Genomic DNA, 72,089 nt, shown 5'->3' with positions numbered 1-72,089 from the left:
CGATGGTATAGAGACACTACGATCACGTTATTGATCCACACCGATGGTATAGAGACATTACGATCACATTATTGATCCACACCGATGGTATAGAGACATTACGATCACGTTATTGATCCACACCGATGGTATAGAGACACTACGATCACATTATTGATCCACACCGATGGTATAGAGACACTACGATCACGTTATTGATCCACACCGATGGTATAGAGACACTACGATCACGTTATTGATCCACACCGATGGTATAGAGACACTACGACCACGTTATTGATCCACACCGATCACATAGAGACACTACGATCACGTTATTGATCCACACCGATGGTATAGAGACACTACGATCACGTTATTGATCCACACCGATGGTATAGAGACACTACGATCACGTTATTGATCCACACCGATGGTATAGAGACATTACGATCACATTATTGATCCACACCGATGGTATAGAGACACTATGATCACGTTATTGATCCACACCGATGGTATAGAGACACTACGATCACGTTATTGATCCACACCGATGGTATAGAGACATTACGATCACATTATTGATCCACACCGATGGTATAGAGACACTACGATCACGTTATTGATCCACACCGATCACATAGAGACACTACGACCACGTTATTGATCCACACCGATCACATAGAGACACTACGATCACGTTATTGATCCACACCGATGGTATAGAGACACTACGATCACGTTATTGATCCACACCGATGGTATAGAGACACTACGATCACGTTATTGATCCACACCGATGGTATAGAGACATTACGATCACATTATTGATCCACACCGATGGTATAGAGACACTATGATCACGTTATTGATCCACACCGATGGTATAGAGACACTACGATCACGTTATTGATCCACACCGATGGTATAGAGACATTACGATCACATTATTGATCCACACCGATGGTATAGAGACACTACGATCACGTTATTGATCCACACCGATGGTATAGAGACATTACGATCACATTATTGATCCACACCGATCACATAGAGACATTACGATCACGTTATTGATCCACACCGATGGTATAGAGACATTACGATCACATTATTGATCCACACCGATGGTATAGAGACACTATGATCACGTTATTGATCCACACCGATGGTATAGAGACACTACGATCACATTATTGATCCACACCGATGGTATAGAGACACTATGATCACGTTATTGATCCACACCGATGGTATAGAGACACTACGATCACGTTATTGATCCACACCGATGGTATAGAGACATTACGATCACATTATTGATCCACACCGATGGTATAGAGACACTACGATCACATTATTGATCCACACCGATGGTATAGAGACACTACGATCACGTTATTGATCCACACCGATCACATAGAGACACTACGACCACGTTATTGATCCACACCGATCACATAGAGACACTACGATCACGTTATTGATCCACACCGATGGTATAGAGACACTACGATCACGTTATTGATCCACACCGATGGTATAGAGACATTACGATCACATTATTGATCCACACCGATGGTATAGAGACACTACGATCACGTTATTGATCCACACCGATGGTATAGAGACACTACGATCACGTTATTGATCCACACCGATGGTATAGAGACATTACGATCACATTATTGATCCACACCGATCACATAGAGACATTACGATCACGTTATTGATCCACACCGATGGTATAGAGACATTACGATCACATTATTGATCCACACCGATGGTATAGAGACACTATGATCACGTTATTGATCCACACCGATGGTATAGAGACACTACGATCACGTTATTGATCCACACCGATGGTATAGAGACATTACGATCACATTATTGATCCACACCGATGGTATAGAGACACTATGATCACGTTATTGATCCACACCGATGGTATAGAGACACTACGACCACATTATTGATCCACACCGATGGTATAGAGACACTACGATCACGTTATTGATCCACACCGATGGTATAGAGACACTACGATCACGTTATTGATCCACACCGATGGTATAGAGACACTACGATCACGTTATTGATCCACACCGATGGTATAGAGACATTACGATCACATTATTGATCCACACCGATCACATAGAGACACTACGATCACGTTATTGATCCACACCGATGGTATAGAGACATTACGATCACATTATTGATCCACACCGATCACATAGAGACACTACGATCACGTTATTGATCCACACCGATGGTATAGAGACACTACGATCACGTTATTGATCCACACCGATGGTATAGAGACACTACGATCATGTTATTGATCCACACCGATGGTATAGAGACACTACGATCACGTTATTGATCCACACCGATGGTATAGAGACACTACGATCACATTATTGATCCACACCGATGGTATAGAGACACTACGATCACGTTATTGATCCACACCGATGGTATAGAGACACTACGATCACGTTATTGATCCACACCGATGGTATAGAGACATTACGATCACATTATTGATCCACACCGATCACATAGAGACACTACGATCACGTTATTGATCCACACCGATGGTATAGAGACACTACGACCACGTTATTGATCCACACCGATGGTATAGAGACACTACGATCACATTATTGATCCACACCGATGGTATAGAGACACTACGATCACGTTATTGATCCACACCGATGGTATAGAGACACTACGATCACGTTATTGATCCACACCGATGGTATAGAGACACTACGATCACGTTATTGATCCACACCGATGGTATAGAGACACTACGATCACGTTATTGATCCACACCGATGGTATAGAGACACTACGATCACGTTATTGATCCACACCGATGGTATAGAGACACTATGATCACGTTATTGATCCACACCGATGGTATAGAGACACTACGATCACATTATTGATCCACACCGATGGTATAGAGACACTACGATCACGTTATTGATCCACACCGATCACATAGAGACACTACGATCACGTTATTGATCCACACCGATGGTATAGAGACACTACGATCACGTTATTGATCCACACCGATGGTATAGAGACACTACGATCACGTTATTGATCCACACCGATCACATAGAGACACTACGATCACGTTATTGATCCACACCGATGGTATAGAGACACTACGATCACGTTATTGATCCACACCGATGGTATAGAGACACTACGATCACGTTATTGATCCACACCGATCGCATTGAGACTACCGATCACGTTATTGATCCACACCGATGGTATAGAGACACTACGATCACGTTATTGATCCACACCGATGGTATAGAGACACTACGATCACGTTATTGATCCACACCGATCGCATTGAGACTACCGATCACGTTATTGATCCACACCGATCACATAGAGACACTACGATCACGTTATTGATCCACACCGATGGTATAGAGACACTATGATCACGTTATTGATCCACACCGATGGTATAGAGACACTATGATCACATTATTGATCCACACCGATGGTATAGAGACACTACGATCACGTTATTGATCCACACCGATGGTATAGAGACACTATGATCACATTATTGATCCACACCGATGGTATAGAGACACTACGATCACGTTATTGATCCACACCGATGGTATAGAGACACTACGATCACGTTATTGATCCACACCGATGGTATAGAGACACTACGATCACGTTATTGATCCACACCGATGGTATAGAGACATTACGATCACATTATTGATCCACACCGATCACATAGAGACACTACGATCACGTTATTGATCCACACCGATGGTATAGAGACACTACGACCACATTATTGATCCACACCGATGGTATAGAGACACTACGATCACGTTATTGATCCACACCGATGGTATAGAGACACTACGATCACGTTATTGATCCACACCGATGGTATAGAGACACTACGATCACATTATTGATCCACACCGATCACATAGAGACACTACGATCACGTTATTGATCCACACCGATGGTATAGAGACACTACGATCACGTTATTGATCCACACCGATGGTATAGAGACACTACGATCACGTTATTGATCCACACCGATGGTATAGAGACACTACGATCACGTTATTGATCCACACCGATGGTATAGAGACACTACGATCACGTTATTGATCCACACCGATCGCATTGAGACTACCGATCACGTTATTGATCCACACCGATCACATAGAGACACTACGATCACGTTATTGATCCACACCGATGGTATAGAGACACTACGATCACGTTATTGATCCACACCGATGGTATAGAGACACTACGATCACGTTATTGATCCACACCGATGGTATAGAGACACTACGATCACGTTATTGATCCACACCGATGGTATAGAGACACTACGATCACGTTATTGATCCACACCGATGGTATAGAGACATTACGATCACGTTATTGATCCACACAGATGGTATAGAGACACTACGATCACATTATTGACCCACACAGATTGTATAGAGACACTACGATCATCATTTATCATTTATATAGCGCTTTTCTAGACACTCAAAGACGCTTTCTTTGTCTCAGCCCGGGAAGATGGACCCCCCCAGGACCCCGATGAGACTCTGATAGATGAGTGCTGCCTGCTGCCCAGTCAGCTGCTGGTTCCCAGTATGGACTGGCTCCCAGTTAATGATGGTGTCGTTGTCAAGCTGCAGGGTAAACACCCGCTCAGGCTGCAGTTTGGAAAAGCCTCGTCTCTGCCTGGCGCCGGTTTCACTGCCCCGCTGGAGGTCTTCACCAGGTAACACACCTGAACCTAAGGGACTGCAGGTTGAACACAAAGAGATGATCACATGTACAAGTAAACAGAACACGGTGTGTGTGTGTGTGTGTGTGTGTGTGTAGGAGTCCTGGCTCTCAGAAGATGGATAACCTGCGTTGTGTCCATATGGGCGTCTGTCCCACTGAGGAGAGCAAGGCCTGCACCAGGTGAGTCCACAGGAAATGATGTCACAGCACAGTCACCTGTTTCCCCAGGTTCAGTAACATGTTAAATGTTGTGTGTGATTCTTCAGGTGCGGCTGTGTGACGATGCTTCGCTCTCCAAACAAGACCAACGCAATGAAGCAGTGGGAGCAGCGCTGGATCAAGAACTGTTTGTGTGGAGGTCTGTGGAGGAGGATCCCTGCAACACTCAGCTGAACCTCCAAATAAACCTGTAAATAAAGTTTTTTTTTTATTTTACTTTGTAATAAAACTGTCAAAATAAAAGATGTTTTATGGACTTTTACGCTGGAAAGTTATGTTTCGTGTCAAAGTATTGGAGTTGAATTTCTTTAGAAAATAAATGTTTTAGAATTAAACTGCAGTTTTAAAACGGTGAGACCCTTTAATGTGAAACTCCAATGCTGTCCGCCATCTTGTTTATGATGAGGACAGAAGACCACAAGACTGTGTGTGTGTGTGTGTGTATATATATATATATATATATATATATATATATATATATATATATATATATATATTACATTACATTACATGTTATTTAGCTGACGCTTTTATCCAAAGCGACTTACAATAAGTGCATTAAACCATGAGTCCAAACTCAGAACAACAAGAATCAAGCAAGTACAATTTCTTCAATAAAGTCAAACTACAAAGTGCTATCAGTAAGAGACATTTAAGTGCTACTACGGCATTTAAGTGCTACCTATTCAAGGTGTAGTCACTAAGATGTGTTTTTAGTTTGTAGAGACTTCCTGTCCTGATGTCAATGGGGAGCTCGTTCCACCAATGAGGAGCCAGCACAGCAAACAGTCGTGACTTTGTTGAGTGTTTAGCTCGAAGTGAAGGAGCTACAAGCTGATTGGTGGAGGTTAGACCATGTCCTGGGTGTGAGGTTAGACCATGTCCTGGTGTGAGGTTAGACCATGTCCTGGATGTGAGGTTAGACCATGTCCTGGATGTGAGGTTAGACCATGTCCTGGATGTGAGGTTAGACCATGTCCTGGATGTGAGGTTAGACCATGTCCTGGTGTGAGGTTAGACCATGTCCTGGATGTGAGGTTAGACCATGTCCTGGTGTGAGGTTAGACCATGTCCTGGATGTGAGGTTAGACCATGTCCTGGTGTGAGGTTAGACCATGTCCTGGTGTGAGGTTAGACCATGTCCTGGTGTGAGGTTAGACCATGTCCTGGATGTGAGGTTAGACCATGTCCTGGTGTGAGGTTAGACCATGTCCTGGATGTGAGGTTAGACCATGTCCTGGATGTGAGGTTAGACCATGTCCTGGTGTGAGGTTAGACCATGTCCTGGATGTGATGTGAGGTTAGACCATGTCCTGGTGTGAGGTTAGACCATGTCCTGGAGGTGAGGTTAGACCATGTCCTGGTGTGAGGTTAGACCATGTCCTGGTGTGAGGTTAGACCATGTCCTGGTGTGAGGTTAGACCATGTCCTGGGTGTGAGGTTAGACCATGTCGAATGGCATTAGCAGGTAGACCTGAAGGAGGGAGTTGATCAGACCCTGGACCAGAACCTGTGTCGCCTTCTGAGTGAGAAGAGGTCGTATTCTCCTGATGTTGTACAGCATGTACCTACAGGAGCGTGATATATATATATATATATATATATATATATATATATATATATACATATATATATATATATATATATATATATATATATATATATATATACATACATATATATTTGAGGGGGAGAGATAGATATATATTTTGACAGGGAGCAGGCAGTGGGATGTGTGTACCTGACCCTCGGGGGTTGTGTGGTTTCTCATCTTCAACAATATCTTCTGTTTTGACTGCTGGTTTCCGGCTTATTGGTCCTTGTATAAGTTGTTATTTTTGTTCTGAAGCATACGGGTCTTGTTTTGTTGTTATTTCTTTTGGTTTATCCTTTAGCTTTGTTCATTTGTTGTTTTCTCTGTGTGTTCATTTCTTTGCATTTGCTGGTTACGAAAATAACCAGCAAATGCAAAGAATTGAGGGGGGGGGGGGGGGGGGGTAACAGACCGTCTGTTTTGGTATTGGAGATGATATGTCCCTTCAGGGTTGCCGTAGAGAGGAAAAGTAACTGGTCAAATAAAATAAAGAGGGAAGCCGTGGGCTGAACGACATGTCTAATGTCTCTGTTAACATGTTATAAGTGAACCTCACACTCACACACACACACATTGACACATACACACACAGACTCACACATTGACACACACACACATATTGACACATACACACACAGACACACACACACATAGACACATACATATACTCACACACTCACACACACACACATTGACACATACACACACAGACACACACATAGACACACACACACATTGACACATACACACACACACATAGACACATACACTCACATACACACACATTGACACATACACACATAGACACACACACACACACATTGACACATACAGACTCACACACACTCACTCTCACATAAACACTCTCACACACATTGACACAGACTCACACACACACACATAGGCTCATACACACAGACTCACACACTCACTCTCACATACACACACGCACTCTCACACACATTGACACAGACACACAGACTCACACACTTACTCTCACACACACATTGACACATACACACACGCACACACAAACACACACAGACACACACATATACTCACACACTCACTCTCACACACACGCACACACACAGACTCACACACGCACTCTCACACACATTGACACAGACACACACAGACTCACACACACGCACACACACACACAGACACACACATATACTCACACACTCACTCTCACACACACATTGACGCACACACACAGACTCACACACGCGCACACACAAACACACACAGACACACACATATACTCACACACTCACTCTCACACACACACACAGACTCACACACACGCACACACACAGACTCACACACGCACTCTCACACACATTGACACAGACACACACAGACTCACACACGCACTCTCACACACATTGACACAGACACACACAGACTCACACACAAACACACACACACACACATAGACACACACACACTGACACATACAGACTCACGCACTCTCACACACATTGACACAGACACACACAGACTCACACTCACTCTCACACACGCACACACACAGACTCACACACGCGTACACTCTCACGCGCACGCAGCAGCAGCAGATCTCCGCAGCAAACAGAAAACGGTCGCAGCGGATCCGTTTCGGGGGGAACGGGGTCTAAATCGGGACTATCGGAACCGGGACTCGAGCCGCGGTAGCCCGAGACCACCGGCAGGTGTGTCCGGTGTCACGGCTCGTGAGCGGGTCCGGTTCTGCTGCTGAAGGAGGAACCGTTAGAGGAACCACAGCGGATCGATGGTGTGAGGTGAGAGCGACCGTTTCTACTGTCTAGTGAGCGCGTGCGTGTGGACGTTGTGTGTGTTGGTGTGCGTGTTGTGCGGCGCAGCAGATTACTGAAGCTGCATCGAGCGGTTAGACAATACAAACGGCCGTCACTGCAGGGCATCCACCTGTCTGTCTGCCCATCCACCTGTCTGTCTGCTCCATCCACCTGTCTGTCTGCCCATCCACCTGTCTGTCTGCTCCATCCACCTGTCTGTCTGCTCCATTCACGTGTCTGTCTGCCCATCCACCTGTCTGTCTGCTCCATCCACCTGTCTGTCTGCCCATCCACCTGTCTGTCTGCTCCATCCACCTGTCTGTCTGCTCCATTCACGTGTTTGTCTGCCCATTCACCTGTCTGTCTGCTCCATTCACGTGTTTGTCTGCCCATCCACCTGTCTGTCTGCTCCATTCACCTGTCTGTCTGCCCATCCACCTGTCTGTCTGCCCATTCACCTGTCTGTCTGCTCCATTCACGTGTTTGTCTGCCCATCCACCTGTCTGTCTGCTCCATTCACCTGTCTCTCTGCCCATCCACCTGTCTGTCTGCCCATCCACCTGTCTGTCTGCTCCATTCACCTGTCTCTCTGCCCATTCACCTGTCTGTCTGCTCCATTCACCTGTCTGTCTGCCCATTCACCTGTCTGTCTGCTCCATTCGCGTGTTTGTCTGCCCATTCACCTGTCTGTCTGCTCCATTCACCTGTCTGTCTGCCCATTCACCTGTCTGTCTGCTCCATTCACCTGTCTGCCTGCTCCATTCACGTGTTTGTCTGCCTATTCACCTGTCTGTCTGCCCATTCACCTGTCTGTCTGCTCCATTCACGTGTTTGTCTGCCCATTCACCTGCCTGTCTGCTCCATTCACCTGTCTGTCTGCCCATTCACCTGTCTGTCTGCTCCATTCACCTGTCTGTCTGCCCATTCACCTGTCTGTCTGCTCCATTTACCTGTTTGTCTGCCCATTCACCTGTCTGCCTGCTCCATTCACGTGTTTGTCTGCCTATTCACCTGTCTGTCTGCCCATCCACCTGCCTGTCTGCTCCATTTACCTGTTTGTCTGCCCATTCACCTGTCTGTCTGCTCCATTCACCTGTCTGTCTGCCCATTCACCTGTCTGTCTGCTCCATTCACGTGTTTGTCTGCCCATTCACCTGCCTGTCTGCTCCATTTACCTGTTTGTCTGCCCATTCACCTGTCTGTCTGCTCCATTCACCTGTCTGTCTGCCCATTCACCTGTCTGTCTGCTCCATTCACCTGTCTGTCTGCTCCCTCCACCTGTCTGTCTGCTCCATTCACCTGTCTGTCTGCTCCCTCCACCTGCCTGTCTGCTCCATTTACCTGTCTGTCTGCTCCATTCACCTGTCTGTCTGCTCCCTCCACCTGTCTGTCTGCTCCATTCACCTGTCTGTCTGCTCCCTCCACCTGTCTGTCTGCTCCATTCACCTGTCTGTTGCGATGGAAGGAGCAGACGTAGGCTTTTGTAGGTGGTTGTGCTCGTAATAGAGAAGCAGCTCATCTCAGGCTGTGGTGAGGTTTGGTTCTACTGCTTCCAACGAGTTCTCTTGAGATGTTCCACAGAGATCGTCTGCAGAGATGAGCCGCTCAGTGTTCTGGTCCGTCGGCTGGTCGTTGGTGTAGATGTTATAAAGCAGTTGGGCCAGCACCTTGAGGTCGGCCATTCCGTCTGCTTGTTGTTCAGGACATCAAAGAGGCGCCCGTCTTTCAGAAGGGCTCCAATGAGGTCTGTGAAGGCCTTCAGGTCTTTGGTCAGCTCCAAGATCTTTAAGAGGAGGCGATGGTTCACAGGGTCGTAAGTGGCAGACGGATTAACGATCCTGTTCCCGGTCCTTTCTGGATTCTGTCCGTAATGTGCTGAGTGAGGTTCAGCAGTTGGCTTATTGTAAAAGTTGTAGATTTGTTGAGGTATGGTGGCTGGTTCAGCAACAGGGCAATGCCCCTCTCAAACAGCCTGTAGAGGTATGGTAGCTGGTTCATCAATTCAGTTTATTTTATATAGGCCAATATTACAAATTACGAATAAGCCTCAGAGGGCTTTACAATCTGTACACATACGACATCCCTGACCTTTGACCTCACATCGGATCGGGAACAACTCCCCAAAAATAACCTTTCACAGGGAAAAAAGTGAAGAAACCTTCAGGAGAGCAACAGAGGAGGATCCCTCTCCCTAGATGGACAGAAGAATAGATGTCATGTGACCAGATGAACAGAGTTACAGAGTTACAACACATTCAATGAATATGACAGAATGTATGAATAATTAGTAGTAGGCGTGGACCACGATCCAGACCTACACAATCGATGAAACAGAAGGAGGTAGACCACAGCTATGCTGACGACACCCAACTGATCCTCTCGTTTCCCCAATCTGAAACACGGGTAGCAGCACGAATCTCTGCCTGTCTATCCGACATCTCTCAGTGGATGTCTGATTGACATCTCTCAGTGGATGTCTGACTGACATCTCTCAGTGGATGTCTGACTGACATCTCTCAGTGGATGTCCGCACACCACCTGAAAATTAACCCGGACAAGACTGAACTTCTCCTCCTTCCAGGAAAATGCTCTCCCACCCACGACCTGTCTATTAACTTCAACAACTCAGTGTTGGCTCCGACTCCGACTCCAGGAACCTCGGAGTGACACCTGTCAGTCAACTCTCCCTGACTGCCAACATTACCGCAACAACACGCTCCTGTAGGTACATGCTGTACAACATCAGGAGAATACGACCTCTTCTCACTCAGAAGGCGGCACAGGTTCTGGTCCAGGCTCTGGTCATCTCACGTCTAGACTATTGCAACTCCCTCTTGGCAGGTCTACCTGCTAATGCCATTCGACCTCTACAGCTCATCCAGAATGCAGCTGCTTGACTGGTCTTCAACCTCCTGAAATATACCCACACTACTCCGCTCCTCCGCGACCTTCACTGGTTACCGGTGGCCGCCCGCATCCGCTTCAAAATATTGGTACTTGCGTACCGTGCTGCGAACAGATCGGGTCCGGTCTACATCCAGGACATGGTCTAACCTCACACCCAGGACATGGTCTAACCTCACACCCAGGACATGGTCTAACCTCACATCCAGGACATGGTCTAACCTCACACCCCAGCCCGTTCACTTCGCTCGGCTTCTGCCAATCGGCTTGTAGCTCCTTCACTTCGAGCTAAACACTCAACAAAATCACGACTGTTTGCTGTGCTGGCTCCTCATTGGTGGAACGAGCTCCCCATTGACATCAGGACAGCAGAAAGTCTCTACATCTTCCGGCGCAAACTAAAAACACATCTTTTTTGACTATACCTTGAATAGGTAGCACTTAAATGCCGTAGTAGCACTTAAATGTCCCTTACCGATAGCACTTTAGTAGCACTTAAATGTCTCTTACTGATAGCACTTTGTAGTTTAACTTTATTGAAGAAATTGTACTTGCTTGATTCTTGTTGTTCTGAGTTTGGACTCACGGTTTAATGCACTTATTGTAAGTCGCTTTGGATAAAAGCGTCAGCTAAATGACATGTAATGTAATGTAATGTAATGAGGGGCAGGCGCATCAGCAGCGCCATGGCAAGAGGCATCAGACACCTCCAGGTCCAATGGACCCTATGAGACGTGAAGTCACAAAGACTCCGGGGAGGAAGCAGAGTTAATAAGGTGCAATGGAGAGATGTAAATCCATAAGGAGAGAGAGAAGAGGAGATAGGTGCTCAGTGTATCCTAAAACATCCCCCAGCAGCCTATAAGCCTATAGCAGCATATCAAGGGGCTGGACCAGGGCAGAGCAGCTAATACAGGAGTCATGTGATCTCTTTTCTTAGTTTGTGTGAGTACACGAGCTGCAGCATTCTGGATCAACTGGAGGGACTTAAGAGACTTATTAGAGCAGCCTGATAATAAGGAGTTGCAGTAATCTAGTCTGGAAGTAACAAACGCGTGAACCAGCTTTTCTGCATCTTTTTGAGACAAGATGTGCCTGATTTTTGAAATGTTATGTATATGAAAAAATACAATCCTTGAGATTTGCTTCACGTGGAGTTAAAGGACAAGTCTGGGTCAAAGATAACTAGAGATTCTTTACAGTGGTGTTGGATGCCAGGGCAATGCCATCTACAGAAACCACATCACCAGATAATTGATCTCTGAGGTGTTCAGGGTCAGTAAAATAACTTCAGTTTTCCGCTTCCTGGGCTCCATCATAAACCAGGACCTCAAGTGGGACCCGAACATCAGCTCCATCACTAAGAAGGCTCATCAGAGGATGTTCTTCCTGAGGCAGCTGAAGAGGTTCAACCTGCCAAAGAACATAATGGTGCACTTCTACACCACCATCATTGAGTCCATCCTCTGCTCCTCCATCACCGTCTGGTACAATGCAGCCACTAACAAGGACAAGGGCAGACTGCAGCACATCATCCACTCTGCTGGCAGGTGATTGGCTGCAATCTGCCGTCCCTTCAGGACTTGTTCGTTTCAAGGACCCTGAAGAGCAAGAAAGATTGTAGCTGACTCTCTCACCCTGGACAAGAACAGTTGGAGTCCCTTCATCTGGCAGGAGGCTGCGGTCCATCCCTCATGAACAGAGCACGGGTTTCCCACTGATCCTCATGAACAGAGACCCAGTCCCCCACTGACTGAGTCATCCTCAGTATATATATTTTATATTCTGTAAATTGAACATACTCATATTTCTTGCACTGTGTTTATATTGTCTAATTTGTCTTATTGTCTTATTGACCAATATTATGCACCACCCGCCAAGACAAATTCCTTGTATATACAACATACTTGGCATTAAATGGTTCTGATTCTGATCAATGAGACATCAGTGAGACATCAATAATACATCAGTGAGACGTCAATAAGACATCAGTGAGACATCAATGAGACATTAGTGAGACATCAGTGAGACATCAATAAGACATCAGTGAGACATCAATAAGACATCAATGAGACATCAGTGAGACATCAATGAGACATCAGTGAGACATCAATAAGACATCAATAAGACATCAATGAGACATCAGTGAGACATCAGTGAGACATCAATAAGACATCAATAAGACATCAGTGAGACATCAATAAGACATCAATGAGACATCAGTGAGACATCAATAAGACATCAATGAGACATCAGTGAGACATCAATGAGACATCAGTGAGACATCAATAAGACATCAATAAGACATCAGTAAGACATCAGTGAGACATCAATAAGACATCAATGAGACATCAGTGAGACATCAGTGAGACATCAGTGAGACATCAATGAGACATCAGTGAGACATCAATAAGACATCAATGAGACATCAGTGAGACATCAATGAGACATCAGTGAGACATCAATAAGACATCAGTGAGACATCAATGAGACATCAGTGAGACATCAATAAGACATCAATGAGACATCAGTGAGACATCAGTGAGACATCAATAAGACATCAGTGAGACATCAATAAGACATCAGTGAGACATCAATGAGACATTAGTGAGACATCAATAAGACATTAGTGAGACATCAGTGAGACATCAATAAGACATCAGTGAGAGACATCAGTAAGACATCAGTGAGACATCAATAAGACATCAATGAGACATCAGTGAGACATCAATGAGACATCAGTGAGACATCAATAAGACATTAGTGAGACATCAGTGAGACATCAATAAGACATCAGTGAGAGACATCAGTAAGACATCAGTGAGACATCAATAAGACATCAATGAGACATCAGTGAGACATCAGTGAGACATCAGTGAGACATCAGTGAGACATCAATGAGACATCAGTGAGACATCAATAAGACATCAATGAGACATCAGTGAGACATCAGTGAGACATCAATAAGACATAAATGAGACATCAGTGAGACATCAATAAGACATCAATAAGACATCAATGAGACATCAGTGAGACATCAATGAGACATCAATAAGACATCAATGAGACATCAGTGAGACATCAATAAGACATCAGTGAGACATCAGTGAGACATCAATAAGACATCAATGAGACATCAGTGAGACATCAGTGAGACATCAATAAGACATCAGTGAGACATCAATAAGACATCAGTGAGACATCAGTGAGACATCAATAAGACATCAGTGAGACATCAATAAGACATCAGTGAGACATCAGTGAGACATCAATAAGACATCAGTGAGACATCAATAAGACATCAGTGAGACATCAGTGAGACATCAATGAGACATCAGTGAGACATCAATAAGACATCAGTGAGACATCAATGAGACATTAGTGAGACATCAGTGAGACATCAATGAGACATCAGTGAGAGACATCAGTAAGACATCAGTGAGACATCAATGAGACATCAGTGAGACATCAATGAGACATCAATAAGACATCAGTGAGACATCAATAAGACATCAGTGAGACATCAATGAGACATTAGTGAGACATCAATAAGACATCAATAAGACATTAGTGAGACATCAGTGAGACATCAATAAGACATCAGTGAGAGACATCAGTAAGACATCAGTGAGACATCAATAAGACATCAATGAGACATCAGTGAGACATCAGTGAGACATCAATGAGACATCAGTGAGACATCAATAAGACATCAGTGAGACATCAATGAGACATTAGTGAGACATCAGTGAGACATCAATAAGACATCAGTGAGAGACATCAGTAAGACATCAGTGAGACATCAATGAGACATCAGTGAGACATCAGTGAGACATCAATAAGACATCAGTGAAACATCAATAAGACATCAATGAGACATCAATAAGACATCAATGAGACATCAGTGAGACATCAATAAGACATCAATGAGACATCAGTGAGACATCAATAAGACATCAATGAGACATCAGTGAGACATCAATGAGACATCAATGAGACATCAGTGAGACATCAATGAGACATCAATAAGACATCAATAAGACATCAATAAGACATCAATGAGACATCAGTGAGCCATCAATGAGACATTAGTGAGACATATTATATATTTATATATCTATATATTCTGTATAGAATGAAGAAGGATGTCTATTTAGTGTAACACACTTTGTGTGCGTGTTTTTGTGTATGTGTATGTGTGTGTTGCAGCTCGATCGGGACGATGATGAACTCTGAGAAGATGAAGAAGAAACCTCCAAAGGACAGTTTGACTCTGCTGCCATGTTTCTACTTTGTGGAGGTGAGGACAATGATGATGATGATGGTGATGATGATGATAGTGGTAGTGGTGATGATGATGATGATGATAGTGGTAGTGGTGATGATGATGATGATGATGATGATGATGATGATAGTGGTAGTGGTGATGATGATGATGATGATGATAGTGGTAGTGGTGATGATGATGATGATAGTGGTAGTGGTGATGATGATGGTGGTGGTAGTGGTGATGATGATGATGGTGGTGGTGGTAGTGGTGATGATGATGATGATAGTGGTAGTGGTGATGATGATGATGATGATGATAGTGGTAGTGGTGATGATGATGATGATGATGATGATAGTGGTAGTGGTGATGATGATGATGATGATGATGATGATGATGATAGTGGTAGTGGTGATGATGATGATGATGATAGTGGTAGTGGTGATGATGATGATGATGATAGTGGTAGTGGTGATGATGATGGTGGTGGTAGTGGTGATGATGATGATGATGATGATAGTGGTAGTGATGATGATGATGATAGTGGTAGTGGTGATGATGATGATGATGATGATAGTGGTAGTGGTGATGATGATGATGATGATAGTGGTAGTGGTGATGATGATGATGGTGGTGGTAGTGATGGTGATGATGATGATGATGATGATGGTGATGATGATGATGGTGGTGGTAGTGATGGTGATGATGATGATGATGATGGTGATGATGATGATAGTGGTAGTGGTGATGATGATGATGATGATGATGATAGTGGTGATGGTGATGATGATGATGATGATAGTGGTGATGGTGATGATGATGATGATGATGATAGTGGTAGTGGTGATGATGATGATGGTGGTGGTAGTGGTGATGATGATGATGGTGGTGGTAGTGGTGATGATGGTGGTGGTAGTGGTGATGATGATGATGATAGTGGTGATGATGATGATGGTGGTGGTAGTGGTGATGATGATGATGGTGGTGGTAGTGGTGATGATGATGATGATGATGATGATGATAGTGGTAGTGGTGATGATGATGATGGTGGTGGTAGTGGTGATGATGATGATGGTGGTGGTAGTGATGGTGATGATGATGATGATAGTGGTGATGATGATGATGATGGTGGTGGTAGTGGTGATGATGATGATAGTGGTGGTGATGATGATGGTGGTGGTAGTGGTGATGATGATGATGATGGTGATGATGATGATGGTTGTAGTTGTGATGATGATGATGATGATGATGATGGTGGTGGTAGTGGTGATGATGAAGGTGGTGATGATGATATAGGTGGTGGTGGTGATGGTGGTGATGGTGATGATGGTTGTAGTGGTGATGATGATGATGATGGTGGTAGTGGTGATGATGATATAGGTGATGGTGGTGATGATGATGGTTGTAGTGGTGATGATGATATAGGTGATGGTGGTGATGATGATGGTTGTAGTGGTGATGATGGTGATGATGATGATGATGGTGTAGTGGTGATGGTGGTGATGATGATGATGGTAGTGGTGGTGGTGGTGATGATGAAGGCGATGATGATGATGGTAGTGGTGGTGGTGGTGATGATGAAGGTGATGATGATGACATAGGTGGTGGTGGTGGTGATGATGAAGGTGATGATGATGACATAGGTGGTGGTGGTGGTGATGATGAAGGCGATGATGATGATATAGGTGGTGGTGGTGATGATGAAGGTGATGATGATGACATAGGTGGTGGTGGTGGTGATGATGAAGGTGATGATGATGATATAGGTAGTGGTGGTGGTGATGATGAAGGTGATGATGATGATATAGGTGGTGGTGGTGGTGATGATGATGATATAGGTGGTGGTGGGGGTGATGATGAAGGTGATGATGATGATATAGGTGGTGGTGGTGATGATGATGGTGATGATGATGATATAGGTGGTGGTGATGATTGTGATGATGGTGGTAGTGATGATGATGAAGATGGTGGTAGTAGTGATGATGGTGATGATGATGATGGTAGTGGTGATGATGATGATGATGATGGTGGTAGTGGTGATGATGATGATGGTGGTGGTGTTAGTGATGATGATGATGATGATGATGGTAGTGGTGCTGGTGATGATGATGGTGGTGGTGGTAGTGGTGATGATGATGATGATGATGATGGTAGTGGTGCTGGTGATGATGATGATGGTGGTGGTGGTGATGATGATGATGATGATGATGATGGTGGTGATGATGATGATGATGATGATGATGATGATGGTGGTGGTGGTGGTGGTGGTCGTGATGATGATGATGATGATGATGATGATGATGATGGTGGTGGTGGTGGTGATGATGATGATGATAGTGGTGGTGGTGATGATGATGATGGTGGTGGTGATAGTGGTGATAATGATGATGATGATGATGATGATGATGATGATGATGATGATGATGATGATGATGATGTTGGTGGTGGTGGTGGTGGTGGTGATGGTGATGATGATGATGATGATGGTGGTGGTGGTGGTGGTGATGATGATGATGGTGGTGGTGGTGATGATGATGATGATGTGTCACTGCTGGTTTGTTGTGTTAGACCTTAGTTACTTCTATGGTGTCTCTGTACTTCCTTCAGTTGCCCATTGTGGCTTCTTCTATGGTGTCTCTGTACTTCCTTCAGTTGCCCATTGTGGCTTCTTCTATGGTGTCTCTGTACTTCCTGGAGCTGACCGATGTGGTGCAGCCGGCTCAGGTGGGGTTCCGCTGCCACGACCGAGAGCTCAGCATGCCGTACGTGGATGGAGGAGACGAACTGATCCCTCTGCTGATGCTGCTGAGCCTCGCCTTCGCCGGACCGGCTGCATCGGTAACACACACACCCACACACGCACACGTACACGCACGCACACACACACAACGCACGCAGGCACACGCACGCACACGCAAGCACGCACACACGCAAGATACTGAGACCTGACATGGGACCTGATCCACATGGTATCTGGTCCCATCATAAATCAATCAACTCCTCCAAGTCATATTAATACTCACATTCCTCGAGGCACCGGCCGAGGAGGTGGAGTAGCAGCCATCTTTGACTCAAGCCTATTAATAAATCTTAAACCTAAACTAAACTACAACTCATTTGAAAGCCTTGTTCTTAGTCTTTCACATCCAACCTGTAAAACATTACAGCCAATTATATTTGTTATACTGTACCGGCCACCAGGTCCATATTCAGAATTTATATCTGAATTTTCAGAGTTTTTATCAAGTTTAGCCCTTAAAACTGATAAGGTTATTATTGTAGGAGCTGTTAATATTCATGTGGATGTTGATAATGGTACAACTGGTAGGAGGCCCCGGGGAAGACCGAGGACACGCTGGAGGGATTATATCTCCCGGCTGGCCTTGGAACGCCTCGGGATCCCCCAGAATGAGCTGGAAAGTGTTGCGGGTGAGAGGGAGGCCTGGGTCGGCCTGCTGGACCTGCTGCCACCGCGACCCGACCCCGGATAAGAGCTGATGATGGATGGATTGATGTTGATAATGATTGCCTTAGTGCTGCATTTATCTCATTGTTGGACTCGATTGGCTTCTGTCAGAGTACAGAAACCCACTCACTGCTTTGGCCACACCCTCCACCTTGTTCTTACATATGGCATTGACATTGAGCATTTGGAGGTCTTCCCACAGAACCCTCTTCTGTCAGACCATTACCTCATAACTTTTGAGTTTATACTCCCGGAGTATACACCGTTAGTCAAAAGTTTCTACACCAGATGTCTAACTGACAGTGCTGTAGCTACATTTAAAGAAGAGATTCCTTCTGCATTTGATTCAATACCACGTCTCAATGTGACGGAGGACTCCTGTGCTAACTTTAGTCCGTCCCAGATTGATCATCTTGTCGATAGTGCTACAGGCTCACTGAGAATGACACTAGACTCGATAGCCCCACTGAAGAAAAAGACAGTGAGGCAAAGGAGGTTTGCTCCCTGGTAGAACCCTCAGACCTGCAAACTATATTTACTGGTCTTGTTAGACCTTAGTGCTGATAAAGGACTCATCTCTGTACTGGTCTTGTTAGACCTTAGTGCTGATAAAGGACTCATCTCTGTACTGGTCTTGTTAGACCTTAGTGCAGATAAAGGACTCATCTCTGTACTGGTACACTCCATAAACTTTCATTGTTATGCAGATCTGCCTTGCCTTCGCCGGCTGCATCGGTAACACCCACACATTGATCAAACCAGAGGAGACCAACCAGCTCGCTAAAATTCAAGAATGTCTTAAAGACATAAAAACATGGATGACCTGCAACTTCCTGATGTTAAACTCAGACAAAACTGAAGTTATTTTACTGGCCCTGAACACCTCAGAGATCAATTATCTGGTGATGTGGTTTCTGTAGATGGCATTGCCCTGGCATCCAACACCACTGTAAAGAATCTCTAGTTATCTTTGACCCAGACTTGTCATTTAACTCCACGTTATGCAAATCTCAAGGACTGCATTTTTTCATCTCCTCCTGCCTGAACGGCCTGACCTCATTGGTCCGACCTCTTTCGCAATGCCTCCTGCCTCCGTGGTCCTGCTGATGCTGAAACCCTGAAGGTGTGTTTGATTCATGTATCAGATCATGCTGGTTGAAGGTCTGATCTACTGCCTGCAGTCCAGACTGAAAATCCATCGACCTGAAGGAAGCATCAACGCAGGAGGCTGCAACTTCAACTCCTTCCTGAGGAGGACGGTGCGCTTTGTAGGTACGGCACCGACTATACCTGCAGCTACACCTGCAGCTACACCTGCAGCTACACCTGCAGCTACACCTGCAATTACACCTGCAGTTACACCTGTATCTACACCTGTAATTACACCTGCAGTTACACCTGTATCTACACCTGCAGCTACACCTGCAATTACACCTGCAGTTACACCTGTAATTACACCTGCAGTTACACCTGCAGCTACACCTGCAATTACACCTGCAGTTACACCTGCAGCTACACCTGCAATTAAACTTGCAGTTACACCTGCAGCTACACCTGTAATTACACCTGCAGTTACACCTGTATCTACACCTGCAGCTACACCTGCAGTTACACCTGTATCTACACCTGTAGCTACACCTGCAATTACACCTGCAGCTACACCTGTAGCTACACCTGCAATTACACCTGCAGTTACACCTGTAATTACACCTGCAGCTACACCTGTAATTACACCTGCAGTTACACCTGTATCTACACCTGCAGCTACACCTGCAATTACACCTGCAGTTACACCTGCAGCTACACCTGTAATTACACCTGCAGCTACACCTGTAATTACACCTGCAGTTACACCTGTATCTACACCTGCAGCTACACCTGCAATTACACCTGCAATTACACCTGCAATTACACCTGCAGTTACACCTGTATCTACACCTGTAGCTACACCTGCAGTTACACCTGCAATTACACCTGCAGTTACACCTGCAATTACATTGACGTCACAGTCCTCACACCTGTCTATCTCTCTGCAGGTGTGCATGTGTTCGGTCTGTGTGCGACGGCTCTGGTCACTGACATCATCCAGCTTTCGACAGGTTACCATGCTCCGTTCTTCCTCACCGTCTGTAAACCCAACTACACGCAGGTCGGCGTCTCCTGCGACAGAAACGCTTACATTACTAAAGACATCTGCTCGGGCCACGACCAGCACGCCATCATGGCTGCCAGGTGAGTCACCTGTTCAGGTAGTGTTCAGTGATTAAAGTGATATTGATTCAACTCTTTCTTCTGTCCTCACAGGAAAACGTTTCCTTCCCAACATGCAACTCTGTCTGCCTTTGCTGCTGTTTATGTTTCTGTGAGTACAACTCCTCTTTGTTCAAACCAACAACATTTTATTTTAACACACAGAAGCTATGGGGAGTTTAACATGTGTGTATTTATATATATATATATAACGGGAGCATATATATTAATATATATATATTAACACAGAGAAGCTATGGAGGGTTTAACATGTGTGTGTATTTATATATATATATATATATATATATATATATATATATATATATATATATATAGAGAGAGAGAGAGAGAGAGAGAGAGATACATTTAATAATATGATGTTGTGACAAGTAATGTGACCTATTACTTCCATACTCCAGACTTGTGATTCTTTCTGTTTAGATGTACTTCAACTCGACCATCTCCGACAGCACCAAGCTGCTGAAGCCGGTCCTGGTGTTTGGGTTCTCCATGACGGCAGCGCTGGCAGGTCTGACTCAGGTCACGCAGCACCGCAGCCATCCCATCGACGTGCATGTGGGCTTCCTCATCGGAGCCTTCGTTGCTGCTTACCTGGTGAGACGGCGCATTTATACACTAACCTGGTTCATACACTAACCTGTTTTTTACACTAACTAGTTGTAAACACTAACCAGGTTTAACCATTATCCAGGTTTAAACACTAACTAGTTGTAAACACTAACTAGGTATAAACACTAACTAGTTTTAAACACTAACTAGTTTAAACACTAACTAGTTTAAACACTAACTAGTTTTAAACACTAACTAGGTTTAACTATTATCCAGGTTTAAACAATAACTAGGTGTTTACGCTAACCAGGTTTAAACACTAACCAGGTATATACACTAACTAGTTTTAACCATTATCCAGGTTTAAACACTAACTAGGTGTATACACTAACTAGGTTCAAACACTAACTAGGTTTAAACACTAACCTGGTTTAAACACTAACTAGGTTTATACACTAACCTGGTTTAAACACTAACCAGGTATATACACTAACTAGTTTTAACCATTATCCAGGTTTAAACACTAACTAGGTGTATACACTAACTAGGTTCAAACACTAACTAGGTTTAAACACTAACTAGGTTTATACACTAACTAGTTTTAAACACTAACTAGTTTCAAACACTAACTAGGTTTAAACACTAACCAGGTTTATACACTAACTAGTTTTAAACACTAACTAGTTTCAAACACTAACTAGGTTTAAACACTAACCAGGTTTATACACTAACTAGTTTTAAACACTAACTAGTTTCAAACACTAACTAGGTTTAAACACTAACCAGGTTTATACACTAACTAGTTTTAAACACTAACTAGTTTCAAACACTAACTAGGTTTATACACTAACCTGGTTTAAACACTAACTAGGTTAATACACTAACTAATTTTAAACACTAACTAGGTTTATACACTAACTAGGTTGATACACTAACCTGGTTTATACACTAACTAGTTTGAACCATTATTCAGGTTTAAACACTAACTAGGTTTATACACTAACTAGTTTTAAACACTAACTAGTTTCAAACACTAACTAGGTTTATACACTAACCTGGTTTAAACACTAACTAGGTTTATACACTAACTAATTTTAAACACTAACTAGGTTTAAACACTAACCAGGTTTATACACTAACCTGGTTTAATCACTAAATAGTTTTAAACACTAACTAGGTTTAAACACTAACTAGGTTAATACACTAACCAGGTTTAAACACTAAACAGGGTTAAACACCAACCAGGTTTAAACACTATCCAGGGTTAAACACTAGCCAGGTTAAAACATTAACCAGATTTAACCACTAACCAGATTTAAACACTAACTAGATTTAAACACTAACCAGGGTTAAACACTAACTAGGTTTAAACATTAACCAGGTTTAAACACTAACTAGGTTCATATACAAACCAGTTTCATACATTAAACAGGTTTAAACACTAACCAAGGTTAAACACTAACTAGGTTTATACACCAACTAGGTTTTTCAATTGAATTCAGTTAATTTTATAGATCCCAAAATCACAAATTACAAATTCTCTGCAGAAGGCTTTACAATCTGTACAGCCTACACATACGACATCCCTGACCTTTGACCTCACATCGGATCAGGAAAAACTCCCAGAAAAGCAGACAAATAACCTTTTAGGGTAAAAAGGGTAAGAACCCTTCAGGAGGGCAACAGAGGAGGATCCCTCCCCCCAGATGGACAGAAGCAATGGGTCATGTGTACAGAATGAACCGAGTTACAGAGTTACATGAACATTCAATGAATATGAAATTATGAATAATGAGTAGTAGGCATGGACCACGATCCAGACAATCCATGAAACAGGAGGAGGGGGGGCGGGCGCATCAGCAGGGCCATGGCAAGAGGCAGGGCCAAGGAGGCAGGAGTCCGGACCATTATGCAGGAGGCATCGCCAAGGAGGCACGAGGCCAGGCCCTTGAGGCAGGAGGCACAAAGAAGGATGCAGGGCCAATGAGGCCAGACCAGGCCAGGGGCAGGATGCAGGAAGCAGGGGCAAGAAGTCAGGGGGCAGGGCCCAAGACCAGCATCAGACACCTCCAGGTCCAATGGACCCTATGAGGCGAGAAGACACAAAGACTCCGGGGAGGAAGCAGAGTTAATAAGGTGCAATGGAGAGATGTAAATTCATCCATAAGGAGAGAGAGAAGAGGAGATAGGTGCTCAGTGTATCCTAAAACATCCCCCAGCAGGCTATAAGCCTATAGCAGCATATCAAGGGGCTGGACCAGGGCAAACCTGATTCAGCCCTAACTATAAGCACTATTAAAGAGGAAAGTCTTAAGTCTATTCTTGAATGAGGTGACTGTGTCTGCCTCCAGGACTGAAAGTGGAAGCTGGTTTTATAAAACCCTTTCAACACTAACTAGGTTTAAACACCAACCAGGTTTAAACTATAACTAGATAATAATAATGATAATAATAACAATGATTATGATAATTATAATAATCATAACAATGGTGAGAGGATAGATAGATAGATAGATAGATAGTTAGTTAGTTACTTTATTAATCCTGCAAGGGGAAATTGTTTAATGACAGCAGCATTTATACATACAGGTAAAGCAATATTATATAATATATAAAAATGGAATTGAATAATAATAAATGAACGTTCTCAACAATAATGCAAAGGTGTAAAGTAGTGATTGATTTGGCCAGAGGTGATTTGTTATAATATATATATTATATATATTACACCAGTGTCTTTCATAACAAGGACTTAAAGTTACGCAGCAAACCTTGAATTCTTGATGAGTTAATTTTTAGGTTTCTTTCTCATCAGTGTGACATCATCTAGCTTTTCTTCTTCAGGCATTTCACGCTGTGGCCAACTTCAAATCCTCTGATGACATCACTTTTACCCCCCCACCCCCACCGCCAAAGGAGGACCCTCTGCGAGCGCTGACTGAGCGAGGACACGATTCCGTCTACAACAAGGGCCCCGCCTCTGCCTCGGAGAGTCACGATGAGATAGCGGTGGTTCCGGCCCCCATGGACCGGCTGGAGGGCCTGGGACCCCTGCAGAGGGAGAAGGCCTCCATGGGTAGCTTGAAGAGGGCCAGCGTGGACGTAGAGCTGCTGGCTCCTCGCAGCCCCATGGGGAAGGAGACCATGCTGACCTTCAGTAACACGCTGCCGAGGGCTAGCATTAATGTGAATGGGGTGCTGGGGGCCAACTCCGGGCCAGAGGAACCGGTGCAGCAGGTGCAGCAGGTGCTGCCGGTCCAGCCGGTGCAGCGGCGTCTGAAGGCCGTGCAGGTTCCCATGGACCCCATGCGTTCGCAGCAGCTGGTGACGGAGTGGAAGCAAAAGTCGATGGAGATGAGAGGTCTGAGTGTCCGGGACGAGACGGACCATGAGGCCAGCGAGGACGGATCTGAGGTGGGCTCAGTGGGCACAGACGAGGGGGGGTCTCAGGTCCCCATATACCAGGCCGCAGTGCAGTCTGGGAGGGCGGCCTCCTGTCGTAACCCTACTCCGCCTCCAGGGGGCGCCAAAGCTGTGGCAACTCCCAGACCACCACAGATTCCTGAAGCTGGACCCCCACCGGTGTCCCCAAAAAGCGCCCTGACCCGGGCCAAGTGGCTCGCCATTCGAGAGAAGACCAGCAGAGAGGGCTCAGGCCATGGGGCCACCAATCAGCCACGACTCATGCAGGTCATTGCCATGTCGAAGCAGCAGGGCCTCCTCCCCTCTTCTTCCTCAGGGGAAAGATCCTCTGAGACCACCTCCACCTGTTCCGGCACCTCCTCAACCACAGACTCTCCGCACTACCGCCCCCCCTCTGAGCAGCAGCGAGAGGGGTCGGGTATCATCACTGTGGATGCCCATGCCGCTCACCATCCTGTTGTCCAAGCCCAACCCCCTCTTCAAGCCCCGTCCCTTGCAGGTAACAGTGCCCCGTGGGAGTGGACGGGAGCATCCAATGGGGGCGACCCTCGAGACACCTACGACCTCAATAGTCTGAACCGAGGAGACTCTGCCGCCCGCGGCAGTAGTTTCCGGCCCCACCGATCCGCCTCGCGATGCACCGCAGTCGGCCATGATCAGACCCCCCATCACCCGCAGGTGGAGATGCAAGCAGACACTCAGCGCAAGGAGATGGCCATGAGACGCAAGACAGCACTAGTTCTGTTGGATCAAGAGATTCGTAACCAGACTGAACAGGAGAACTATTATAAAAGTTTGCAGGGACGCAGGTTCAAGGATTAGTCTCTTACCTTTTCAAAACAAAAGCCTTATTAGCATAGACCCTGGACAGCTGCTTGGACCATGTTGCTCTGCATTTCTTGGGCTGATGGAAGGTTGGAGCTGTAAGAGATGAAGGTTTCTATCCAGGAGGGTCAGGTTCGATGCTCGGTGGCTCAACACTCGGGACAGTTTTACTCAACATAAAAGACGTATATACAAAGTGTTAAAACAGAGTTTCTCAGCATCAGCCTTTCACGGAATCCAACACTTTATAAACAGAAAGTCAACCGACATGAATAAGGATGCAGTTGGGTGGAGGTGATGAAGTTGGGTGGAATGATGCAGTTGGGTGGGGGTGTTGCAGTTGGGTGGAGTGATGCAGTTGGGTGGGGTTGATGCAGTTGAGTGGGGGTGTTGCAGTTGGGTGGAGGTGATGAAGTTGGGTGGAGTGATGCAGTTGGATGGGGTTGATGCAGTTGGGTGGGGGTGTTGCAGTTGGGTGGAGTAATGCAGTTGGGTGGGGTTGATGCAGTTGGGTGGGGTTGATGCAGTTGAGTGGAGTGTTGCAATTGGGTGGAGTGATGCAGTTAGGTGGGGGTGTTGCAGTTGGGTGGAGTGATGCAGTTGGGTGGGGTTGATGCAGTTGAGTGGGGGTGTTGCAGTTGGGTGGAGGTGATGAAGTTGGGTGGAGTGATGCAGTTGGATGGGGTTGATGCAGTTGGATGGGGTTGATGCAGTTGGGTGGGGGTGTTGCAGTTGGGTGGAGTGATGCAGTTGGATGGGGTTGATGCAGTTGGGTGGGGGTGTTGCAGTTGGGTGGGGTTGATGCAGTTGGGTGGGGGTGTTGCAATTGGGTGGAGTGATGCAGTTGGATGGGGTTGATGCAGTTGGGTGGGGGTGTTGCAGTTGGGTGGAGTGATGCAGTTGGGTGGGGTTGATGCAGTTGGGTGGGGTTGATGCAGTTGAGTGGGGGTGTTGCAGTTGGGTGGAGGTGATGAAGTTGGGTGGAGTGATGCAGTTGGATGGGGTTGATGCAGTTGGATGGGGTTGATGCAGTTGGGTGGGGGTGTTGCAGTTGGGTGGAGTGATGCAGTTGGATGGGGTTGATGCAGTTGGGTGGGGGTGTTGCAGTTGGGTGGGGTTGATGCAGTTGGGTGGGGGTGTTGCAATTGGGTGGAGTGATGCAGTTGGATGGGGTTGATGCAGTTGGGTGGGGGTGTTGCAGTTAGGTGGAGTGATGCAGTTGGGTGGGGTTGATGCAGTTGGGTGGGGTTGATGCAGTTGGGTGGGGTTGGTGCAGTTGGGTGGGGGTGTTGCAGTTGGGTGGGGTTGATGCAGTTGGGTGGGGGTGTTGCAGTTGGGTGGAGTGATGCAGTTGGGTGGGGTTGATGCAGTTGGGTGGGGTTGATGCAGTTGGGTGGGGGTGTTGCAGTTGGGTGGAGGTGATGAAGTTGGGCGGAGGTGATTAGGAGTAAAGGTTGTTGTGTCATAATCGTCACTTGTGTAAACCAGAATAAAACTGGTAGTTTTCTCATTCTAAATAATACAAAATACTTTGTTTACATTGAGCCTCCCATCATTTGACTTCTGTTGTGCTGAAGGTTCAGTTTATTGAGGTTCTGACGGTCAGTATGTGCAGCAGCCATAGGAGGCACTGGTCTCTCACCTTCCGTTAGAATAAATGGCTTCCAGTCTTAATGGTGCACATAGTGGACGCAGATGTTGTTTCATTTATGTTTGGATATTAAAACGTGGAAAAAGATCTCAGGTCATTAAACAGACAACAATATAAAAACCTTCTTTTGCCTGAAGACCAGAACCCTTCAGTCTGGTTCACCGATCCTGGAGAGCCTTTATCTGAAGGGGGTTACCTCCATCTTTAGTGGGCAGTCAAACGTCCACAGTGTTGAGCCACCAAAGAGGAAGCTTCCATCAAAGAGACCGTTTTCAGGATTCATCCTGGAAGCACAAACCAGACCTGAACCAGACCTGAATCAGACTTGGACCTGACCGGAACCAGACTTGAACCCGACCGGAACCAGACTTGAACCAGACCTGAATCAGACTTGAACCAGACCTGAATCAGACTTGAACCAGACCTGAATCAGACTTGAACCCGACCGGAACCAGACTTGAACCAAACCTGAACCAGACCTGAACTAGATCAGAACCAGACCAGAACCAAACCTGAACTAGACCTGAACCAGACTTGAACCAGACCGGAACCAGACTAGAAATATATTGTATATTACCAGAGTGTTGTTGTTGCTATTGTGATGGTTTGGTTGCTATAGTGATTCTCAGCATGTTTGTTGGCGTGCGACCCGATTGTGTTTTTGTGTGAATCTGAAAGTGTGTATTTATTACAGATAAAAGTGTAATATTGCAGAGTATGTTATTATTATTATTATTATTATTATTATTATTATTATTATTATTATTATTATTATGTTCTATATTATTTTCTCCTCGGTGGCTTGATACGAAACACAGAAGAACAAGTATTTTATTAAAGACAAACTGAGCTCATTGAGGATCTGGGACTGATGTGAATATATAATATATATATATATATATATATATATATATATATATTATATATTATATTGACGAGCCAGCACCATTAATGTGTCCGTGTGGCGTCGCATGTGTTTCGTCCTCTTCCTCTCTGAGATGAAGAGTCTTTTAATCCTGAGAACTCATCTGAGGATTTCTCATCTTTTCCATCTGAATGTAGAAACATGAATGTCATCTAGAATCTGTACATTTTGTGACCGATAAAAAGAAAATAACTGCTGCTATAAAAATAGTTTAATCTGTGAAAATAAGAGATGGATGCTGCATGCTCGCTGTGATGGAAGCTCAAAAATAAAAGTTATTCTTCATCACAACTTATCAAGTGCAGTTTCTTCATTTACTTAGAAATCGTTCATAACTAAATTAAATAATCCCCATTTCAGAAAAACCTCTGAGTACATGTTAGTATCTCTAGTGATATATACAATATATATATATATATATATATATATATATATATACTAGAGATACTAGCTCGGCTTCTGCTAATCAGCTTGTAGCTCCTTCACTTCGAGCTAAACACTCAAAGTCAAGACTGTTTGCTGTGCTGGCTCCTCATTGGTGGAACGAGCTCCCCATTGACATCAGGACAGGAAGTCTCTACAGACTAAAAACACATCTTAGTGACTACACCTTGAATAGGGAAGGTAGAGCCGTAGTAGCACTCTAGTAGCACTTAAATGTCTCTTACTGATAGCCCTTTGTAGTTTAACACTTTAGTAGCACTTACATGTCTCTTACTGATAGCACTTTGTAGTTTAGCACTTTAGTAGCACTTAAATGTCTCTTACTGATAGCACTTTGTAGTTTAACACTTTAGTAGCACTTACATGTCTCTTACTGATAGCACTTTGTAGTTTAGCACTTTAGTAGCACTTAAATGTCTCTTACTGATAGCACTTTGTAGTTTAACACTTCAGTAGCACTTACATGTCTCTTACTGATAGCACTTTGTAGTTTAACACTTTAGCAGCACTTAAATGTCTCTTACCGATAGCACTTTGTAGTTTAACACTTTAGTAGCACTTAAATGTCTCTTACCGATAGCACTTTGTAGTTTAACACTTTAGTAGCACTTAAATGTCTCTTACCAATAGCACTTTGTAGTTTAACACTTTAGTAGCACTTAAATGTCTCTTACCGATAGCACTTTGTAGTTTAACACTTTAGTAGCACTTAAATGTCTCTTACTGATAGCACTTAGTAGTTTAACTTTATTGAGGTTGTTCTTATTACTTGTTGTTCTGAGTTTAGACTCATGGTTTAATGCACTTATTGTAAGTCGCTTTGGATAAAAGCGTCAGCTAAATGACATGTAATGTTATGTAATGTTATGTAATGTAATGTAATATATATAAGGTTAGAGGATTTCCGGTCTGAAAGGAGGGAGGTGGTCAGTGAACCAGAGTATCCTGTGCACACTAATATGAAGTAATTAATTTCTCTACTTCAGGGTTTGTGTAGAAAAGAAGGAAAAATAATTAAAGTGTCTCTGAGATCAGAATCAGGAGAACTGGAGCTGATGATTTTCTCTCTAATTGTTCAGTTTGAAGCTCTTGCGATTCTTTTACTTCATAATTTCACTTTGCTGGAGTTCCGGATCCCGCAGGACATCTGGTCAAACCAACCAATTAGTGCTGAGTGATTAAAGCCTGGTGAGATGTTCAGGGACAGGCAGACTGCGGGAGATTTCCCTCTCCGTCTCAAGAGGACACTTAAATATGAATCTTCAATAAAGCCTCAGCTGTGAACTTGCACTGATCGAATTCAACTCTACTGAGGTTAACCCTGACCCTGCTGAGGTTAATCCTAACCTTGCTGAGGTTAACCCTGACCCTGCTGAGGTTAATCCTAACCTTGCTGAGGTTAACCCTGACCCTGCTGAGGTTAACGCTAACTGCCTAACCTTGCTGAGGTTAACCCTAACCCTGCTGAGGTTAACCCTAACCCTGCTGAGGTTAATCCTAACCCTGCTGAGGTTAACGCTAACTGCCTAACCTTGCTGAGGTTAACCCTAACCCTGCTGAGGTTAACCCTAACCCTGCTGAGGTTAACCCTGCTGAGGTTAATCCTAACCCTGCTGAGGTTAACCCTAACCCTGCTGAGGTTAACGCTAACTGCCTAACCCTGCTGAGGTTAATCCTAACCCTGCTGAGGTTAACCGTAACCTTGCTGAGGTTAATCCTAACACTGCTGAGGTTAACCCTAACCCTGCTGAGGTTAACCGTAACCTTGCTGAGGTTAATCCTAACCTTGCTGAGGTTAACCCTAACCCTGCTGAGGTTAACCCTAACCCTGCTGAGGTTAACCGTAACCTTGCTGAGGTTAATCCTAACCCTGCTGAGGTTAACCCTAACCCTGCTGAGGTTAACGCTAACTGCCTAACCCTGCTGAGGTTAACCCTAACCCTGCTGAGGTTAACCGAAACCTTGCTGAGGTTAATCCTAACACTGCTGAGGTTAACCCTAACCCTGCTGAGGTTAACCGTAACCTTGCTGAGGTTAATCCTAACCTTGCTGAGGTTAACCCTAACCCTGCTGAGGTTAACCCTAACCCTGCTGAGGTTAATCCTAACCCTGCTGAGGTTAACCCTAACCCTGCTGAGGTTAACCGTAACCTTGCTGAGGTTAACCCTAACCCTGCTGAGGTTAACCGTAACCTTGCTGAGGTTAATCCTAACCTTGCTGAGGTTAACACTAACCCTGCTGAGGTTAACCCTAACCCTGCTGAGGTTAACCGTAACCTTGCTGAGGTTAATCCTAACCTTGCTGAGGTTAACCCTAACCCTGCTGAGGTTAACCGTAACCTTGCTGAGGTTAATCCTAACCTTGCTGAGGTTAACCCTAACCCTGCTGAGGTTAACTGTAACCTTGCTGAGGTTAATCCTAACCCTGCTGAGGTTAATCCTAACCTTGCTGAGGTTAACCCTAACCCTGCTGAGGTTAATCCTAACCTTGCTGAGGTTAACCCTAACCCTGCTGAGGTTAATCCTAACCTTGCTGAGGTTAACCCTAACCCTGCTGAGGTTAATCCTAACCTTGCTGAGGTTAACCCTAACCCTGCTGAGGTTAATCCTAACCTTGCTGAGGTTAACCCTAACCCTGCTGAGGTTAATCCTAACCTTGCTGAGGTTAACCCTAACCCTGCTGAGGTTAACCCTAACCCTGCTGAGGTTAATCCTAACCTTGCTGAGGTTAACCCTAACCTTGCTGAGGTTAACCCTAACCCTGCTGAGGTTAACCCTAACCTTGCTGAGGTTAATCCTAACCTTGCTGAGGTTAACCCTAACCCTGCTGAGGTTAATCCTAACCTTGCTGAGGTTAACCCTAACCCTGCTGAGGTTAACCCTAACCCTACTGAGGTTAATCCTAACCCTGCTGAGGTTAATCCTAACCTTTCTGAGGTTAACCCTAACCCTGCTGAGGTTAATCCTAACCTTGCTGAGGTTAACCCTAACCCTGCTGAGGTTAACCCTAACCCTGCTGAGGTTAATCCTAACCTTGCTGAGGTTAATCCTAACCTTGCTGAGGTTAACCCTAACCCTGCTGAGGTTAACCCTAACCCTGCTGAGGTTAACCCAAACTGCCTAACAATAAAAGTATATTGGAACAAACATCAAGCCGTGTTGCTGCCTCTGTTACGTCCGAGACTCACCGGGTAACGGGGAAACCTGCTACAAAAACCATATCTGATGTTATGAATACATAACTTACCTCCAACACACACATACGCACTCACACACACACCTCACAAACACACAGACTCACGCACACACACAGACTCACGCACACACACACACACACACTCTCGCGCACACACGCATGCACACACTCAAGCACACACACCCACACACAGACTCACGTGTGCACACTCACGCACAAACACACACACACACTCACGCACAAACACACACACACACACTCACGCACAAACACACACACACACACTCACGCACAAACACACACACACAAACTCTCGCACATGGACACACGGACGCATATACTCACTTGCTGCCTTATGTCCTACGCCATCAGGCTCATTATGCAGTTTCCATGGCAACAGTGATGGCTGAGAGATAAGAGTTGCAACACACACACATACACATACACCTCCAGACACTGTGTCTGTTGGACATTTTGTATTCCTGTTTATCGTTGCATTTTATTTAAGCTAATTATATTTACATATAATTCTGAGATGATATATTAATACATATATATATATATACTGTGTATATCCATGTATTTATATACAGTATATATATATTAATAAAGTATTATTATTATACACACACACAGACATGAACATAAAAGTTCAGTGTTCAAAATACTACTTCTGAGCGCACACACCCACACACCCACACACATATACACACACACACACACACACACACACACACACATGAGGCGATCCAGTGTGTTGCCATGGCTACAGAAACCAGTTATGTGTGTGTGGTTTATCACTTCATCTTCAGTGTCTTTAACTCCACGTTAATTCAATTCAATTCAGTTTATTTTGTATAGCCCAATATCACAAATCACAAACTCCCCTCAGAGGGCTTTACAATCTGTACACATACGACATCCCTGACCTTTGACCTCACATCGGATCAGGAAAAACTCCTAAATGATAGAAAAAACTTTGAGGGGTAAAAAGGTAAGAACCCTCCAGGAGAGCAACAGAGGAGGATCCCTCTCCCCGGATGGACAGAAGAATAGATGTCATGTGACCAGATGAACAGAGTTACAGAGTTACATGAACATTCAATGAATATGACAGAAATGATCTAGTGGGGCAATATGGTAGTACATGTTCCTTAAGATATGATAACGCCGAGATTCTTTACAGTGGTGTTGGATGCCAGGGCAATGCCATCTACAGAAACCACATCACCAGATAATTGATCTCTGAGGTGTTCAGGGCCAGTAAATTAACTTCAGTTTTGTCTGAGTTTAACATCAGGAAGTTGCAGGTCATCCATGTTTTTATGTCTTTAAGACATTCTTGAATTTTAGCGAGCTGGTTGGTCTCCTCTGGTTTGATCGATAGATATAATTGAGTATCGTCTGCATAGCAATGAAAGTTTATGGAGGGTTTCCTGATAATGTTGCCCAAAGGAAGCAGATATATGGTAAATAAAATTGGTCCAAGCACAGAACCTTGTGGAACTCCGTGATTAACGTTGGTGGTCATTGAGGCTTCATCGTTTACAATTATAATAATAATTAATTTAAGTGGCCGTGGGACAGACACAGTCTCTATAGAGTTAAGGGTGGGTAACTGTTCCAATGGAAGTGCAGAGAAGGGTGGAAGACTACAACTCTGCTTCTGCTTCCTGATCTGAACTCTGGGTCATGGATTAAGTCCGCTAATCAGCTTGGCCATGTTCACAGAAATGAGACGCGCTCCATCCCAAGTGGGATGAATGCCGTCTGGACTCATCAGATCAGGCTTTCCCCAGAAAGTCTGCCAGTTATCTATGTAGCCCACATTGTTTGCTGGGCACCACCTGGACAACCAGCGGTTGAATGACGACATGCGGCTATACATGTCATCATTGATCAGATTGGGGAGAGGGCCAGAGAAAACTACGGTGTCCGACATTGTCTTGGCATAAGTACACACCGATTCCACATTAATTTTAGTGACCTCCGACCGCCGCAGTCGGGAGTCATTACCGCCGGCGTGTATTATAATCTTACTGTAACTACGCTCATCTTTAGCCAGCAGTTTTAAACCAGATTCAATGTCGCCCGCTCTGCCCCCCGGGATGCATATGACTTTGGTCCCTGGCTTCCCTATCTTCACGTTTCTGACTATGGAGCTACCTATAACCAGAGTGGGTTTCTCAGCGGGTGCGTCGCTGAGTGGGGAAAACTGGTTCGAAACGTGAAGAGGTTGGTGGTGCTCAGTGGACTTCTGTTTAGACTTAAAACCCCTTCGAACAGTCACCCAGCCATCCGGCAGCTCGGGGGCTGCTAGGGAACAGCTAACAGAAGCTACGGCTAGCTGGTGGGACGGGCTAACTAGCGTAGCTGTCTGAGCTTCGATGGGGCGGAGCCGTGCATCTAACCCACTTAGAACTGCCTCCAACCAGCAAATGAACTACACGTGTTGATGTACCGTTATCATTAAGGGAGGCAGAGGAATAGCTCTACATGAGACACTCTGAGCAAGAGAGAGAAGGAGCGGGAGAAGAAAACATCACAAGCTGCTAAGCTGGCAACCGGAAGTGATGCAATACGCTTCTTCTTCTTAGCTGCTTTTACCTCATTGTGGAATCAAACTGTGTACTTTACATTAAATAAGAAACGTCTAAACCTTAGTAGTTTTTTGTGTCAATTGTAATTGAACAATAGTAATTTTACATTTTGTAACTTTAACTTTATCTCAGCAGATTTATTCAAATTTCTCTTTAATTTCACAAATAAAATCCACTCGGTGAACGATTCGTTTTCACTATGAACATTAATTTATTGTTATTTAGAATTCATATTACACAAATCTCTTATTTTGACATCTAAACAGATAGGAGGACAGTTTGATTTTATTATTGTGTCATTTTTAGAAGCACGAGTTTAAAATTATGAAAAAATCTTCAGGTGATCAAACAAATTGCTCTTTACTCACTTCATTTCCTCTATAAATCAGATACATAACCTCTCTTTGAGGCTTTACTCAGCAGCTTGCAGCTGATTGGACGAGGAGAGGGGACCAATCAGGAACAGCCGTTTCTTTAGAACATTCCAGTTTAAAACCATTTTAATTTAAGATGAAGGAGAAAATCTGAGAAAAGTCCTGTTAGTGAAGAGACGACCAAGAGGAGTCACCATGTCATCCTGCAGATCCTGGTCCTGGTCCTGGTGGTCTCACTGGTCCTCCTGATTTGAGAACACTCCAGCTTCCCAGCGCAGAGCGCGTTGGTTTTTATGTCGAATGACTCGAGTCGACTCAACCACCTGAAGGCAGACAAGACAGAGACAAGGAGTTAAGGAGACAAGGAGAGAAAGGACATGGAGACGGTGAACAGCCGGTTTGGTTAAACTGTATGAAGGTAAATTAAGTCTGCTTGTACCTCGCTATTCACGTCGTCAACCGGCAGAATTCCTGCGTACTGAAAACACAGAATGATGAGCTTTTACCTCAGAATTCAATTAGTTTTAAGTTTTAATTCATCATTAATAAAAATAAAACATCATGTCTTAAAGTCTCGAAACACATTTTAAACCTTCTGATTCCAACGGACAGGAAGCACCAAACCTTCAAAATAAGAGCCAGGACGTCCTGCATGGTTTTTACTGCTCCAGCATGGACTTTAATGGTCCAGCATGGACTTAACTGATCCTGTATGGACTTAACTGATCCTGTATGGACTTTACTGGTCCAGCATGGACTTTAATGGTCCAGCATGGACTTTAATGGTCCAGCATGGACTTAACTGATCCTGTATGGACTTTACTGGTCCAGCATGGACTTTACTGGTCCTACATGGAAGTTACTGGTCCAGCATGGACTTAACTGATCCTGTATGGACTTAACTGATCCTGTATGGACTTTACTGGTCCAGCATGGACTTTACTGGTCCTACATGGAAGTTACTGGTCCTGCATTTACAGAATGTTGAGCTTTTACGTCAGAATTAATAAAAATAAAACATCATGTCTTAGAGTCTCGAAACACATCTTAAACCTTCTGATTCCAACGGACAGGAAGCACCAAACCTTCAAAATAAGAGCCAGGACGTCGTGACGGGACTCACCATGCTCTCCTCCAGCTTCACTTTGACTTGTCTCTCCTTGAAGTCTTGCAGCAGAGTCTCCGATAGACCTCTAAGGGGAGGAGGAGGGGACCGGACCGCCGCGGGGGAAGAAGAGGGGGGAGGTGGGGAGGACCAGGGCTGAGCCGTGATAAAGGACATGAAGGGACGAGGAGACGTGGAGGACACACTGATGGGCTGATCTGTAACAACAGGAAGAACATCATCAATGACATCATCAATGACACACTGTGATGTCATCCTCCTCTGTCTTTACCTCTGCATGTAGGACTTAACTGGTCCTGCATGGACTTAACTGGTCCTGCATGGACTTAACTGGTCCTGTATAGACGTTACTGGTCCAGCATGGACTTAACTGGTCCTGAATGGAATTTACTGGTCCAGCATGGACTTAACTGGTCCTGCATGGACTTAACTGGTCCTGCATGGACTTAACTGATCCTGTATAGAAGTTACTGGTCCTGCATGAACGTAATGGTCCTGCATAGACTTTAGTGGTCCAGCATGGACGTTATTGGACCTGTACACTCTACAGAGTGAAGCAATGGTGGTTCAGACTTTGGCTGGTGTCTCGGTCCTCGTTACTGATTGTCACAAAGTCTGAACCACCTGAAGCTGCTGGACTTTGGTTGCTCCCTTATTCAGTAACTTATTCTCTGCAGCAATGTGACACCACCAGACCACATTCAGGTCTCACTGCACACTATTCAGGTTTTAGTTTATTCAGCAATCAGCAATGCTAAAGTTATTGCTGATTTCCTTTTATTAACAAATCAACCTGCAGAGAAAGTTTTTATTGACGTCAAAGTTCATCATTATAGTGTCACTCTGGGGTTTCTGGGTCTGACCAGCTGAGACGGCTGTCAATCAACACCCAAACAGCCTTAATATCTTCTTTAAGGAGCTTTTATTGTCAAAATCCTGTATCAAACTGAGTGAGAAATGTGATGTTTTCACAATATTCAGTCAGAGTTTGATCCCAGCAGCATCTGGTGGACGTCAGAGGAACTGCAGTCAGACACAAATAATAGCAGACGTGATAACAGATCTTTCTGCAGGTCCATTTTCATAGAAATAATTTGATTTGATTTAATTTAATTTAATAATTGAGTCTGCCTGGATGTTAATCGATCAGGATCGTTTGAAATTAGACCCGCTCAGGTTCTTGATATTCATCAGTGATGTCAAATGTACCAGAAAATAGTTTAACTTTTGAAAGAATGAGGAACATAATGTTCCTCAGATGAAACACGTTAAACATGAAACATCAGGAAACACCTGGAAATCAACCGGTTCCAGCAAATGCACAACTAGCGCAACGCCAACCTTTTAACGGATGAAAGAGAGGTGCAAACATTGACCAAAGAATCAAGTTCTGTGAGTTCTGTGAGTTCTGTAGGTTCTGTAGGGTATGTGAGTTATGTGGGTTCTGTGGGTTCTGTGAGTTCTGTAGGTTCTGTAGGGTATGTGAGTTATGTGGGTTCTGTGAGTTCTGTAGGTTCTGTGGGGTATGTGAGTTCTGTGGGTTCTGTGAGTTCTGTGAGTTCTGTAGGTTCTGTAGGGTATGTGAGTTATGTGGGTTCTGTGAGTTCTGTAGGTTCTGTGGGGCATGTGAGTTCTGTGGGTTCTGTGGGGTATGTGAGTTCTGTGGGTTTTGTGAGGTATGTGAGTTCTGTGGGTTCTGTGGGTTCTGTGAGTTCTGTGAGTTCTGTGAGTTCTGTGGGTTCTGTAGGTTCTGTGAGTTCTGTGGGTTCTGTGAGTTCTGTGAGTTCTGTGAGTTATGTGGGTTCTGTGAGTTCTGTGGGTTCTGTAGGTTCTGTGAGTTCTGTGGGTTCTGTGAGTTCTGTGAGTTCTGTGGGTTCTGTGAGTTCTGTGAGTTCTGTGGGTTCTGTGAGTTCTGTGAGTTCTGTGGGTTCTGTAGGTTCTGTGAGTTCTGTGGGTTCTGTGAGTTCTGTGAGTTCTGTGGGTTCTGTGAGTTCTGTGAGTTCTGTGGGTTCTGTGAGTTCTGTGAGTTCTGTAGGTTCTGTGAGTTCTGTGAGTTAGTTTGTGATAATTTAAGGGAAACAGCTTCATTATTAAAGTTAAAGACATTTCTTAAACCTGATTCAGTGACTCGTTGAAGAACAACCAGTACACGCCCAGTTTAAAACTAAAGCATGTATTAGGGTCCTTGTAATTAATAGGTAATAATAGGTAATAAGGCCCTTATAAACCTTGTAATATGCTTATGAACATGATCTTATAATAATACTTTATAGGTGTTAATAATAGCATTAGAAGCATGTTTAATGTTAGATTATAAGACATTCATAAGACATTTATAAGAACTTAATAGTTAGGAATGTTAATAACAACCTTATGAGCTTCTTACAATTGTTTTAAATGGCATATAATAATAATAATAATAATCCATTTAATTTATATAGTGCTTTTCAAGAAACTCAAAGACACTTTACATTATACACCGTAGACACAGCTACGGGGAGCAATGCAGGGTTAAGTGTCTTGCTCAAGGACACATCGACTAGGGCGGGGATTGAACTGCCAACCCCTTGATTGAAAGACGGGCATGCTAACCACTGACCCACAGTCGCCCCAAATATATATCATTGTTAAAACACATAATAATGCTAATAAGCATCTTTTGTGGGTGTTTTCTATCTATTAACTAACACTTATTGGAAGGATCTTAGTATTATGCTTTGTTTGTAATCAGATTACATCAAAGCAGCCGACACACAGAGAGCCTTCTGGAGCTGCCTAGTTTTCTAGATACAGCCTCGATAAAGACGACATACCTGTGTTGGCAGGTGGGTAGAACTGACTGACGGCCACTTTGGTGGCCTGTTCCAACAGAGGAGCTGGAGAGAAGAACTGTCTATCAGTTTCCTCCCTGGACTCCCTCAGCTCCTGTTCCCGCTTCAGGGCCTCCTCGATCTCCTTCTCGATGAAATCTGGAGCTCCTTTTCCTCTGGACTGCAGGCCATTTGACTCCAGGTTCTCCCTCCAGGACCAAGGAGTGGTCGACGTGGTACCAAGCCGAGGTGTCAGTGCGGGGGAGGAGGAGAAGTGGGAGGATGAAGAAGTTGTTTGCACCTCTGAGCCCCTCACAGAGAAGGAAGGAGGAGCTGAACTCTTTCTGCTGATGTTCTCGGTTTTGTTAGGGTGTCGATGAGGACAGCATGGTGACAGGAAGACTTCTGCTCCTCCAGACTCAGAATGAGTTATTTCTTCCGTCCTCTTGTCCTCGTCTTGTTGGTCAAGCTCCAGCTCCGGTAGAGGATCTAGACGGTGTCGTACTAGGATCCCTTCCTGCTGCTGAGGCTCCTCCTTCTTCTGGTTCTCCTCCTGGATCTCACGCTGGATGATAAAGTTCACTCGGTTCTTCTCTTTAGCTTTGACAGGCGTAAGTGGTGACTGGAGACGTTTGGTTTTTATCTCGACCATCTCGGCTCTGCTGTCGGTAAGCTTCAGCCCTCGAGAGCGCCGCAGGTTCTCCTCACGTTCCTGAACTAACCGGATCTCCCTTTCAATGGGGGTCTCATAGTCGCTGGTGGACTTGCAGCTCCTGTTCTCTTGCTGAGTGCCATCATAGAACATGCCATCATCACTGGTGTAGCCGCCGCCCACCTCCACAGTCAGCTCCTCCAGGTCAGGGTCCAGGCTATCGAACACACTGCTTGGCCGGCTAAGACTCTCTGTCAGCTCCTTCTCTGGGTAGATCTCATCTTCTTCCGTCGTTATAGAAGTTGTTGTATCCTCGCTCACTTCCAAATTTTCGTATGTCTCCATTTGCTCTGATGAGGACATATCAGGATGTGGCTGCAGAGACACATTCAGATGTGTTCTTGAGGACCTTAGAGGGCTGGACAGGGCAGTCACCCGGTCCTGCTCCATCTTCAGGAACTGTTGTCGGGCAGCACTGAAGTTGATCTGCTCCTTGTCAATGGACCCGTAATCAGCGAGGCAGGGAGGTTCTGTTCTGGAGCTGACAGTACTGTAACTCACGCTGAGACCTTCTATCAGTTTATTGGTAGATCTGCTCAGGTCCAGGTCCTTCAGCGCACTCAGCTCATCTTTAAATGTGGGGTTCTTCTTTGGTGCTTGGCAGCGAATGATCTCCCTCCGAAGCTGGTTGTCCTCTTCCTTCCGGATTACTTTGTTGCCGTTCTTCTGTTCCACTTTGTACTGTGAGTCTCCATCGCTCTTTGCAAAAAGACTCTCTGGCTTCTGGATGCTGGTGTAGGTCTGTAGTTTGAATCCTTTCTCCTTCTTCAAGGTTGACAGCTGAGTCTGCCGCTGCGGTGAGAGCATCCAGGCTTCGTTCATCTCGGCCTCGGGACTAGACGGATCCTCCACGAAGGAGTAGAAACCGCAGTGAGAGCCCGAGCTGCTGCTGGGACTGCTGGGATCGATGCAGCTGCTGGGATGCCACTCATCGCTGGCGCTCCCTCCATCCTGCGACACAGCGACCTGAACTAAAACGTGTCTGCACCCGTCACCCTGCTGAGAGGAGATGACCACTGAGGAATGACTACCAGTGACGGAGATGCTGTCGGAGCTGAAGATTGGATCGCTCAAGTCTGGGGACTCCCTCCGTGCCGGGCCGGCGATGGTGCGCATGTCTGAGGGTTGAAGGAGGGGGGAAAGAGGCTTCAGTACCCAGTTCCTTGGGATGCTAGCCATGGCTGCAGGGGTGGCTGTGGGGCCAGCGGCAGATGAAGATTCAGATGGAAGAAGACGCTGAATGGAGCTCTGAGGAGTCAGAACATCGCGACGGTCGACTGACGAGAGTCTCTGAAACAACAGAGAAGACGTTTACTACAGAAGGTCAGTTATGATGGAAACAACAGCATCAGGTTACGGCCCCCAGATATGGTCTGTAAGCATAAAGTAACAGAAGTAGAAAACATAGAAGAAGAAAGTAACATAGAAGTAGAAAGTAACATAGAATAAGAAAGTAACATAGAAGAAGAAAGTAACATAGAATAAGAAAGTAACATAGAAGAAGAAAGTAACATAGAAGAAGAAAGTAACATAGAAATAGAAAGTAACATAGAAGTAGAAAGTAACATAGAATAAGAAAGTAACATAGAAGAAGAAAGTAACATAGAAGAAGAAAGTAACATAGAAGAAGAAAGTAACATAGAAATAGAAAGTAACATAGAAGAAGAAAGTAACATAGAAATAGAAAGAAACATAGAAGTAGAAAGTAACATAGAATAAGAAAGTAACATAGAAGAAGAAAGTAACATAGAAGAAGAAAGTAACATAGAAATAGAAAGTAACATAGAAGTAGAAAATAACATAGAAATAGAAAGAAACATAGAAGAAGAAAGTAACATAGAAGAAGAAAGTAACATAGAAGTAGAAAGAAACAGAAATAGAAAGAAACATAGAAATAGAAAGTAGTACAGAAGTAGTAAGTAGTATAGAAGTAGAAAGTAACATAGAAGTAGAAAGAAACATAGAAGTAGAAAGTAACAGAAATAGAAAGAAACATAGAATAAGAAAGTAACATAGAAGTAGAAAGTAGTGTAGAAATAGAAAGTAACATAGAAATAGAAAGTAACATAGAAGTAGAAAGTAACATAGAAATAGAAAGTAACATAAAAGTATAAAGTAACATAGAAGTATGAAGTAGCAGTAGAAGTAACAGTAAAATAGAAGTACCTCAAAATGTACAGTAGGCGATCAGTTTGGAGGAAATAAATCTGAAGAATATCGATAAAGTTTATTAGAGCTGAACGATCAGTGATAACATTTACGGACCATAAAGGAAGGAGAGGACACCACGGCAACCACTGTGTTACAATGTAGCCAAATAGACAATAGACTTATTTATACAGGAGATAGTTTATATACATGTCTATAAACTTATCTATAAACCTATTTCTGGTATATACATGACATAGGCTGAGAGCACAATACTGGAGCGCCAATCAGAAGTCTCAATGACTCCGACAGTCAGTCATAGATGTTAGTTTTAGCATTGTAGCATGAGTTCAGTGTGACTGAGTGAGATAAACTGCCGCGCCTGCGGTCTGACTGCTGCTGTCAGCTGATAAAGCCAGCAGACAGACAGGAGGTCATAGGTCACCGTGTGGTCAGAGCAAACCACATCAACATGTGAAGGAGTGCCTGATGTCTACTGTAGCGCCCCCATCAGGATGGGGACAAGGACTTGTACAAAGAGGCAAAATACAGGCTTAGCAGGGCAGTGAGAGACGCTAAACTACAACACTCTCAGCAAGTGATCTGTCTGGAGGTCTCAGACAGATCACCAACCACACGCCTAAAGCCCCCAACTCCTGAAGATTTTAAAGACAATGGGACAGTCCTGAGTCCTCCGTCAACCAGCCACAAACCACCAGGAGCTCATGCATCTGTACCACCCATCCCAACACCTCCCCCACCCCCCACTCCAGTGACGACACTCTCTATTCTGGAGAGACGGGCTGTTTAAAAAACAGAATCCCCGCAAAGGAGCCGGCTCGGACTCTGTCTCCCCCTCCACCCTGAAGCATTGTGCTGACCAGCTGTCTCAGGTGTTTACAGACATCTTCAACACCTCCCTGGAGACATGCCACATTCCAGTCTGCTTCAAGGCCTCCATCATCATCCCCGTCCCCAAAGAACCAAGGATCACATGACTCAATGACTACAGGCCTGTCGCTCTGACCTCTGTGGTCATGAAGTCCTTTGAACGCTTAGTCCTGTCCCACCTCAAAACCCTCACCGACCCACATCTGGACCCCTGTATCAACATGGCCTTCATTTCATCCTCCAGCATCTGGACTCCCCAGGAACCTACGCTAGGATCCTGTTTGACATCCCGTCTCTGTTGCAGTACAAGCTCTCTCAGCTGCACATGCCCGACTCCACCTGTAAGTGGATCACAGACTTCCTGTCTGACAGGAAGCAGCACGTGAAGCTGGGAAAACAGGTCTCAGCCTCTCGGCCCATCAGCACCGGTTCCCCCAAAGGCTGCATTCTCTCCCCTATGATCTTCTCCTTGTACACCAACAGCTGCACCTCCAGTCACCAGTCCGTCAAGCTCCTGAAGTTTGCAGATGACACCACCCTCATTGGACTCATCTCTTGTGGGGATGAGTCCCTCCTACAAGTGGGAGTCTGACCATCTGGTGACCTGGTGCAGTCAAAACAACCTGGAGCTCAACGCTCTAGAGACAGTGGAGATGGTTGTGGATTTCAGGAAGAACGCGCCCCACCCGCCCCCATCCCCCTGTGTGACTCCCCCGTCAATGCTGTGGAGTCTTTCCACTTCCTGGGCTCCATCATAAACCAGGACCTCAAGTGGGACCCGAACATCAGCTCCATCACTAAGAAGGCTCAGCAGAGGATGTTCTTCCTGAGGCAGCTGAAGAGGTTCAACCTGCCAAAGAACATAATGGTGCACTTCTACACCACCATCATTGAGTCCATCCTCTGCTCCTCCATCACCGTCTGGTACAATGCAGCCACTAACAAGGACAAGGGCAGACTGCAGCACATCATCCACTCTGCTGGCAGGTGATTGGCTGCAATCTGCCGTCCCTTCAGGACTTGTTCGCTTCAAGGACCCTGAAGAGCAAGAAAGATTGTAGCTGACTCTCTCACCCTGGACAAGAACAGTTGGAGTCCCTTCATCTGGCAGGAGACTGACCCTCATGAACAGAGTCCGGGTCCCCCACTGACCCTCATGAACAGAGCTTTAAATACACTTAATTCTTCCCTTGATTGTTGTTGATTGTTGTTGATTGTTTAATGTTATTGTCCCATATTGCACCACCCACCATGACTAATTCCTTGTATGTGAAAACATACAATAAAAGATTCTGATTCTGATACTGATGTGAGGATATCATACGATTTATATATATATATATATATATATATATATATATATATATATATATATATATATATATATATATATATATACAAAACCTCTTTAAACTGTTCAAGTTCAAATCTTTTGTTTATATTTTGGCTTTATATCAGGCAGTCTGAAGTCAATACAAAACATAACAATAATATCTGTTTCAACATAAACTAGTCATCATAATTCATATTTATGAAGCTGTGATACTGTGGTCAAACATTCCTTTCTCAACAGGTTCATTCATATTTTCTTTTTCATATACACACAGTACATATATATATATAATATATATAACATATAATATATATATATATATTATATGTTATATATATTATATAATATGTATAACATACTTAATATATATATATTATATAATATAATATATATAATATATATATAATACATTTATAATATATATACACATACATAAAGTACATATATATATTATATGTATATTATATATACATTATATATATATATATCATATATATATCATATATATAATACATTTATAATATATATATATAATACATATATATAAATAAATAATGATGATTTAGTTATTTGTAGTTATTCAAGCAGTTTTTCTCACCTGAGATCAGCTTCCTGTCACAAGCAGAAACTCCGACTAGATAATAACTGACTAAAGTGACAAAGTTCAGCTTTTATCATCCAATCAGAGACCCCGCCCACCACACAACAGACCCCGCCCACCCTGACCCACACACACACTTGTTTGTGTTTCTATACTTGTGAGGACCCTCACTGCCATTATTCTCTGGCTGCACTAACACAGAAATCATGCACTGGCACGATATCAAAGTGTCTTTTTCAAAACAGTATCAACCTTTTATTTATCCTCCAAAAATATACAGTAAAAAAACATCTGCAGCAATTCCTTTACCAAACACACTTCTGTCTTCAGAATGCAGTACAATGTAATGTTCTTGTTTTGTGTATCATTAGTCAGAGTCTTATAGTCATTGTCATTTAATAACGTTTTTGAATTTGTTCTCTGCATATTTAGAGGTTCTCTTCTTTGGGCAGCTGCTGCCCTCTGCTGGTCACATGTATACAAGTTACATTGATGTAAGTCTAAAAATGGAGCCGGTAGGGGAAACCAACACTGTGGCCCTGTTTGTTTGTTTGTTTGTTTGTTTGTTTGTTTGGTCTCACCTTGGTGTCATGGTCCAGACTGTAACAGAGAACTTGCCAGGGAGGAGTGTACCTGAACATCCTGGTTTGAACTGGATCTGACTGGTTCCTACTGGTTCTGGTCTGTATGATGATGATGAGGATGTCAATCAGACCTTCAGCCAGCAGGAACCAATCCCTATAAACCCTGAGAGATGGAGATGATTTATGGATCAGAAAGCATCAGCATGGTAAACAGGAAGTTAGTTACACAACTTATTGTGGTCTAAAATCAGGACCGGTTTCCTGAACTCAATGTGATCTAGACTGATAACTAAGTTCTAGTTCTTAATAATAAGTTATTATTATAAACTAGAATGTAGAGTAAGAAGACAAATATGTATTTTCTGAAGTGTCCATTTCCTTCTTGGAATATCAGACTTATTTAATGTTAGAAGTGAATAGGTCCTTTATAGTTTTAGAGTATATATATATATATATATACTGTATATATACAGTATATATGTATATATACAGTATATATATATATGTATATATACAGTATATATGTATATATACAGTACATATATACTGTATATTCTCATTTACAATCGACTTTAGCAGGTTTCCATAATGTTAGCTTGAAATATGATTGATATTGTTATTATGTGATAACTTATCCAAACATTTTCAGCAGTACAATATCTGTTATTATTATTGTTACTTTATAGAGATATTTATTTATACAGGAAGTTCAAAGATAAGAAATAAATGATAGAAAATAGGAGTTTAACAACAAACATAAATAATTTTCTGGAGAGTTTGTCAGGAATGCTGCTGACCAACAGAAACACACTCTCAATGACTAGCCACACCAACACACTAACACACACACACACACACACACACACACACACACACACACAGTGCATGTGGATCAGTCCTCCATCAGCCGGTGGAACTGAACCTGGGACATCATGTTGGGACCAACCTTTCTAAAGGGTTCTAATGGATTCTAAGGGATTCTTAAGGGTTCTAGTGGATTCTAAGGGATTCTAAAGGGTTCTAAAGGACTCGTTCCATGTAATGAAGAAAGTGCGTGTTAACCTACTCATGACTTTCCGTAGCAAGGTGGAGGTTTGTGCGGACACTTTCTCTGTTATGGAGGTGATGGAGGTAATATAGGTGATGGAGGTAATATAGGTGATGGAGGTGATATAGGTGATGGAGGTTATATAGGTGATGGAGGTGATATAGGTGATGGAGGTGATATAGGTGATGGAGGTTATATAGGTGATGGAGGTGATATAGGTGATGGAGGTTATATAGGTGATGGAGGTGATATAGGTGATGGAGGTTATATAGGTGATGGAGGTGATATAGGTGATGGAGGTTATATAGGTGATGGAGGTGATATAGGTGATGGAGGTTATATAGGTGATGGAGGTGATATAGGTGATGGAGGTTATATAGGTGATGGAGGTGATATAGGTGATGGAGGTGATATAGGTGATGGTGGTTATAGAGGTGATGGAGGTTAGAGAGGTGATGGTGGTTATAGAGGTGATGGTGGTTATAGAGGTGATGGAGGTCATAGAGGTGATGGAGGTCATAGAGGTGATGGTGGTTAGAGAGGTGATGGAGGTTATAGAGGTGATGGAGGTGATGGAGGTTAGAGAGGTGATGGAGGTTATAGAGGTGATGGAGGTTAGAGAGGTGATGGAGGTTATAGAGGTGATGGAGGTTATAGAGGTGATGGAGGTTATAGAGGTTATAGAGGTGATGGAGGTTAGAGAGGTGATGGAGGTTATAGAGGTTATAGAGGTGATGGAGGTTAGAGAGGTGATGGAGGTTATAGAGGTTATAGAGGTGATGGAGGTTAGAGAGGTGATGGAGGTTATAGAGGTTATAGAGGTGATGGCAGTTATAGAGGTGATGGAGGTTATAGAGGTGATGGAGGTTATAGAGGTGATGGAGGTTATCAAATCATAGAGGTGATGGAGGTTGTAGGGGTTATAGGAGGTCGTTATGAAGGTTATATACGTGATAGAGGTGGTGTTAGAGGTAAAGATAAAGAATCAGTTTCTTGAGTCGACTCACTTTTATTTTTCTCTTTTATAAAACTCCAACAAACAGAATCAGGAAAGTCTGCAGGAGAAACTTACAAAATAAAATAAATACAACTCTAAAATGAATTCCATGTTTTCTATCATGGAGCTTATAGAGAGAGAGGAGGCTTCTAAGCTAATGCTAAGCTAGTGCTAAGGTTATAATAAGGTGATAATAAGCTAATGATAAGCTAATGCTAACATGAGTACAAACGTAAAAAGGTGTAACATTTTTTTTTTAAAGTAAAAACAGGTTTTATAAAACAAGAGAATGAAAAAACATTAAATGATGTCATGTTGTTAGAGGCGGGGCTGAAGGCGGGGCAGAGTGTGGGGCTGAAGGCCGTGGGTGGAGTTGACTTCCTGTAGTTTTTGTCCTGGAAAGGCTCTGTTCTTTTTATTTTAATACGACTATATTTTGAAGCGGTGCCCCCTGCAGGATCACATGATGCTGCAGCACTTACACGGCTGCTTCTCCTCCCTCACCTCCTCCGCTCCTCCTTTCACCTCCACCGCTCCTCCCCTCACCTCCACCACTCCTCCCTTCACCTCCACCGCTCCTCCCCTCACCTCCTCCGTCTCCCCGTTGCTCACAGCTGCTGTCACAGGAGGTTTAGTGGATGTGGGTGGGGGTGGAGCTGGTGTCTCCTCCTGCACTTCGCCCGGTGGTGTTTTCCCATTGGCGTCGTGGATGAGGACCAGCTCGGCTTTCACGATCCCCTTGAGACCCAGAACCTTCTTGGTCTCATCCTCGTCCTCCACACTCTGATACCCCATGAACACCATGGTGACGGGGTTCTCGGCGCTGGCCTCCGTCACGCTCGGCGTTCCGCCCGGTTTGGTCTCCAGCCCGACAATCTCCATCGGCGCCTCCTCCTGGACCTCCGCTGTCGTGGGAGGGGTCACCGTGGTCTGTAATATCATCGAGGCCTCGTCGGCTTTGTGGATGAGCTCTTCCACCTCGGAGGAGCTGAGCGGCTGGACGCCATCTTCCCCGTTCACCTCGTGGACCACTGAGAGACACAGAATCAGCATCAGGGTCAGAGTCCAGACCAGAACCCGTCACAGCTGAAGGACCAATAGGAACACACTATCCTCCGACACTATGTGATGTCACTAAATCTACAATGAAAGACCTTCAGCTGGAGTCTTCCTCCTCCTTCAGGTCTTCACTGTGACATGAGGAAGAGGAGGAAAAGGAGGAAGGGTGCATCTTAGCTGTGAGTCCACTGACTTCTGGGACTTCCTGTATCTTGCTGAGTATATTCTTTAAAGAGGTTTCTCTGCTATATTACTACTGTATCTGCTGTATTTAGTTATACTAGAATGCTAGTCTGTACTCTCTTTCTAATTTGAAAATTTTGAGCTGCGATTTCGTGCTTTTTTTACACAAGTGACTGAAAAGTCAACACAACCAGCTAGGATTTAAGTATTTGTTCTGTAATCCAAATCTACTAGGGACTAAACTATATTCTACTTTCTACCTTGAGGTAAAACAGACCTTTGTCCTTACTCAGTTTGGCAAGAATTTCACATTCTAGCAAACTGAGACTTCACTGGTGGAAAGGTATCCCCTGCCTGAGTGTTGACTCATACCAGTATCGATCGATAAGTGGGCAATTCCTTCAACGACCTGTGGGCGGGCTCATCACAACTGTAACTAATTATCGCCAACTCAGGTGTATAACCAGGTTGGGGCTTGTAGCGTCAGCTGAAGTGTCAGAGAAGACTCCTCGTATAAAGACCTAGTAGTCTTTCGTGGGAGTCAAGACTCGGAGGATAAAGACCTAGGAGTCTTTCGTGGGAGTCTTCGGTGGTGGCTGAGGGCGGCTGAGTATAAACATTTCTCTGTGATAATGTGTTTGCTTTCCATACCTGTGTGCACATCTACTCGTAGATACTATAGACTGTGGACTCAGTCACACATGCATCAAAATCCTTCCTCTCTTATTTATCCCGCCCGCTCCACACAGACCCAGCACCTCGTCACAGGGGGCCTCTGGAACTGCCAGTCAGCTAACCGCAAGGCGGACTTCATCTCTGGCTTCGCTATCAAGCAATCACTGGACTTCCTGGCTCTCACTGAGACCTGGATCACACCAGACAACACATCAACCCCTCTCTCCTCGGCCTTCTCCTTCAGCCACACAGCCAGACCCTCTGGTCGGGGGGGTGGCACAGGTCTACTCATCTCACCCAAATGGAGTTTTGCTCAATACCCGCTTCCATTTACCCCACTGTCTTTTGAGTTTCATGCAGTGACGGTTACTCATCCGGTTCATCTAACCATTGTTGTTCTCTACCGTCCACCTGGCTCCTTGGGAGACTTCTTGGAAGAACTAGACGTCCTCCAATCAAACTTCCCAGAAAACGCCCCCCCGCTCATCCTTCTGGGTGACTTCAACATCCAGACAGAGAAGTCATGTGACCTGCTACTCTTACTGTCTTCTTTTGCTCTCTCGCTCAGTCCTTCCCCTCCTACTCACAAAGCTGGCAACCACCTTGACTATATTTTCACCAGAAACTGCTCTACATCTACGTCAGCCCTCCCTTCAACTGACTCCTTCGCACTCATACAGCCTGACTCTGTCACTGACACTCTCCTCTGTCTTCCTCTCTTGATTCTCTCTGTCCTCTTCCGACTCGAAAGGTCCGCAAGTCCTCTCCGGCTCCGTGGTTGTCTGACTCGGTGCTCAGAGAGCCACTATGCGAGAATCGGAAAGGAAATGGCGAAAATCCAAACACGCCGACAACCTGCTCACCTATCAATCTCTTCACTCCTCCTTCTCTGCCTCTATCTCTGCAGCCAAAAGTCTGTTCTACCAATCCAGAATCGAATCCTCATTGTCTAACCCCAAAAAGCTCTTCTCTTTTTTCCAACCTCCTTGACCCCCCTGAACCACCCCCTCCCTCCACCCTTCTACCAAGACACTTTGTTGACTACTTCACAAAAAAGATAGACGACATACGCTCCTCATTCACTAATCCATCTTCTATAACTACACCTCCAGTAACTTCATCTTCTTCCTCCTCGTCTCCCAATCAAGTTATTACCTTGGTAACCTCTGACCCCCCAACCACCTGCCCCCTTGACCCCATCCCGTCTCACCTTCTCCAGTCCATTGCTCCGGACCTTCTTCCCTTTCTCACCCATCTTATTAACACCTCCCTCTCAACCGGCTGTTTCCCTAACTCTCTGAAGGAGGCAAGAGTCAACCCTCTCCTGAAGAAACCCACTCTCGACCCATCTGAAGTCAACAACTACAGACCTGAAGTCAACAACTACAGACCTGAAGTCAACAACTACAGACCTGTCTCTCTCCTCCCCTTCCTTTCCAAAACTCTAGAGCGAGCTATCTTTAACCAAGTCTCCTCCTATCTCCACAGTAACAACCTTCTAGACCCCCACCGGTCTGGATTCAAGGCCACTCAACAGAGACTGCCCTCCTTGCTGTCTCTGAGCAGCTTCACACTAGAGCAGCCTCTCTCTCCTCTGTCCTCATCCTTCTAGACCTTTCCGCTGCCTTTGACACAGTGAACCACCAGATCCTCATGTCCTCCCTCCAGGACCTGGGTATCTCAGGCTCTGGTCTCTCTCTTCTCATCCTACCTCACCGACCGCACTTACCTGGTAACCTGGAGAGGATCTGTGTCTGAGCCTTGTCCTCTGACTACTGGGGTCCCTCAGGGTTCAGTCCTTGGTCCTCTTCTCTTCTCTCTGTACACCAACTCTCTCGGCTCTGTCATTCGCTCGCATGGCTTCACCTACCACAGCTACGCTGACGACACCTAATTGATCCTCTCATTTCCCCAATCCGAAACACAGGTAGCAGCACAAATCTCTGCCTGTCTGACTGACATCTCTCAGTGGATGTCCACACACCACCTGAAAATTAACCCAGACAAGACTGAACTTATCTTCCTTCCAGGAAAAGGCTCTCCCACCCACGACCTGACTATTAACTTCAACAACTCAGTGCTGGCTCCGACTCCGACTGCCAGGAACCTCGGTGTGAGACTCGACAGTCAACTCTCCCTGACTGCCAACATTACCACAACATCACACTCCTGTAGGTACATGCTGTACAACATCAGGAGAATACAACCTCTTCTCACTCAGAAGGCGGCACAGGTTCTTGTCTAGGCTCTGGTCGTCTCACGGCTAGACTACTGCAACTCCCTCCTTCAGGTCTACCTGCTAATGCCATTCGACCTCTACAGCTCATCCAGAATGCAGCAGCTCGACTGGTCTTCAACCTCCCGAAATGTACCCACACTACTCCGCTCCTCCGCGACCTTCACTTGTTACCGGTAGCCGCCCGCATCCGCTTCAAAACATTGGTACTTGCGTACCGTGCAGCAAACAGATCGGGTCCGGTCTACATCCAGGACATGGTCTAACCTCACACCCAGGACATGGTCTAACCTCACATCCCACCTCGTTCACTTCGCTCGGCTTCTGCCAATCGGCTTGTAGTTCCGTCACTTCGAGCTAAACACTCAACAAAGTCACGACTGTTTGCTGTGCTGGCTCCTCATTGGTGGAACGAGCTTCCCATTGACATCAGGACAGCAGAAAGTCTCTACATCTTCCGTCGTAAACTAAAAACACATCTTTTTTTACTATACCTTGAATAGGGAAGGTAGTAGCACTCTAGTAGCACTTAAATGTCCCTCACCGATAGCACTTTGTAGTTTAGCACTTTAGTAGCACTTAAATGTCTCTTACTGATAGCACTTTGTAGTTTAACGTTATTGAAGAAATTGTACTTGCTTGATTCTTGTTGTTCTGAGTTTAGACTCATGGTTTAATGCACTTATTGTAAGTCGCTTTGGATAAAAGCGTCAGCTAAATAACATGTAATGTAAATGTAATGAGGAAGGGCAGGAATGGGTTGAAGAGGAGGAAGAGGAGGAAGGGGACAAAGGACACCTACAAAGCCTTGATTAGTGATGCACCATCATATCTTAAGGAGCTTGTAGTACCATATTGCCCCACTAGAGAGCTGCGCTCACTAAATGCGGGGCTACTCGTGGTTCCTAGAGTCCTAAAAAGTAGGATGGGAGCCAGAGCCTTCAGTTATCAAGCTCCTCTTTTATGGAACCAGCTTCCACTTTCAGTCCGGGAGGCAGACACAGTCACCTCATTCAAGAATAGACTTAAGACTTTCCTCTTTAATAGTGCTTATAGTTAGGGCTGAATCAGGTTTGCCCTGGTCCAGCCCCTTGATATGCTGCTATAGGCTTATAGGCTGCTGGGGGATGTTTTAGGATACACTGAGCACCTATCTCCTCTTCTCTCTCTCCTTATGGATGAATTTACATATCTCCATTGCACCTTATTAACTCTGCTTCCTCCCCGGAGTCGTTGTGACTTCACGTCTCATAGGGTCCATTGGACCTGGAGGTGTCTGATGCTGGTGAGCCGGCCTCCTGTCTTGGCCCTGCTGATGCCCCGCCCCCCTCCTCTCTACCTCCTTCTGTTTCATGGATTGTGGAGGTCCATTCATACATTCTGTCATATTCATGTAATGTGTTGTAACTCTGTAATGCTGTTCATCTGTACACATGACATCTATTGCATCTGTCCATCCGGGGAGAGGGATCCTCCTCTGTTGCTCTCCTGAAGGGTTCTTACCTTTTTTACCCTGAAAGGGTTTTTTCTATTATTTGGAAGTTTTTCCTGATCTGATGTGAGGTCAAAGGTCAGGGATGTCGTATGTGTACAGATTGTAAAGCCCTCTGAGGGGAGTTTGTGATTTGGAGCTATACAAAATAAACTGAATTGAATTTAATTGAAATGGGACGAAGGGGAGGAAGAGGAGGACAAGTAGGAAGGGGAGGAGGAAGGGGATGAAGGGGAAGAAGGGGAGGAGGAGGAAAAGGAGGAAAATGAGGAAGGGGAGGAAGGGCAGGAAGAGAAGGAAGTATTTGATTGTCTTTCTGTCCCCTCTCAGGGACGGATAATGGATCAGCTGATCTTAAAGGGTCCTTGTCTATGATAATGACATCACCTTTCCTCTCGTCCTCGTACACTTTGACCCCGTGGTGAGACAAGTCAACAGGAAGTGTGGTGTTTGTGGACAGAACCCGGGTTTCTCCCGTCACTCTGTCCCGCTCCACTGTTATCTCCACCGAGTACATGGCTGGAGGGGGAGGGGTCAAAGGTCACTCAGGGTCAAACACATGAGACAGACAAGTTAAATGTTACACATAAAGACACATTCTATTGGACTCTTCCTCCCAGTATCTGTGACCTCTGACCTCCTGTCTGCTACTCACCTGTGCTGGATGTGGTTTACAGGACTAAGACAATAATAACCATCCTGATGTACTTGTGTACATCATTCTCCTGATGTACATCATTCTCCTGATGTACTTGTGTACAGTAGCCTCCGGGGTTTGAGGCTACTGGTTTTGAACGCAGACTGGTTTCTAGTGAAGATTTACCAGAGACATGGTTTCTACTGATCCACTACCAGAGACCTGGTTTCTACTGATCCACTACCAGAGACCTGGTTTCTACTGATCCACTACCAGAGACCTGGTTTCTACTGATCCACTACCAGAGACCTGGTTTCTACTGATCCACTACCAGAAACCTGGTTTCTACTGATCCACTACCAGAGACCTGGTTTCTACTGAACGACTACCAGAGACCTGGTTTCTACTGAACGACTACCAGAGACCTGGTTTCAACTGATCCACTACCAGAGACTCTCTAATCAGACTACAGTAATCAGACTAGTGTAATCTATTTTACTGTAGTCTGTTTTACTGTAATCTGTCTCACTGTAATCTGTCTAATGTATTCATTCTCAATGTAATCTGTCTATTATAATCATTCTCACTGTAATCTATCTACTGTAATCTGTCTCACTATAATCTATCTACTGTAGTCTGTCTACTGTAATCATTATCACTGTATTCTGTCTCACTAATCAGTCTACTGTAATCTGTATCACTGTAATCAGTCTACTGTAATCTGTATCACTGTAATCAGTCTACTGTAATCTGTATCACCGTAATCAGTCTACTGTAATCTGTATCACCATAATCAGTCTACTGTAATCTGTATCACTGTAATCAGTCTACTGTAATCTGTATCACTGTAATCATTCTCACTGTAAACTGTATCACCATAATCAGTCTACTGTAATCTGTATCACTGTAATCATTCTCACTGTAATCTGTCTAATGTAATCTGTCTACTATAGTCTGTCTCACTGTAATATGTCTCACTGTATTCTGTCTGACTGTATTCTGTCTACTGTAATTTGTCTCACTGAAATCTGTCTACTGTAGTCTGTCTAATGTATTCATTCTCACTGTAATTTATCTACTGTAATTTGTCTCACTGTAGTCTGTCTACTGTAATCATTATCACTGTATTCTGTCTCACTGTAATCTGTCTCACTATAATCAGTCTCACTGTAATCAGTCTACTGTAATCTATATCACTGTAATATGTCTCACTGTATTTTGTCTACTGTAATCATTCTCACTGTAATCTGTCTAATGTAATCTGTCTACTATAGTCTGTCTCACTGTAGTCTGTGTCACTGTAATCTGTCTCACTGTATTCTGTCTACTATAATCATTCTCACTGTAATATATCTCACTGTAATCTGTCTACTGTAATATGTCTACTGTAATCTGTCTACTGTAATCTGTCTACTGTAATCAGTCTTACTGTAATCTGTTTTACTGCAATCAGTCTACTGTAATCTGTCTCACTGTAATCATTCTCACTGTAATCTGTCTCACTGTAACCTGTCCCACTGTAATAAATCTACTGTAATCAGTCTAACTGTAATCTGTCTACTGAAATCTGTCTCATTGTAATCATTCTCACTGTTATCAGTCTACTGTAATCTGTGTCACTGTAATCACTCACTGTAATCTGTCTAATGTAATCAGTCTACTGTAATCTGTCTCACTGTAATCTGTCTCTGTGATAACTGTAATGTGAATAATCTAATCTAATGTAATCTGATTACAGAGTCCAGTAGAGTGCAGCAAAGTCTCACCTTGAACTAACTGATCTGAGGCTGCAGCTGTCTTGCTGACGGCTGCTGTAGCCTATGACCTCTACAGCTGATCAGAGAGACATAGTGAGAGGAAGAGGAGACACAAAAAAGACGAAAGAAGAAATGTACCTTTAACTGATCCTGATGACACCTTCGGGACAGAGACAGGAAGTTCAAATTTACAAATAAAGTTACTGTTGTCCAAAAGGAAACAGAAAACTGCATTCTTAAACTACAAAATAAAATACAAAAGGAAGCAGTCTACTAGTCTTAAGTCCAAGTAGCGCCACCTCTATGCTGCAGAGTTCATTACAGCCACAATATGAACAAACAACATCCATATTATTTAATGTTAAGCGTCTGTTGTGTGTGTGTGGGGGGGATGCTCACAGTTGTGTGTGTTACGGTCTGACACGTGCCTCCAGTTTCCAAACTGACCAGCTCCTCCTCCAACCTGTAACACAGAAGGAATATTTCACTTTCATTCCATTGTCTTCATATTTGGATGGCTTTTCTCCCATTAACCTAGACCAATTGTCTTCAACGGTTTCTACTTCTAAACCGTCTACCTGTCTCTTAGACCCCATCCCAACGAGGCTGCTTAAAGACGTGTTGCCTTTAATTGGCACCTCTCTGCTGGATATTGTTAATGTGTCTTTGCTAACAGGCCATGTACCACATTCCTTCAAAGTAGCTGTAATTAAACCTCTCCTGAAGAAGACCACTCTTAATCCAGAGGTGTTGGCTAACTACAGACCGATCTCTAACCTTCCCTTCCTCTCTAACATCCTTGAGAAAGTAGGACTCATCTCTGTACTGGTCTTGTTAGACCTTAGTGCTGATAAAGGACTCATCTCTGTACTGGTCTTGTTAGACCTTAGTGCTGATAAAGGACTCATCTCTGTACTGGTCTTATTAGACCTTAGTGCTGATAAAGGACTCATCTCTGTACTGGTCTTGTTAGACCTTAGTGCTGATAAAGGACTCATCTCTGTACTGGTCTTGTTAGACCTTAGTGCTGATAAAGGACTCATCTCTGTACTGGTCTTGTTAGACCTTAGTGTTGATAAAGGACTCATCTCTGTACTGGTCTTGTTAGACCTTAGTGTTGATAAAGGACTCATCTCTGTACTGGTCTTGTTAGACCTTAGTGTTGATAAAGGACTCATCTCTGTACTGGTCTTGTTAGACCTTAGTGCTGATAAAGGACTCATCTCTGTACTGGTCTTGTTAGACCTTAGTGCTGATAAAGGACTCATCTCCGTACTGGTATTATTAGACCTTAGTGCTGATAAAGGACTCATCTCCGTACTGGTCTTGTTAGACCTTAGTGCTGCGTTCGACACCATTGATCATGACATCCTATTACAGAGACTGGATCAGTCGATTGGCATTTCAGGTACCGCACTAAGTTGGTTTAAATCCTATTTATCAGATCGATCTCAGTTTGTATTTGTAAACGATGAAGCCTCAATGACCACCAACGTTAATCACGGAGTTCCACAAGGTTCTGTGCTTGTTATAATATAAATACTTATATATTGTCATAATGTTATGCTTTTGTCAGGTTACTCCAGTTCAGAATAACACATAGAAGGTGAAATTTGTGTCAGGGAATGTCTGCTTCTTGAGAATAGATAGCGCCTTATCACAACACACCCATATGTCATCGAATCGTCTAATCAAAATGTGGACTGGCCTTGGAGGGCTCAGTTCTGTGGAGAGAGAGGAGGAGATGGAATTATCCCCCTCCTTGATAGTTTAGCACCAATTAGAAGTTGGGATGATGCATACAAACCTGTGACGAAATCTGTGTATGTAAAGGCCGGACTTCCTGGTTAGAGGGAGAGTTGTTGGGACTCCCTGTGATCGAGATCGCAGCGCTTGTACTTTGTTTGTGATCAGAGTAATAAATCTACCAGAACGAGAGAAGTTGTTGGCTGAATTCCTCCAAAGGCAATTCCCAGGCAGACGATCTTGAATCATGCTAACACTTGGACCAATTTTATTTACCTTATATATGCTTCCTTTGGGCAATATTATCAGGAAACGCTCCATAAACTTTCATTGATATGCAGATGATACTCAATTATATCTATCGATCAAACCAGAGGAGACCAACCAGCTCGCTAAAATTCAAGAATGTCTTAAAGACATAAAAACATGGATGACCTGCAACTTCCTGATGTTAAACTCAGACAAAACTGAAGTTATTTTACTGGCCCTGAACACCTCAGAGATCAATGATCTGGTGATGTGGTTTCTGTAGATGGCATTGCCCTGGCATCCAACACCACTGTAAAGAATCTCTAGTTATCTTTGATCGGGACTTGTCCTTTAACTCCACGTTAAGCAAATCTCAAGGATTGCATTTTTTCATCTACGTAACATTTACAAAATCAGACACATCTTGTCTCAAAAAGATGCAGAAAAGCTGGTTCACGCGTTTGTTACTTCCAGACTAGATTACTGCAACTCCTTATTATCAGGCTGCTCTAATAAGTCTCTTAAGTCCCTCCAGTTGATCCAGAATGCTGCAGCTCGTGTACTCACAAAAACTAAGAAAAGAGATCACATGACTCCTGTATTAGCTGCTCTGCACTGGCTCCCTGTAAAATCAAGAATCACATTTAAAATTCTTCTCCTCACCTACAAAGCCTTGATTGGTGATGCACCATCATATCTTAAGGAGCTTGTAGTACCATATTGCCCCACTAGAGAGCTGCTCACTAAATGCGGGGCTACTCGTGGTTCCTAGAGTCCTAAAAAGTAGGATGGGAGCCAGAGCCTTCAGTTATCAAGCTCCTTCTTTTATGGAACCAGCTTCCACTTTCAGTCCGGGAGGCAGACACAGTCACCTCATTCAAGAATAGACTTAAGACTTTCCTCTTTAATAGTGCTTATAGTTAGGGCTGAATCAGGTTTGCCTGGTCCAGCCCTCCTTGATATGCTGCTATAGGCTTATAGGCTGCTGGGGGATGTTTTAGGATACACTGAGCACCTATCTCCTCTTCTCTCTCTCCTTATGGATGAATTTACATCTCTCCATTGCACCTTATTAACTCTGCTTCCTCCCCGGAGTCGTTGTGACTTCACGTCTCATAGGGTCCATTGGACCTGGAGGTGTCTGATGCTGGTGAGCACGGCCTCCCATTGGCCCTGCTGATGCCCCGCCCCCCCTCCTCTCTACCTCCTTCTGTTTCATGGATTGGAGTTCCATTCATTACATTGTCATATTCATGTAATGTGTTTATGTAACCTCTGTAACTCTGTTCATCTGGTCACATGACATCTATTCATCTGTCCATCCGGGGAGAGGGATCCTCCTCTGTTGCTCTCCTGAAGGTTTCTTCCTTTTTTTCCCTATCAAAGGTTATTTTAATAATAATAATAATAATAATTCATTTAATTTATATAGTGCTTTTCTAGATACTCAAAGGCACTTTACATTATACACCGTAGACACAGCTACGGGGAGCAATGCAGGGTTAAGTGTCTTGCTCAAGGACACATCGACTAGGGCGGGGATTGAACTGCCAACCTCTTGATTGAAAGACGGGCATGCTAACCACTGACCCATAGTCGCCCCACAAATTTTTGGGGAGTTTTTCCTGATCCGATGTGAGGTCAAAGGTCAGGGATGTCGTATGTGTACAGATTGCAAAGCCCTCTGAGGGGAGTTTGTAATTTGTGATATTGGGCTATACAAAATAAACTGAATTGAATTGAATGTATTTAATTAAACAGAATTACTATTATTATTTGCTTTAAAATACAAAACATCAGATGTGGTAATGTCAAGGTAGAGCGGATCATCCTCTAACCACAAGGTCGGTGGTTTGATCCCCAGCTGAACATCCAATTGCTCCTAATGCTAAACTCACATTAATGGATGTGAACATTGTAAAGAAGAACCATTAACAGCTGATTGGTGATCAGCTCCTGAAGGAAACATCGTGAATGGTCCACTGGGTTTTACAGTGGACCAGATTAAATCAAATCAGATTAAATTAAATCAAATCAGATTGAATCAGAATAGATTAAATCAGATTAGACCAGACCTGTTGATGGTCTCCTCCAGGCTCCTGGTCTTGGCCTCGTCCTGCTCCAGTTGTCTCCTCACTTCGTCCTGTTCTGGTCCAGCAGAGGGTGCTCCATCCAGCAGCCAGTGCTCCCTCAGAGCCTTCGACTGAACAGGAAGTACAATTACGCTGCGATCATCACTGATATAAGTATTAAAGTACGAGCTGTCAGTCATAATAAAAAAAACTCAGATCACTTCATCACATTGGCATGCGACCAAACAAAACATGCAGAAGCTTCCAGAATGAACCTGAACCTTCACTGACTCCAGACCAGCTGACCTTGAATACGAGCAGCTGTCGGATAAAGATCACTCAGTTATTTGAGTCTGAGGCTGAAAGAAGGCGGCTGATCTGATCCCCGCCCAGCTCGGGGTCGACATCGTAAGAATTTATGAAACATTTTATAGAATGACATTTCTTTGTTAGGTGGGAAAAATCATTCCATAATTTGGTTCCCCGAAATCTAATAGAGAATTGACCTCTGCTAGTCAGTAATTTAGGAGGATGAAGATGTGAAGATTGACGAGTTGAGTAAGAAAGAATCTGTGAATTAACTTTGAAGAAGGTCTTGAAATGATCAGGAATATTTCCTTCACCCCAAAGTGTCTTATATGAAAATGCAAGTTAAAGAAATGTTAATAATAATAATAATAATAATAATAATAATGCATTTAATTTATATAGCGCTTTTCATAATACTCAAAAACACTTCACATAATTAAAACATCCTAAAAGCTAAAAATAAATAAATAAGAATAGCTAAAATACAGGTAAAACAAATAAAACAAATAAATAGGGACTTTGAGTCACTCGGACCCTGATAAGAAAACAAAAACAAAAACAAACAATCACACATTAAAAGCAGTTCTGAACAGGTGGGTTTTGATTTGCATTTGAAGAAGGAAAGATCAGTGCAGTCTCTGATGGGTTTGGGGAGAGAGTTCCAGAGGGAGGGGCCAGATATGGAGAAGGTCTGTCCCCCCACGTCCGGTGCCTGGTCCTATGTGGGATGGACAGGAGATCATCAGAGGAACGGAGTTGACGGGATGGAGTGTGGTGGTGGAGCAGGTCTGAGGTAGGAGGGATGGAGTGTGGTGGTGGAGCAGGTCTATGAGGTAGGAGGGGGCCTGATGGAGTGTGGTGGTGGAGCAGGTCTGAGGTAGGAGGGGGCCTGATGGAGTGTGGTGGTGGAGCAGGTCTGAGGTAGGAGGGGGCCTGATGGAGTGTGGTGGTGGAGCAGGTCTGAGGTAGGAGGGGGCCTGATGGAGTGTGGTGGTGGAGCAGGTCTATGAGGTAGGAGGGGGCCTGATGGAGTGTGGTGGTGGAGCAGGTCTGTCAGGTAGGAGGGGGTCTGATGGAGTGTGGTGGTGGAGCAGGTCTGTGAGGTAGGAGGGGGCCTGATGGAGTGTGGTGGTGGAGCAGGTCTATGAGGTAGGAGGGGGCCTGATGGAGTGTGGTGGTGGAGCAGGTCTGAGGTAGGAGGGGGCCTGATGGAGTGTGGTGGTGGAGCAGGTCTGTGAGGTAGGAGGGGGCCTGATGGAGTGTGGTGGTGGAGCAGGTCTGAGGTAGGAGGGGGCCTGATGGAGTGTGGTGGTGGAGCAGGTCTGAGGTAGGAGGGGGCCTGATGGTGTGTGGTGGTGGAGCAGGTCTGTGAGGTAGGAGGGGGGCCTGATGGAGTGTGGTGGTGGAGCAGGTCTGTGAGGTAGGAGGGGGCCTGATGGAGTGTGCTGGTGGAGCAGGTCTGAGGTAGGAGGGGGCCTGATGGAGTGTGGTGGTGGAGCAGGTCTGAGGTAGGAGGGGGCCTGATGGAGTGTGGTGGTGGAGCAGGTCTGTGAGGTAGGAGGGGGCCTGATGGAGTGTGGTGGTGGAGCAGGTCTGTGAGGTAGGAGGGGGCCTGATGAGTATGGTGGTGGAGCAGATCTGTCAGGTAGGAGGGGGCCTGATGGAGTGTGGTGGTGGAGCAGGTCGGTGAGGTAGGAGGGGGCCTGATGGAGTGTGGTGGTGGAGCAGGTCTGTGAGGTAGGAGGGGGCCTGATGGAGTGTGGTGGAGCAAGTCTGTGAGGTAGGAGGGGGCCTGATGGAGTGTGGTGGTGGAACAGGTCTGTGAGGTAGGAGGGGGCCTGATGGAGTGTGTTGGTGTAGCAGGTCTGTGAGGTAGGAGGGGGCCTGATGGAGTGTGGTGGTGGAGCAGGTCTGTGAGGTAGGAGGGGGCCTGATGGAGTGTGGTGGTGGAGCAGGTCTGTGAGGTAGGAGGGGGCCTGATGGAGTGTGGTGGTGGAGCAGGTCTGAGGTAGGAGGGGGCCTGATGGAGTGTGGTGGTGGAGCAGGTCTGAGGTAGGAGGGGGCCTGATGGAGTGTGGTGGTGGAGCAGGTCTGTCAGGTAGGAGGGGGGCCTGATGGAGTGTGGTGGTGGAGCAGGTCTGTGAGGTAGGAGGGGGCCTGATGGAGTGTGGTGGTGGAGCAGGTCTGTGAGGTAGGAGGGGGCCTGATGGAGTGTGGTGGTGGAGCAGGTCTGTCAGGTAGGAGGGGGCCTGACGGAGTGTGGTGGTGGAGCAGGTCTGTGAGGTAGGAGGGGGCCTGATGGAGTGTGGTGGTGGAGCAGGTCTGTGAGGTAGGAGGGGGCCTGATGGAGTGTGGTGGTGGAGCAGGTCTGAGAGGTAGGAGGGGGCCTGATGGAGTGTGGTGGTGGAGCAGGTCGGTGAGGTAGGAGGGGGCCTGATGGAGTGTGGTGGTGGAGCAGGTCTGAGGTAGGAGGGGGCCTGATGGAGTGTGGTGGTGGAGCAGGTCTATGAGGGAGGAGGGGGCCTGATGGAGTGTGGTGGTGGAGCAGGTCTGAGGTAGGAGGGGGCCTGATGGAGTGTGGTGGTGGAGCAGGTCTGTGAGGTAGGAGGGGGCCTGATGGAGTGTGGTGGTGGAGCAGGTCTGAGGTAGGAGGGGGCCTGATGGAGTGTGGTGGTGGAGCAGGTCTGAGGTAGGAGGGGGCCTGATGGTGTGTGGTGGTGGAGCAGGTCTGTGAGGTAGGAGGGGGCCTGATGGAGTGTGGTGGTGGAGCAGGTCTGAGGTAGGAGGGGGCCTGATGGAGTGTGGTGGTGGAGCAGGTCTGAGGTAGGAGGGGGCCTGATGGAGTGTGGTGGTGGAGCAGGTCTGTGAGGTAGGAGGGGGCCTGATGAGTATGGTGGTGGAGCAGGTCTGTCAGGTAGGAGGGGGCCTGATGGAGTGTGGTGGTGGAGCAGGTCGGTGAGGTAGGAGGGGGCCTGATGGAGTGTGGTGGTGGAGCAGGTCTGTGAGGTAGGAGGGGGCCTGATGGAGTGTGGTGGTGGAGCAGGTCTGTGAGGTAGGAGGGGGCCTGATGGAGTGTGGTGGTGGAACAGGTCTGTGAGGTAGGAGGGGGCCTGATGGAGTGTGTTGGTGTAGCAGGTCTGTGAGGTAGGAGGGGGCCTGATGGAGTGTGGTGGTGGAGCAGGTCTGTGAGGTAGGAGGGGGCCTGATGGAGTGTGGTGGTGGAGCAGGTCTGTGAGGTAGGAGGGGGCCTGATGGAGTGTGGTGGTGGAGCAGGTCTGTGAGGTAGGCGGGGGCCTGATGGAGTGTGGTGGTGGAGCAGGTCTGAGGTAGGAGGGGGCCTGATGGAGTGTGGTGGTGGAGCAGGTCTGAGGTAGGAGGGGGCCTGATGGAGTGTGGTGGTGGAGCAGGTCTGTCAGGTAGGAGGGGGCCTGATGGAGTGTGGTGGTGGAGCAGGTCTGTGAGGTAGGAGGGGGCCTGATGGAGTGTGGTGGTGGAGCAGGTCTGTGAGGTAGGAGGGGGCCTGATGGAGTGTGGTGGTGGAGCAGGTCTGTCAGGTAGGAGGGGGCCTGACGGAGTGTGGTGGTGGAGCAGGTCTGTGAGGTAGGAGGGGGCCTGATGGAGTGTGGTGGTGGAGCAGGTCTGTGAGGTAGGAGGGGGCCTGATGGAGTGTGGTGGTGGAGCAGGTCTGAGAGGTAGGAGGGGGCCTGATGGAGTGTGGTGGTGGAGCAGGTCTGTGAGGTAGGAGGGGGCCTGATGGAGTGTGGTGGTGGAGCAGGTCTGTGAGGTAGGAGGGGGCCTGATGGAGTGTGGTGGTGGAGCAGGTCTGTGAGGTAGGAGGGGGCCTGATGGAGTGTGGTGGTGGAGCAGGTCTGAGGTAGGAGGGGGGCCTGATGGAGTGTGGTGGTGGAGCAGGTCTGAGGTAGGAGGGGGCCTGATGGAGTGTGGTGGTGGAGCAGGTCTGTCAGGTAGGAGGGGGCCTGATGGAGTGTGGTGGTGGAGCAGGTCTGAGGTAGGAGGGGGCCTGATGGAGTGTGGTGGTGGAGCAGGTCTGTCAGGTAGGAGGGGGCCTGATGGAGTGTGGTGGTGGAGCAGGTCTGTGAGGTAGGAGGGGGCCTGATAGAGTGTGGTGGTGGAGCAGGTCTGTGAGGTAGGAGGGGGCCTGATGGAGTGTGGTGGTGGAGCAGGTCTGTGAGGTAGGAGGGGGCCTGATGGAGTGTGGTGGTGGAGCAGGTCTGTCAGGTAGGAGGGGGCCTGACGGAGTGTGGTGGTGGAGCAGGTCTGTGAGGTAGGAGGGGGCCTGATGGAGTGTGGTGGTGGAGCAGGTCTGTGAGGTAGGAGGGGGCCTGATGGAGTGTGGTGGTGGAGCAGGTCTGTGAGGTAGGAGGGGGCCTGATGGAGTGTGGTGGTGGAGCAGGTCTGAGGTAGGAGGGGGCCTGATGGAGTGTGGTGGTGGAGCAGGGCTGTGAGGTAGGAGGGGGCCTGATTATGGAGGGCTTTGTAGTGGATCCGTTGTGGGACGGGGAGCCAGTGAAGGTTCTGGACAACAGGGGTCTGGGAGTGGGTGAGCAGGCGAGCAGCAGAGTTCTGGATGTATTGGAGTTTGTTTAGGATTTTGGAAGATGTGCCATAAAGAATATTATTACAATAGTCAATTCTGGAGGTGATGAAGGCGTGGATTAAAGTTTCAGCAGCAGATGAGGAAGTGATGGGCGGAGACGGGCTGAGATGTTTTTTAGGTGGAAGAAGGAGGTTCTGGTAATTTGTTTGATGTGATGTTCAAATGAGAGGTTTCTGTCAAACATGACTCTGAGGTTGAAGATGTGAGGGGAGGGAGACAGAGTGGAGTTGTCGATGGTGAGGCAGAAGTTGTGACTGGTTTTGGTGAGAGATTTGGGGCAGATGATGATGATCATATCCGATTTATCACAGTTGAGTTTGAGAAAGTTGGTTTGCATCCATGATTTAATGTCACTGAGGCAGTTGGTCAGAGTGGAGTGAGTAGCAGTGGTAATGGCCTTTGTGAAGATGTAGAGCTGGACATCATCAGCGTAGCAGTGGAAGAGGAGACCGTGATGACGTATGATGTTTCCAAGAGGGAGCAGGTAGAGGATGAACAGAAGAGGACCAAGCACCGAACCCTGCGGGACGCCCTGAGACAGAGGAGCAGTGAGGAGGTGCAGTTGATGCTGATGAATTGTTGTCTGTTTGTTAGATATGATTTGAGCCAGGAGAGAGCAGTTCCGGTGATGTTGAGGGACGATTCGAGGCAGGAGAGAAGGATGTTGTGGTTGATGGTGTCGAAGGCTGCAGTGAGATCCAGGAGAAGGAGAATGTTGAGGTGGCCAGAGTCTGAGGAGAGGAGGAGGTCATTGGTGACTTTGAGAAGGGCTGTTTCGGTGCTGTGCTGTGAGCGGAAACCAGATTGAAATGGCTCGAACAGATCGTTGGAAATGAGGTGGGTTTTGAGTTGTGCAACGACGACGCGTTCCAGTATTTTTGACAGGAAGGGAAGATTTGAGATGGGCCACAAATTGCTCATGGTCTCAGGGTCGAGTCCAGGTTTCTTGAGGATGGGTCTCAGGGTCGAGTCCAGGTTTCTTGAGGATGGGGGTGACAGCAGCCAGTTTAAGTGTGTCGGGGACTGAGCCGGAGTTGAGGGAGGAGTTGATTATTGCTATGATGAGTGGAGCAATGGCTGGGAGACATTCCTTGGTGAGAGTAGATGGTATGGGATCCAGGATACAGGTGGAGCTTCTCATTCCTGTTGTGAATGAAGAGAGCTCCAAAGGGGACACAGGGGAGAACTGAGAAAGAGGCTGAGGGGTGAATATGGGGAGAGGGGGTGGAGAGATGGAAAGGGCGGGTGAGGTCTTCAGGTTGCTGTCAATTATATCAATTTTTGTATTGAAAAATGAAAGGAAAGAGTTGCACTTGTCGACTGTAAAGGATTTGGAGGTGTTGTCCCTGGGTTTGAGAAGCTTGTTTATTGTTGAGAAGAGAGCCTTTGGGTTGGAGGAGCCAGCGTGTATGAGGTGTGAGTAGTAGGTGGTCCTGAGATGAGATGAGAGCGTCTTTGTATTGTTGAAGGTAGTCAGAGTGGGCTTGGAGATGGACTGTTAAACCAGTTTTCCTGCAGAGTCTTTCAAGCTGGCGCTTACAGGATTTCATGTGGTGGAGATCAGGAGTATACCAACGAGCTGAGTGAGTGAATTAATGTCATAAATAGTGAGAATCTGGAGTTTGTGAAATAAAGGAGCAGCTGAGATGTGAGACTGTGATCGGGTTGCAATCCTAACTAAATTATATTGCAGTATGAAAGATAAGGATAAATTAAACTGTAATAAAGAATAAGGAGACAGTTTGCAGAGACAAGATGTCTAACCCTCTTTATGATTCCAATAGATTTGTTTATTTTTCTACTAGCACAGTCAATATGTTTACTCCAACTTCATCAATAATAATCCATAGAAATGTTGTAGATGACACTTGAGGCATCAATTTTACATTTTAATTTGAGTTAAATCCGTCGAGAAAGATTTTTTGCTACTGAAAATAATAACATTTGATTTTTTGATATTCAAAGATAGCTTATTTAATTTGAACCATGTAGCATAGGCAGTTAAACCAGCATTAGCTTCCATAATCAGAGAATTGAAATTTGAATGGGAGAGAACTAGGGTTGTGTCATCAGCAAACATTATCGGACAAATACTTTTTGACACGTTGGACAAATCATTAATATAAACTAGGAATAATAATGGACCCTGTGGAACCCCACATATTAGTCTATTGTTTGAGTAACAACCTTTAACACAAACAAACTGTCTTCTGTTGGCGACATAACTTTTTTACCATTTGAATGCAATGTCATGAAATTCATATTTATGCAGCTTTTCTAGTATTTTTGCAAAACAAGGCAATATAGATATGGGTCTATAGTTGTTAAAACAACATGGTTTTCTGCTTTAAGGAGAGGAGACATGAAGTGGCTGCAGTAATGACTGTTTCACCTGTTTGACCAGACAAGGTGAACAAGTGTGAACAGTGATAGGAGAGGAGACAGGAAGTGTGAACAGTGAAAGGAGAGGAGACAGGAAGTGTGAACAGTGATAGGAGAGGAGACAGGAAGTGAAACAGTGAAATCAGAGGAGAGGAAGTGGAACAGTGAAAGGAGAGGAGACAGGAAGTGGAACAGTGAAAGGAGAGGAGACAGGAAGTGGAACAGTGAAAGGAGAGGAGACAGGAAGTGAAACAGTGAAATCAGAGGAGAGAGGAAGTGGAACAGTGAAAGGAGAGGAGACAGGAAGTGGAACAGTGAAAGGAGAGGAGAGAGGAAGTGGAACAGTGAAAGGAGAGGAGACAATAAGTGGAACAGTGAAATGAGAGGAGACAGGAAGTGGAACAGTGAAAGGAGAGGAGACAGGAAGTGGAACAGTGAAAGGAGAGGAGACAGGAAGTGGAACAGTGAAAGGTGAGGAGACAGGAAGTGGAACAGTGAAATGAGAGGAGACAGGAAGTGGAACAGTGAAAGGAGAGGAGACAGGAAGTGGAACAGTGAAAGGAGAGGAGACAGGAAGTGGAACAGTGAAAGGAGAGGAGACAGGAAGTGGAACAGTGAAAGGAGAGGAGACAGGAAGTGGAACAGTGAAAGGAGAGGAGACAGGAAGTGGAACAGTGAAAGGTGAGGAGACAGGAAGTGGAACAGTGAAAGGTGAGGAGACAGGAAGTGGAACAGTGAAAGGAGAGGAGACAGGAAGTGGAACAGTGAAAGGAGAGGAGACAGGAAGTGGAACAGTGAAAGGAGAGGAGACAGGAAGTGGAACAGTGAAAGGAGAGGAGACAGGAAGTGGAACAGTGAAAGGAGAGGAGACAGGAAGTGGAGGAATTCTCATGACAAGCCGGAATATTGTTAGTTAAAACCTGACCAATGTTTACAAAGAATTCATTAAATTTTTGAGCGATGTCAAATGGCTTGTCAAGAGAATTGTCTCCATCCAAAAAGACTGAAGGAAGCTCTTTGGTAGTCTTTTCTCTTTGCAGCACCTGATTTATTACTTTCCACATGTTTTTATATCATTTGATGTTTTACTGAAATATGTCTTTTTGCAGATCTAATGGTATAAGTATAATTATTTCTACCGTGAGTAAGAGGAGTTTCTGTACAGTTTATTGATTGTCTTCAGTAGCTTTAGAACATGTATTGTGAACCAGGCTAAACGGATTGCTTTTCTTGGTGGAACTACACATTGGAAAACAATCATTGAAACTAAGGTTAATAACTTTCATAAACTTCTGATATACCAAATCAGCGTTATTTACAACATCTTTCTCATGAAATACTGGTAAGAATATCACTACATTTAGAAATATTTGATTTACTCATAATTCTTTTCTGCATCATTTTCTTAGTATGTTTAGCTCTCTTAATCTCAATCAAAGTATTGAAAAATGTTCAGACAAGTCGGAATACAAGACTCCAGATTTAGTTCCTTCACTCAAAGAATTGGTTAAGATGTTATTAATCAAAGTCACTGACTTTTCTGTAACTCGTGTTACTTTATGAATAAGAGGGAAAAAGTAACTAGAGTAAAGGATATTAAGAAAATCCCCAGTAGGAGTATGTAGTCGATTTTTTTAGAAGGTTTATATTGAAATCGCCTAAAATGTAACAAAGTTTATCCTCATTGTCTATCAGGTCAAGAGAACAGCCTGTCATTAAAAACTTTGATGACGAGTCAGGTGGGCGATAAATAGCACCAACAATAACATTCTTTCCACCAGAGACACCAGAGAGCTGTAAAACAACAGACTTCAAAGTGAGATCATAGTCACTATGAATAAACAGAGATACTCCAGCTCCAGATCTATTGCCTCTTACATGGTGGACTGAGTTGTGTTTTGGTATTTTAAAGAAGTCTCTTGAGTCCTCAGTAAGCCATGTTTCTGGCAATAACTGAAAAATCATGCTTCAGTAAAGATAAATAATGAATACATTTTTCATAATTGTTCGGAAGACTTCTTATATTCATATGAAAAGTAGAGAATGTATTCCATGGCAGAGAAACACATAAGTCATTCAACTGAGTTTCATCATAAAAACTACAGAGGTTAGAAACATCAAAAGGTGTAAAGGTCTGGCTTGTAGACCATAGTGTACAGTATGTAAAGAATCACGTATACAGATAAAAACTAAATAAAAAGTACTTCATATATTTCTACGGTTGGAGACTAAGGAGCCTGACTCTGAACATTTCTTTGTTGATGTGGGCTTTGAGTAGGTGGATGGACAATAAGTCAATGTCACCTCTTTCTCGAGCTGCCTTCATTGCTGGGAGGAGTTCTTTTCTTCTTTGGCGGATGGATTCAGGGAAGTCCTCGTTGATAAAGATGAGCCCTTCAGATGTTTAGCTTCATGTAGAACAGGGAGTTTATCCTGCAGCCTTAGAGGTCTGACCACAATGGGTCGGGGCCAGATGGAATCAGCTTTCCAACCCGATGGGTCCCATCCAACTCGATTTTCAGATGATCCAGTTGTAGTTTTTCACTCAAGAGTTTTCTCATCTTTTCTTCGCAGTGTTTTCTTTACCAGACTGTTTTATGCCATCCACCACAATAGGATCTGGACCGGCCCTCCATTCTGATTTGTCTGAGATTGAGATCAAACTTTTGCAGATTGTGTCCAAATCTGTCTTTTCATTACAATTTTTGAAATCATCAAAATCTTTTCAGTAATTTCTAGACTCACTTTAAGATCATAGGGCTGTTTCGACAGATCATCAATCCTCCTGTTTGAAGATCAACTATGATCTGTACACATGTTTTGAAGCTTTTTTCTTGTTGTTCAAGCAAAGATTTATCAAAGACTTTTTGCTGATCAAACAATTCATGCATTTTAGCCATGGTGACATATTCCACCGGCATGGCACCGTCCTTAGGCTTCACGGCCTGCCAGCCCTAAGATCAGCAGAATGAAGCCAGAAACCTCCACGAGAGCAATACATGTCCACAGGTTTGCTGTAAAAAGTTGTTTGTAGATTTCTTAGTTCGGTCTATTACTGAAATGTTTAGTTCTAGGTAGGATTCCTCAGATTATTGTTGCATAGAATTACCAACCACAAGATCACAGAAGCTCAGCAGCTAGCTTGGACTGTACGAGACCTGACAGCAGCATGTGTGACTGAGGGGGAGAGGCAGCCGCTTGAGTCCGGAGTGAAAACCAGTTCTGGGTCGTTTGTGTTTGATAGAACGTTGACTTCATGATTTGAGAGTGAACGACTGAAGAGGTCGCCACAGTGAAACACAGGGATCTGTCTGTCTGTCTGTCTGTCTGTCTCTATTCCTGCCCTTCTGTCTGTCTGACTGACTGCCTGTCCCTCTGTCTGTCTGTCTGTCTCTATTCCTGCCCTTCTGTCTGTCTGTCTGTCTGTCTGTCTGTCTGTCCGTCAGTCCGTCCATCTCTCTGTCTGTCTGTCTGTCTGTCTGTCTGTCTGTCTGCCTGTCTCTCTGCTTGTCCGCCCGTTCGTCTGTCTGTCTCTCTTCCTGCCCTTCTGTCTGTCCGTCCGTCTCTCTGTCTGTCTGTCTGTCTGCCCATCTGCCCGTCTGTCTGCCCGTCTGTCTGTCTGTCTGACCTTCAGGTGCTGCAGTGCTCTCCTGTCGTCCTCCAGCTGACGCTTCTTGTTCTCCATCTCCGTTTGCCACTTCTTCTCCTGATGCATGATGGGAAACGGTGTCACACAGACTCCAAAAGAAGCCACTGGACTGGCATGCTACAGGAAACTTTATTGACAACTACGTTACACATACAAGGAATCTGATAGTTTGTTGAAAGGTGCATAACAATAAACAAACAAAACACACAATAACATGAGACATATGAGAACATATAAACATGTACAATTAAAATATGGTACACAAACAAAAGTACATACAGTACTTTAAAACAAGTGTATACCACAATTTAACTGTTTTCACCTGTTAACATCAAATGACACTTTAACTGTTTTCACCTGTTAACATCAACTGACACTTTAACGGCGTTCACCTGTTTAACATCAACTGGCACTTTAACTGATTTCACCTGTGAAACATCAACTGACACTAACTGCGTTCACCTGTTAAACATCGACTGACACTTTAACTGATTTCACCTGTTTAACATCAACTGACACTTTAACTGATTTCACCTGTGAAACATCAACTGACACTAACTGCGTTCACCTGTTAAACATCGACTGACACTTTAACTGCTTTCACCTGTTAAACATCAACTGGCACTTTAACTGTGTTCACCTGTTAAACATCAACTGACACTTTAACTGCTTTCACCTGTTAAACATCAACTGACACTTTAACTGCTTTCACCTGTTAACATCAACTGACACTTTAACGGTGTTCACCTGTTACCACTAACTGACACTTTAACTGATTTCACCTGTTAACATCAACTGACACTTTAACTGATTTCACCTGTTAACATCAACTGACACTTTAACTGCTTTCACCTGTTAACATCAACTGACACTTTAACTGTGTTCACCTGTTACCACTAACTGACACTTTAACTGATTTCACCTGTTAACATCAACTGACACCTTAACGGCGTTCATCTGTTAAACATCAACTGACACTTTAACTACTTTCACCTGTTAAACATCAACTGACACTTTAACTGCTTTCACCTGTTAACATCAACTGACACTTTAACGGCGTTCACCTGTTACCACTAACTGACACTTTAACTGATTTCACCTGTTAACATCAACTGACACTTTACCTCTATTCACCTGTTAAACATCAACTGACACTAACTGCGTTCACTTGTTTAACATCAACATCAATTGACACTTCATCTTCTTTATGACATTTTAACTATACTTCATCACTTACACTACAGTGTATACAGATAATAAATATTATCAAATATGTACACACAATAAGTGTACTACTGCTACAGTACCTCTAACATATACATAAGTCCTACATATATAATACATTATTCATACTTTTACAGTACTCCTAGTACTACAGTAGTAAAACTACAACAGTACTGCTACTACTAATGTACTAATACTACAACTAACAGGACTGATGTCTGAAAGTT

The 72,089-nt window shown here is 44.8% G+C and overlaps 4 protein-coding genes across 8 annotated transcripts in view; 2 read left to right on the top strand and 2 right to left on the bottom strand.

The window, feature by feature from the left end:
• Positions 1 to 5,309, top strand: part of med16 (mediator complex subunit 16) — a 27,135-nt gene extending 21,826 nt beyond the window's left edge. For all 3 annotated transcript variants that reach the window (XM_034530899.1, XM_034530898.1, XM_034530900.1), the window contains exons 14-16: positions 4,591 to 4,807; positions 4,912 to 4,995; positions 5,082 to 5,309. In XM_034530899.1, coding sequence (XP_034386790.1) covers positions 4,591 to 4,807; positions 4,912 to 4,995; positions 5,082 to 5,208 — 428 coding nt within the window. In that variant the 3' untranslated portion in view covers positions 5,209 to 5,309. The remainder of the gene's footprint in view (positions 1 to 4,590; positions 4,808 to 4,911; positions 4,996 to 5,081) is intronic.
• A 2,896-nt stretch (positions 5,310 to 8,205) lies between these two features.
• On the top strand, positions 8,206 to 26,889 carry plppr3b (phospholipid phosphatase related 3b). Its single transcript, XM_034530896.1, has 8 exons — positions 8,206 to 8,415; positions 15,544 to 15,634; positions 18,254 to 18,439; positions 20,213 to 20,339; positions 21,104 to 21,299; positions 21,372 to 21,429; positions 21,759 to 21,932; positions 24,732 to 26,889. The coding sequence occupies exons 2-8, from the start codon at positions 15,557 to 15,559 to the stop codon at positions 26,130 to 26,132; spliced, it is 2,220 nt and encodes a 739-aa protein (XP_034386787.1). The 5' UTR covers positions 8,206 to 8,415; positions 15,544 to 15,556; the 3' UTR covers positions 26,133 to 26,889.
• Positions 26,890 to 35,137: 8,248 nt separating this feature from the next.
• Positions 35,138 to 45,039, bottom strand: misp (mitotic spindle positioning). Of its 3 annotated transcripts, XM_034530937.1 has the most exons (6): positions 44,943 to 45,003; positions 42,139 to 42,179; positions 39,264 to 41,262; positions 36,448 to 36,647; positions 35,764 to 35,802; positions 35,138 to 35,647 (listed from the first exon to the last, which is right to left on the bottom strand). In XM_034530937.1, exons 3-6 carry the CDS (start codon positions 41,149 to 41,151, stop codon positions 35,558 to 35,560), a joined length of 2,217 nt encoding a protein of 738 aa, XP_034386828.1. In that variant the 5' UTR covers positions 41,152 to 41,262; positions 42,139 to 42,179; positions 44,943 to 45,003; the 3' UTR covers positions 35,138 to 35,557. The 3 variants fall into 3 exon arrangements, with proteins under 3 accessions (XP_034386828.1, XP_034386826.1, XP_034386829.1); XM_034530935.1 differs by lacking the exon at positions 42,139 to 42,179 and having other exon boundaries at positions 44,943 to 45,039; XM_034530938.1 differs by lacking the exons at positions 35,764 to 35,802; positions 42,139 to 42,179 and having other exon boundaries at positions 44,943 to 45,039.
• A 2,994-nt stretch (positions 45,040 to 48,033) lies between these two features.
• On the bottom strand, positions 48,034 to 70,704 carry palm1a (paralemmin 1a). The gene is made up of 5 exons (XM_034531368.1): positions 70,618 to 70,704; positions 59,684 to 59,811; positions 56,036 to 56,076; positions 53,607 to 53,738; positions 48,034 to 48,605 (listed from the first exon to the last, which is right to left on the bottom strand). Exons 1-5 carry the CDS (start codon positions 70,702 to 70,704, stop codon positions 48,034 to 48,036), a joined length of 960 nt encoding a protein of 319 aa, XP_034387259.1.
• Positions 70,705 to 72,089: the final 1,385 nt, after the last annotated feature.

Source organism: Cyclopterus lumpus, chromosome 4, assembly GCF_009769545.1.
Source record: "Cyclopterus lumpus isolate fCycLum1 chromosome 4, fCycLum1.pri, whole genome shotgun sequence".
NCBI lineage: Eukaryota > Metazoa > Chordata > Actinopteri > Perciformes > Cyclopteridae > Cyclopterus > Cyclopterus lumpus.
This window is presented reverse-complemented; position numbering and strand designations above follow the sequence as displayed.

Excerpts from the sequence above, each read along its gene's own strand:
- plppr3b (XM_034530896.1), top strand. The coding sequence starts at position 15,557 with ATGATGAACTCTGAGAAGATGAAGAAGAAACCTCCAAAGGACAGTTTG. Across the intron at positions 18,440-20,212 it reads TCGCCGGACCGGCTGCATCG|ATCATGCTGGTTGAAGGTCT; the intron begins GTAACACACACA and ends TTCATGTATCAG. Across the intron at positions 21,430-21,758 it reads TTGCTGCTGTTTATGTTTCT|ATGTACTTCAACTCGACCAT; the intron begins GTGAGTACAACT and ends CTTTCTGTTTAG.
- misp (XM_034530935.1), bottom strand. The coding sequence starts at position 41,151 with ATGGCTAGCATCCCAAGGAACTGGGTACTGAAGCCTCTTTCCCCCCTC. Across the intron at positions 36,648-39,263 it reads CTACCCACCTGCCAACACAG|ATCAGCCCATCAGTGTGTCC; the intron begins GTATGTCGTCTT and ends CTGTTGTTACAG. Across the intron at positions 35,648-35,763 it reads TTGACGACGTGAATAGCGAG|GTGGTTGAGTCGACTCGAGT; the intron begins GTACAAGCAGAC and ends GTCTGCCTTCAG.
- palm1a (XM_034531368.1), bottom strand. The coding sequence starts at position 70,704 with ATGCATCAGGAGAAGAAGTGGCAAACGGAGATGGAGAACAAGAAGCGT. Across the intron at positions 59,812-70,617 it reads GAGCACTGCAGCACCTGAAG|TCGAAGGCTCTGAGGGAGCA; the intron begins GTCAGACAGACA and ends CTTCCTGTTCAG. Across the intron at positions 53,739-56,035 it reads TTTGGAAACTGGAGGCACGT|CCATGTACTCGGTGGAGATA; the intron begins GTCAGACCGTAA and ends CTCCCCCTCCAG.